The sequence below is a fragment of the Taurulus bubalis genome (assembly GCF_910589615.1).
Source record: "Taurulus bubalis genome assembly, chromosome: 7".
NCBI lineage: Eukaryota > Metazoa > Chordata > Actinopteri > Perciformes > Cottidae > Taurulus > Taurulus bubalis.
In genome coordinates, this window is record NC_136595.1 from 26,289,738 (window position 1) to 26,361,826 (window position 72,089).

At 41.5% G+C, this 72,089-nt stretch overlaps 3 protein-coding genes across 3 annotated transcripts in view; 2 read left to right on the top strand and 1 right to left on the bottom strand.

Moving 5' to 3' along the window:
• The window catches only part of osbpl1a (oxysterol binding protein-like 1A), a gene marked incomplete at its 5' end in the record, with an annotated part of 24,609 nt that extends 11,792 nt beyond the window's left edge, over window positions 1–12,817 (bottom strand). Inside the window, 15 exons of the mRNA XM_079221125.1 lie at window positions 372–534; window positions 4,823–4,929; window positions 5,204–5,285; window positions 5,417–5,545; window positions 7,775–7,876; window positions 7,980–8,043; window positions 8,230–8,303; window positions 8,415–8,459; window positions 8,556–8,623; window positions 9,719–9,863; window positions 11,902–11,987; window positions 12,137–12,248; window positions 12,384–12,458; window positions 12,533–12,618; window positions 12,694–12,817. Of these exons, the coding sequence (XP_079077251.1) occupies window positions 372–534; window positions 4,823–4,929; window positions 5,204–5,285; window positions 5,417–5,545; window positions 7,775–7,876; window positions 7,980–8,043; window positions 8,230–8,303; window positions 8,415–8,459; window positions 8,556–8,623; window positions 9,719–9,863; window positions 11,902–11,987; window positions 12,137–12,248; window positions 12,384–12,458; window positions 12,533–12,618; window positions 12,694–12,817 (1,462 nt within the window). The remainder of the gene's footprint in view (window positions 1–371; window positions 535–4,822; window positions 4,930–5,203; window positions 5,286–5,416; window positions 5,546–7,774; window positions 7,877–7,979; window positions 8,044–8,229; window positions 8,304–8,414; window positions 8,460–8,555; window positions 8,624–9,718; window positions 9,864–11,901; window positions 11,988–12,136; window positions 12,249–12,383; window positions 12,459–12,532; window positions 12,619–12,693) is intronic.
• Window positions 12,818–17,491: 4,674 nt separating this feature from the next.
• Window positions 17,492–40,101, top strand: impact (impact RWD domain protein; the record flags this gene model as incomplete). The annotated part of the gene is made up of 11 exons (XM_079220945.1): window positions 17,492–17,539; window positions 18,768–18,896; window positions 19,941–19,993; window positions 20,121–20,183; window positions 20,293–20,378; window positions 24,963–25,100; window positions 25,189–25,283; window positions 26,585–26,658; window positions 27,026–27,116; window positions 35,232–35,366; window positions 39,280–40,101. 11 exons carry the CDS (start codon window positions 17,492–17,494, stop codon window positions 39,337–39,339), a joined length of 972 nt encoding a protein of 323 aa, XP_079077071.1. The 3' UTR covers window positions 39,340–40,101.
• A 4,003-nt stretch (window positions 40,102–44,104) lies between these two features.
• LOC306739138 (histamine H3 receptor) lies at window positions 44,105–50,008 on the top strand (the record flags this gene model as incomplete). The annotated part of the gene is made up of 3 exons (XM_079221100.1): window positions 44,105–44,381; window positions 44,857–45,023; window positions 49,142–50,008. 3 exons carry the CDS (start codon window positions 44,105–44,107, stop codon window positions 50,006–50,008), a joined length of 1,311 nt encoding a protein of 436 aa, XP_079077226.1.
• Window positions 50,009–72,089: the final 22,081 nt, after the last annotated feature.

Genomic DNA, 72,089 nt, shown 5'->3' on the forward strand with positions numbered 1-72,089 from the left:
AAATAAACAAACATTATTCCCACTGCATATCTCCCGCATGAACTTCCTTCATCTAAACAACTGGTCGCACAGGAGCGTCACATCAGGTCAACGGTGCAACTTCAAATATAAAGAAATACAAAGTTTAGTAGCCATTCTTGACACAAGCGTCAGTCAGTTTAAAAAAAGTCACAACACAAAGAAAGTTATTTTCAACACAACCAGGCCGAACACACACTTGTGCTTACGTCACCCAAAAATACCAGAAGGCCCTCGCCGGCAGGAGGAGAGAAAAAAGAAAAGTATTCCAGTGTCCTACAGGGGAACGACAGAATCTCAATCAAGCAATCTCCTGACCCCCGAAGCGTGTTTTTGATAACCTGTCGACTCACCAGACACGGCGTCGTGGAACTCATCCTCGCTGAGGACGCTGCGCGGCGACGATCCCTTGACGACGGATTGCTCAAGTTCGTGATGCTCCGTGGCGAGAGTCTGCAGCGCCTCGGAGAGGATCCGGTTCTTCTCCACCTCCTGATCCAATTTCAGACTGCGCACCTGAGCTCGCCACACGCACACGCACACACACACACACACACACACACACACACACACACACACACACAAGAGACTAATCAGTCACAGAAATGTTCCATCTTCCCCGACTGATAACTGAGGGAATGCTTTCTTGGCTACCAAACAGTTTTATTCTGACAACATGTGTTTGACTCTCAGACCGGCGGCTGTAAACACAAACACACACACACACACACACACACACACACACACACAGCACGCCGTGGACCGGCCCTCCCCTCTGCGGCTGTCCTGTCATTACCAGACCCACGGAGAGAGAGAGAGCGAGACGGAGGCGGCGCTGAGAGGGAGGAGGCGGCGTGTATCAGTAATGGAGGACAGCTGCCTGGACGCCGCCGTCTCAAATGGCCGACCCAGAGAACATGATTCCCGGGGAGGAGAAGGGGCTCAAATGACGGGTAATGGACTCATATAAAAAAAACATTAGTCCAGAACCATATTATTTTCAATAATACAATGTGTAAATATTAAGTGCAGAGGCCAACAAAAGAGCCAGCAAGATGCTCTTGAGCAAGAGCATTGTTACGCATTCATGTTACGCATGCATGTTACGCATGCATGTTACACATTCATGTTACGCATGCATGTTACGCATTCATGTTACGCATTCATGTTACACATTCATGTTACACATTGATGTTACGCATTCATGTTACGCATTCATGTTACACATTCATGTTACGCATTCATGTTACGCATTCATGTTACACATTCATGTTACGCATTCATGTTACGCATTCATGTTACGCATTCATGTTACACATTCATGTTACACATTCATGTTACGCATTCATGTTACACATTCTTGCTACACATTCATGTTACACATTCATGTTACACATTCATGTTACGCATTCATGTTACACATTCATGTTACACATTCATGTTACACATTCTTGTTACACATTCATGTTACACATTCATGTTACGCATTCATGTTACACATTCATGTTACACATTCTTGTTACACATTCATGTTACACATTCATGTTACACATGCATGTTACGCATTCATGTTACGCATTCATGTTATGCATTCATGTTCCGCATGCATGTTACACATTCATGTTACGCATGCATGTTACGCATTCATGTTACGCATGCATGTTACACATTCATGTTACGCATTCATGTTACGCATTCATGTTACGCATTCATGTTACACATTCGTGTTACACATTCATGTTACGCATTCATGTTACACATTCATGTTACGCATTCATGTTACACATTCATGTTACGCATTCATGTTACACATTCATGTTACACATTCATGTTACGCATTCATGTTACACATTCGTGTTACACATTCATGTTACGCATTCGTGTTAGGCATTTGTCTTACGTGCATGTTACATGTGCGTGTTACATGTGCGTGTTACGCATTCGTGTTAGGCGTGCATGTTACACATGCATGTTACACATGCATGTGTAACATGCGTGTTTCACATGCATGCTAGGCGTGCATGTTACGTGTGCATGTTACGTGTGCATGTTACACAAGCATGTTACAGAAGCATGTTCGAGAAACAGTAACATACAGTGGACGCAAACAAAAATATAAGGAATTGTGTGAGTACTTCGCTTCCTGCATGCGGCCGTCTGACGGTAAACCATCGACCACATGATGGTACCCAGAGCGAGGGGCAAGGTGAAGTGCTGAATAATAACAGACTGAAGATTGCTCGGCAACAACATCCTGAACTTTAAAGAGGACTCCTGCTGCTTGCACCTACACAGTGGGTGTAAAGGGCTGCAGGAGCTGGAAGTGATTCGGTATCTTCTCCCTGCCTGCAGACCCCGTTGTTTCATTCACGCTACAATTCTTCATGTGTACACGACATGTATCCGACATGTACAAAGTGTACATGTCGGAGTTCTTCCTATAGAGACCAGGCCTATTCACGGTGAGGGCTCTCAGGTCCTGTGAGCCTTTTATCGGGCGCGCTGCCTCCGCACAGCGCTGTTCAAAAGGCTGCAGCTGAGGCGCCCGGTGGCCCCGGCACAGGTGTAGACCCTGAAAGCTCCGGACTAGAAAATTCAAATATTTTTTTTGGGGGGTGTTTTGACAGCTTCTGAGGGAGTGTCCCGTCTGCAGACCCACTGGGAAATATCAAAATATGTTGTTTTGTGGAGCTGAACCTGCATAAGTGTGGACAAAAAGACAACTACTGACTTGAATAATTCAAGCTTTGGTATTTAACAATTTTGTCGAAGTCTTTGTTTTTTCGATGAATAAAAAAAAAGAGTTGTGTTTAAAAGGACTGAATCTGTGCATGATCATGTGAAGGTGAACCCCTCCCACTTGATTTCCATATTCAACAACTCAAGTTCAAACGCCGCGGTGCATCATAAGCAGCCGCACTGTACCTTTACACCATGTTTAAACAATCAGCAGGGAGCCACTAATTCTCATTCTGATGTGACATTCAGAGACAAATCGGGTTCAGAGAGTGACGCAAATTCACTGAAACTGGTTACGGCAAGTTTTGTGGTCCAGCCCACAGAATGGAGAAGGAAGATTATGATGAAAAGCGGACATGCTTCCTTTGATATTCCCCCGCAAAGATGTTTTTATGTTCAGCAGCAGCACACAGAATTCATCAAAGTGAACCAGCCGATCAAACCAGCTGTGTTACATATATCAAACGATGTAAAGATGTCTTCTGTCAGAGATTTCATCCCACACTGTCTGTATTAAAATAGTGTCATTCTACACAATATTGAGAATAAATGATCAGGGTGAATTTCTGACAACAGTTGGGCGTTAAGAAGTAATGAGCAGACTGAAAAATATCAACTATTACTACTATTATTATATTGCATGGCGCCGCGCTTTTCGGGGCGGATCATCGACGTCTCGCTTGACCGAGGCAGCCAATCAAAATCAAGCAGGAGGCGGGCTTTACTCCTTCACCCCTGACTTCCTGTTCCGGACGTTGATTTTTAATGATGACAAACAACATGGACTCTTCCATTAACAACAGCAGGAGCTCAATGCCGGCATTGAATCTATTTTCCCAACATTTATTTACGTTTGATGGCCTGGTTGCCCACGCCAACGCCCAGCAGCTGTTTTGCCACACTCACTTTGCAGAGGGGCGTTTTTGGAAGCGACTGCACCTGTTAGCGACGCGTCTCGGTGCGATCGGCCACTTTGTCTTGTTTTGTGGCTATTTTTTTGTCTTCTTTTAAATTTGCTGGATTTAGTTTATTGTCAAAACATCTGGATGTTCCTATCCAGGTGTTTTAACAATAAACTACCAAATGAAACGATACCTCAATGTAAGACTTCACATCCCACGCCAGCGGACTCTTTTGCATAACGCTCTCCTCCCGTAGAGCTTTGTGTTTGTGCGACCGGGCTTTCGGCCAGCGTTGGGAACAAACCCAGCTGGCTCATCGCCGCTTACCTTCCATGTTTACACATCCAGTGGAGCACTCAAACAAAGTCACTACTTAACGCTTGAAAGAATTCAAAAAAGCTAAGCATCCAACTGATTTCCTACGAGCTGGTAGTTTACACACTGCACAAGGAGCCATGGTTCTCATCATGATGAATCGCTGCGTAAACGCTGTGTTTAGTGAAGGGAGAAATAACTGTGTTTTCTTTTACACCATTACAGAACTGATGCACGGGGCTGGTGCTTGTTGTGAGCTATAAGCGGTGCCATCTATTTTTCTCCCTGCGGAGATGTAATCTATTCACTGAATCCTTCCATTACAATCAAATCCATTGAGTCGGACACAAAGAAGAAACCCATCCGACAGCTTATAATCACCGCACTCCACCGAGCTGCTTTCACAAGGAGGTGTGAATGGTGCCGCCGCTTTCTTAAGAAACACATTACGTCTTATTCTTTCTGGTTCTATCACTATACAGCCGAGGGTCACGGGCTGGAAGGCTCCTCTTGATTACAGTATTTACAGTCTGCTTTTTTAAAGGGTCAGTCAAACCACAAAGAATATATTATGTAATATATAAATATATTTTCTCACTCGGCCCTCATTGGCACTCTTTACAGAAGTAATGTCCTGGTGACATATTCCACAGATATATTAAAAGCCAAAAAAAAGTATTGGAATTCACTTCCGGCAGCAAAAGTTTCAGAGCTGAATAATTCAAAATACCCATCTACATCTTTTTTTTTGCTGTGGGTTTTTCGTCGGTACGGTTTGATAAAGACAAAGCGCCTGAGAGGACATCCAACAAAGACGCACACCTGTTCTGGGGGAAGCCGAAACTCACCACTTCCTGTCTGGAGAGGAGGCCGAGACAGACGCCGAGGCTGGAACTGGTCTCGCTGGACAACTCGCTGATTTCTTGTAATTTCTGCGTCACGGCGGATGGAAACTCTGAGGGGGAACAAACGCACCAATGAGGCACTACAAAGGAATTAAGTGGAATTAAAATGTTGTTGTTTTTTTATCTCCATGTTCTCAGAAAAGCTGCAAGCACAACAAGCTTCTTCTGACAGAAACAGACTCCTAATCATGAGAATTACAGACGGAATTCTGTCGAAGCTGTGCATTTAAATCTGCTTGATGATGCTTATAATTTTAATTAAAAGGTCTATTAAAATATATATATATATAAACATGTAATTGACAATGAAACAGCAGGTTTTACTCTCTGCCAGCCCGTCGTTTCTCAGCAGGGACAGGAAGGCTTCCACCTCCTTCTCCAGTCTCTTCTGGTTGGACTCCGCCGCCTGCATTCAGAGAGATGAGAGGAAACTGCAGGTGAACCAAAGCGGCGCATGGTGGGATGACCAGGGGGGGTCAACGCTGCGGCTCACTCTTCTGACATGCTAGTTATGGATTTTCTTTTATTTCCAGCCACCTGTAGCGAGTCCGTTAGCTCCCCGAGTGACTTGGCCTCCTCCTCGTCCTCCTCGCCCTCGCTGCCTTGCTCCTGGGAGCAGTAGTGAGTGCTGTAGGCCGAGTGCTCCTCCACCGCGTCCTGCCAGCCCTGAGCACCGGGACACATTATATTCATTTGGGTTCGTCCTTCAATCATTCGACCATTCAATCATTATCTATTTAAAAACTTTGACCATGGAATTAAAAGCTTCCATCTGCTTTTTTTTTTTTTTAAATCGAGGTTTTGAGATATTGATGCTCAACGTTCTTAAATCCTCTTTAACAAAACGTACAGAGGTTTTCTTTTATTGGTGAAAATAAAAAAGACTTGTGTTCTAAATCATTTTTCAGTCAGTTTGAGTTGTTGCAAATAAAACCTTCTATTATTGGGAATCATAAGGCAAAACAGGCAAAGCAGTTTTTAGGTCTTTTTGACCAAACTCAAATCAAGTTTAGTCTTTGGACCAAACCAAGTCAAGTGTTTAATCTTTGGACCAAACCAAGTCAAGTGTTTAGTCTTTGGACCAAACCAAGTCAAGTGTTTAATCTTTGGACCAAACCAAGTCAAGTGTTTAGTCTTTGGACCAAACCAAGTCAAGTGTTTAGTCTTTGGACCAAACCAAGTCAAGTGTTTAATCTTTGGACCAAACCAAGTCAAGTGTTTAGTCTTTGGACCAAACCAAGTCAAGTGTTTAGTCTTTGGACCAAACCAAGTCAAGTGTTTAGTCTTTGGACCAAACCAAGTCAAGTGTTTAGTCTTTGGACCAAACCAAGTCAAGTGTTTAATCTTTGGACCAAACCAAGTCAAGTGTTTAATCTTTGGACCAAACCAAGTCAAGTGTTTAGTCTTTGGACCAAACCAAGTCAAGTGTTTAATCTTTGGACCAAACCAAGTCAAGTGTTTAGTCTTTGGACCAAACCAAGTCAAGTGTTTAGTCTTTGGACCAAACCAAGTCAAGTGTTTAGTCTTTGGGCCAAACCAAGTCAAGTGTTTAGTCTTTGGGCCAAACCAAGTCAAGTGTTTAGTCTTTGGACCAAACCAAGTCAAGTGTTTAGTCTTTGGGCCAAACCAAGTCAAGTGTTTAGTCTTTGGGCCAAACCAAGTCAAGTGTTTAGTCTTTGGACCAAACCAAGTCAAGTGTTTAGTCTTTGGGCCAAACCAAGTCATGTGTTTAGTCTTTGGACCAAACCAAGTCAAGTGTTTAGTCTTTGGGCCAAACCAAGTCAAGCTTCTAGACTTTTGATTTCAAGCTTAAGTCAAGCCTGGAAGTTAACTTACATAAAAAGATAACTTTTTTATTTATTTTTTATTTTAGATAACTTAAAACTCTAGTTTCTATTTAAGGCAGTGGTCACTCACATATTTATTTTCAACAAATGTTCGTAATGATAGCGCTGCTGAATGCACACAACTGAACCACTATCTAAATGCATGGCTTTCATTTGCAATGTCTGAGGAATACAGATATTATTAGTATGATTATTATATTATTATTCTAAAAAGGATAGAACGTAACAAAAGACTCCAACTTTGGTAATTTTTGGTATTAACATTACAAAGAGTGCTTTCGAGGGAAGGGCACACAGGCGGCTCGTGTCATTCTGGGAACAGAAACCCCAAAAGCTCTGAAAGGCAAATTGGGAAGAAAGTATTCAATGTGCTGGATATGAAGAGGGACCGAGAGCTGCTGAATGGATTCATTATTTCTGTACTGAAAGGCTATTTTTCCTCTGAATTTAGAGATCTCTACATTTTATTCTGGAGCCAGCAGCTGCAACCAAAGGTTTTGAGTTATGGAGACGTCGCACACGTCCTTTATATTATTAATTATTTGAGTTTTATTGAAGTTTGGCAGAGCTCTATAAGTCAAAACTATGGAAAAAATCCCGAAAGTATTAGAAATATATGCAAATAAATATATTTGTAAATGTTGTGGAAAAACAATAGTGATAAATATGTAAAAATGTGAAAAATATGTTCAACATTCGTTAAAATAGTAAAATAAAACATGCGAAACTAATATCTGATTAGATATAAAAAATAACTAATGAAAAATGTGTAAACAAAAATAAATCAGAAAAATGTATTCCAGTTGTCCAATTTTTTGTGTGCATTATTTTGTTTATTTAGTATTTATAATATATTTAAAAAAACATTTCCCCAAAATATTTAAATATTATTGGTATTGATAATACAAAACTACAATGAATGTTTTCCCTGTGTTCATTCTGAGAAGTGATTGGTGCAAAGTTAGAGAATAACTTAGGAGCCTTTTGCATTAACGTATAAAAAAAGAGAGAAAATGTTGATTACCACCAGAAGAGACACTAAACCTACTTTTGCCGTGGCCTCCGGGTCGTGTTTAGGTGATACTTTGAAGTGATGCATGCTGTCATCGAAGCACTTGAGGGTAAAAAAGCCGCTGTCTTTGTCTCGGAGCTGCAAACAGGGAAACATAAAAAAAAACATCCCGTGTGCGAAAGTTACACTCGCACAAAAATAAACAACAGCTTTGAAGTGTACCTCTTAAATGTGTGCTTACCAAACACTGAGCGTGTGTGAGCGACTTGCAGCCCTGCCTCCTCCCATTGGCTGCTGCATCCGGCCTGAGAGAGAGAGAGAGAGGTGAGGTCCTGACACATTTTAAAGGTGGTACAGAAGACAGATACAAATCAGTGAAGCATTCTGACACTTCCAGCGCCTCTCTAATCAAAAGCGCAGCGCTTCCATTGATCGGTTGCTGAACTCTTTCCAGGTGATTCGAGGAGCGCGGCCGACAGACGAGCACTCACTGTTTGGAGTACCAGGACAAAACCCCGTCCTGGAGGACGACCCAGTAGGAGCGCCAGCCGAAGAATCTGGAGCTCTGCGGGACGCACACACAGGAGAAGAAACGTCCGTCTGAATATCTGTCATTCTTTTCATTATTGTTCCGTCTTTCTCTGATTTCAGAGAGCGCACGGCGGGGGCAACGCACCTTCCAGAGGAGCCCCTCGTACTTCTTCACGTGGCGGGTCAGACCCTGCGAGGAACACAGAGGAGAAGCATGAAGGAAGTACAACAACACAAATCAAAGCACGTTAGGTGAAGGAGCCCCGACACGCGACCGAGCACTCACTCGCTGAGCGTTGCATTTGAGGACCAGCTTCATCGCCGTATCGCCGGCCAGGTCCAACGCCGTCTGGCCTGAGAGTGGACAGACAAGACGAGTGGAGGCGTTCGTGTAAATGAAATAATAAGTAAAAGTACAGGAATAATGAAATACTGAGTGGAAAGAAAACATCCAAAATACACATCTAGGTGTTTATTTGACTCTTTTTGTGTATTTGCATCTGTAGATTTCACTAAAAGTTGCCATTACATAATGTCCAATTTGCATATTTAAGCATAACATTTCTAAAAACTCCTCTTCTTAATGTCAGCGATGAAGTGGTGAAGTGTCGTGGTGATATCTATGAGTTCATGTGTTCACCTGTAGAGTCTTCAGAATGATGTAATGTAACTAAACTTCTCTTTAAAGGACATTTTCTCTACATGAGTTTTTTTTGCCAGAAATCTCCGCCTCGCTAGGATATGGAAGCCCGTTACCAACAGTGATAAAAACAATTAAGATCCTGTGAGTCATAATTATGAAATACTATCTCATAATTATGAATTAACTATCTCATAATTTTGATTTAGTATCTCATAATTATGATTTACAGGATCTTAATTTGATCACAGTGGCGGGACCGGGCTTCCATACTGGAACATACATACCTTATAAAAAAAATAAAAAAATTTAAGGATTGATACAAAGAGACATTCCCTCTGTAAAAACCTTAAAAAAAATAAAAAATAAACATGATTTTGAACCTGGCTTCATCCAATTTTCAGATTTATATTCTGGAAAGTTATCAAAGTTAGCACATATTTTATAATTAATCATGCGGTGAAGCTCCATGGTGATATCTATTAGCAAATACATAAATATATGTTTCTTCCTGATGTGTTTTTCTATGATTGATTGACAATTTTCTTTTTGCCAAAAACCCCATTATGAGACTAGAATCAACAGTGTGCATCCCGTGTCTCTGAGCCTGCAGCAGCTTGCAGCCGACAGTGAGCTTAATTGATGCGCTCGTGGCTCCGCGGACACAGAGGAATAAACTACACAGGGAATTATTGTCTGTCGGATCAATCCGTTATTGATTTTGGTCTTTTCATGCGGAGAATAAAGACAGCGCAGCCTTTAAACGCAGGAGCGGCTCATGATTGGCATCTCTGGCCGGCGACTCGTACCTTTCTTGTTCTCGACGTTGGCGCTGGCGCCGCTTTTCAGCAGCTTCAGGGCGCACGGCTTCTGGCCTCGATACGCCGCCGAGTGCAGCGGAGTGTTCCCCAGCAGATCTGTGCAGTTGATGTCTGGGGTCTTCTTCCTGCTGAGCTGCAGCAAACACAAACACACACAGATGGATTCGACTGATGCCAAATGTCCTGCAGGTCTTTATTGTGCTGCTCAGAAGTGAAGCACGACTCTGGGAGTGATTACTCTCCAAGAGCTGGAAGAGTCAAGGCAGCTCAAAACATCTCTGTCAGTATCCATTTTGTGTGTTTTTGGCACATATTGTAAATGTATATATATATATATATATATATATATATATATATATATATATATATATATATATATATATATACACACACACACACACATTACAGTGTGCTGCTGTCACTGAGATTTAAAGCATTACATGTGAACATTCTCAAAGTGACAGTCTCTAGGCAATAAGATAAAATAAGATAATCCTTTATTAGTGCCGCAGTGGGGAAATTACAGGATTACAGCAGCATTAAAGTAAATAAAGATACTAATCAAGTAATATAAATAAACAGTAGAACAGTAATAAAAACAAAATAAAAACAGTAAAGAAGAATATTAAATATACAGACTGAATACAAAATAAAATAATAGCCCACGATAGCATGGCAGTGACTGCAAAGAAAGTTGCCCAAATTAGCTTAATTGCTTATTGGTTAATTTACAATTTTACAAAGTACATGTTTGAGACATAAACTCATGTTTTCAATGTTTACTGAGGGAATAAATCAAGAGAGAAGTCGAGTCATTTATATAGACTTCTATACAACCAGAGGAGTCGTCCCCTGGTGGTCAGTAGAGAGAATGCAGCTTTAACACATGAAGCATATACTTCTATACAACCAGAGGAGTCGCCCCCTGGTGTTCAGGAGAGAGAATGCAGCTTTAACACATGAAGCATATACTTCTATACAACCAGAGGAGTCGCCCCCTGGTGTTCAGGAGAGAGAATGCAGCTTTAACACATGAAGCATATACTTCTATACAACCAGAGGAGTCACCCCTTGGTGGTCAGTAGAGAGAATGCAGCTTTAACACATGTAGCATGTACTTCTATACAACCAGAGGAGTCGCCCCCTGGTGGTCAGGAGAGAGAATGCAGCTTTAACACATGAAGCATATACTTCTATACAACCAGAGGAGTCACCCCTTGGTGGTCAGTAGAGAGAATGCAGCTTTAACACATGAAGCATATACTTCTATACAACCAGAGGAGTCGCCCCCTGGTGTTCAGGAGAGAGAATGCAGCTTTAACACATGTAGCATGTACTTCTATACAACCAGAGGAGTCGCCCCCTGGTGGTCAGGAGAGAGAATGCAGCTTTAACACATGAAGCATATACTTCTATACAACCAGAGGAGTCACCCCTTGGTGGTCAGTAGAGAGAATGCAGCTTTAACACATGTAGCATGTACTTCTATACAACCAGAGGAGTCGCCCCCTGGTGGTCAGGAGAGAGAATGCAGCTTTAACACATGTGGCATGTACTTCTATACAACCAGAGGAGTCACCCCCTAGTGGTCAGGAGAGAGAATGCAGCTTTAACACATGAAGCATATACTTCTATACAACCAGAGGAGTCACCCCCTGGTGGTCAGTAGAGAGAATGCAGCTTTAACACATGAAGCATATACTTCTATACAACCAGAGGAGTCACCCCCTGGTGGTCAGTAGAGAGAATGCAGCTTTAACACATGAAGCATATACTTCTATACAACCAGAGGAGTCACCCCTTGGTGGTCAGTAGAGAGAATGCAGCTTTAACACATAGGCTGCGGTCGAATGTCTAACCACTTTTCCTTGATCGTTTGTTTTAAATGTTGCCGCCGCAAGGAATTGTGGGGCGCCATTATCTCCTTTCCTTTCGTAAAGGAAAGTCCAGTGTTTCCTATGCTAAAGGAGCTAAGTAAGGACGCATTGAAGCTCCTTTCCTTTGCATTTAGAGAATTCGACCGGCACTTATCATGGCGGCCACTTCCGGGTCATTTCACTCAGTTAGAACCTTCCTCACCGAAAAGGACTATTCGACCGCAGCCACAGACTTCTATACAACCAGAGGAGTCGCCCCCTGGTGGACATTAGAAGGTATGCATCTGCACTAACCAGCTGCGTGAGAGTTGAGAGGTCTCCTTCTCGGGCAGCTTCCAGAAGTTCCTCCTCCAGTTTCCTCTCCTCCGTTCTCTCGGCCGCTTGCAAAACGATGACACGTGCAAGAGAACAAAGTGGGACGATCTTTAGAATCTATACATCATATAAACGACGTGTATGACATTAAAAACGTGCAGATTGATACATTTAAGTCTCCATGAAATGACAGGACGGCGCGTCTCTCTCTCACCTTCCAGCATGCCTCTGATCTCTGCATTCTGAGTGACATCTTTGGGAATCTGTGCCGTCCCATTGATGACAGTGGCACCTGCATCATAGTGCAGCAGCAGCATGACAACCTCCTGATCAATACGTGATTGATTGTTTCATTGACTGATTGATTGACTGGATGAATAAATGCACGCACACAACCACACCATCAACAAAGAGATGACAAGAGTGCAAAGAGACTTCAAATCGGAGTGGCGTTCAGGTACCTTTCTCCCCGTGAAGGCCGCTTTGTGCAGCGGCGTGTCTCCGACGTTATTGGGCAAGTTAACGTCTGCGCCGGCCTGCAAAACACGCGTTAGCTATTTAGTTAAACACTTAAATAGGTTAGGTGTTTGTGTGTGTAAATGAAGCCTACCTTCAGTAACTCCTCCACCACATCTTTGTGTCCAAAGTAACAGGCCAAGTGAAGAGGCGTCCATCCCAGATTAGCCTTTCTCTTACCTAAGAAAACAGTACACACTGTCACACACACACACACAGTATGATGGTGTGTACCGAATCGTGTTCCTCTTGTACCTCTGCAGTTTATGTTGATGTGCGTCTCCTCCCTTATCGTGGACATGAGGAGCCTCTGAATCCCCGGCAGATCTCCGTTCCGGGCGAATCGGAGGAACTGCTCGTCCGGCTCCAGCTCCTCCATGGACCCCCTGCGGAGGGGAACGCAGGAGCAGCACAAAAACAAAGAAGAAGAAGATGCTTTTCAACGTCTGTGACTCAACTGTAATCAAAAAGATGCTTTCAGAGGGACACGTGCACCGAGGCTCTGAAAAGAAAACCTAGAAAAGCTATAGGAAGTTCATGCTTAGGACTCGGCATTTAGAGCTAAATGGATGAGCCCTTTGGAAGCAACGTTTTGAGTTTTTGGGGAAGAAAACTTTAAAATCATAGTTTAGGAGTTTTAATGTGCCGCTGTGTCACAGATAGATGTAACCCTTTAAAAACGGTGTGCGAAAATCCCCCTTCTCCTATTATCAGACAAAAAGCAACAACATATTATCTCCGGAACCACATCTTTGTTTACCGTCATTTAAATTGCTACAATACCGCAACCCTTGTGAGAAGAGACATCTGCTGTGAAACATAATTAAAGTAACCCTTAAGTTTAAGTATTTTACGTAAACTCCAATTTTTAAACAAATGACACAGTTTTTTGACTGAAACTCCTTTGAACACCCAAATGCTGTGTTCTATTATGATGCATTGTGTTCTAAATGTTGCAGATTCCAATTCTTTATGTCCTAATCTTTCCAAAAAGGTGTCTTATTAGTATGTGGGCTGTTGTTAGGGCACCATGATACAGTTTGAAAAACTCGGTGACCGCTCCAGGAGGCATTTTTGGGAAATCGTGCTCATATCGTTCATAGTTATGATCAAAATATCTTTTAAAGTGTTTTTTTTGCAGATATACATTTTTTTTTCCCCCAAGACTTTGCTGAACAAATACATACAATTAACACAAGTATTGGAATTAATTTGGGGTTCCTACGACGACTCAAACAGGGAAAAAGAAAAAAAGGTCTAGAGCCAAAATTGTCTCAGAAATGGCCGCCTCGTTGTCAAAAAGCCTCCAGTCAAGTTGCAGTTTACACGCTTGTCATCATTTGATCCTATTTAGACATTTGTGTGAAATTGTCACAATTATCATGTGAATTCTTGAGTTATGGCCCAAAATGTTTTTCCCTGTCTATATCTAAATCACTCCATCCCCGAGTCCAAGTGGACGTTTGTGCCAAATTTGAATTTGAAGAAACACATTTTGCAGAACTGCCCACTTTTTCTTCTTCTCTTCTTTCCCAATGCACAGCCGGTTCTGGCTGTTCGGCGACATCTCGTTGCAATAATGAAGGAATTATTTATATAAATGTGACAAAAAAAAAGAAATTAAGTCCATAGACTGAGAGTAAATAGAGAGATTAGTTTAAAGTAATGAGTAAAAATAAGAAAGAAGGCTCTCCACGTGTCCTGATCACGTGGTGTAGCCACAGTTTACAGACGCCTGATCTTTGCACAATGGCAGAACAACAGGCGGAGTAACAGTCAGAGTCACATGCTCTTCAGCAGGTAAACCGGTTTCTCGTTTTGCAGAAGTCTGATTTTCTCATCTGCTGTTGGTGAGGTTCATTAATTCTTCGCCACAGCCACGTGACATTCCATCACAGCGCAGCAAACTCTGCATGCCAGAGTCTCACCGCACATGTAGACATCATGAGACTGTAGAAAGGGGAAAGGGAGGACGGGCTTCCTTCCTGCAAAGCTGGTCCGGTGACTGCTACCCTTTTGTAATCATTCTGACGGTTGCATTTGTCTGCAGAAACACTCGTGACTTTTTTTCCTTTCTTCCCTCACGTGTCCTAAACAATGACGGATGATGACTTATCAAAACATTGAACTCCTCCACGCCGGAGGTGTGAAGAGTCACTTTAAAAAAGGAGCTTTTTGTTTTTGGAGACTATAGGGAGGGTCTCATGAAAGACTCTGTCCAGCTGCATTGTGGGAAATGTATGATCCTCAACAATCGTCTCCTTTTTTTTGCAGGTTGTTCTCTGAGCTCGTAATCCGGCCCGGTGACGGTGGTTTCATGAGTTCACTTCAGGTTTCGGGGGGTTAGCGGTGGGTGTGCAGTGCGAACAGCAGGGGGCCCAGCACAGCGCCCTGGGGGACGCCGGTGATCAACACCAGAGGGGAGGAAGTGTGGCTGCCACTCCGAACTGCCTGGGCTCTCTTTGTGAAGAAGTCTCCAAACCAGTTGCAGAGTAACTTGTGTCCAGAGTGCTACGTTCACCAATCAGTTCCATGGGCTTTAGGTGTTAGTTGTTATTTTCAAGACGTGTGAGGATCTGTTGTCTTGAATGTAAGCCGGTGTGAGCGTCCAGGCTGGCTGGGATGTGTGTTTTTTTACTTTGATCTTTTTAAATTTCCTTATCCAGATTCCACGGAGCGAGCATGAGAATAAATGTACTCATAACGGTCTGGGAACATGCACTTTAAAAGATGAAAAACAAAACAAAAAAACAATTAAAATCGACCACTCGGAGGCACAATTTGCGATGTAAATCATTCTGAAGTGATGCCAGCTGTGACATGAAACACGCTGTCATTAGAATAGCACATGGGAGAGGGAAGAGTCAGGGACTATTGATGAGGAGAAATGGGAGGGCATTTGGAGATATGCCAAAAAATAAAGTACCTAACAGTACTCGAACAAAACAATCCAGTTCAGGATTATACATTTACATATTGTCCCCTAACCACAGGCCTTATTTTAACCCCTCACTCTCCTGTGTGTCCCAGAACTGAAATGGGTAGGTACAGAAGTAGAAGTATTGGTTTGGAAAACCATATGAAATGACAAAAAGATATACATTTGAGAAAGATTTACTTCTTGTGTTGAAAGTTGCTGTAAAGTTATATTGACACTGGTTCCTTTTTGGAATATGTTGGACCGGATTCCTCTTCCTGTCTTTTACAACCTGAACTTATGTGACTGGTTTCCTGTTACTGCCCAGTGGTGGAAGAAGTACTCAGATTGTTTTACTTTTTATATTTTGATACCAATACTTTTGTGCTTAAAGTTGAAAAAAGAGAAAGTTATTATTTCAGACAAATATATATATTTGTTTTACTGTTACTACTTATCTTTATCCATAACGATACATCATCATGTACCGTAGCCTATTTGGTAAAAATATTTTGGAATTATTATTAATATGAATCTACAATGAAACTAATTAAAAAGGCATCAAATAAACTGAGATGTAGAAAGATAACACAGTTATAGTAGAAAGATCACGCAGCGTAAGATGGAAATACTCAAGTAAAGTACAAGTACCACACATTTGTACTTAAGTATAGTACTTGGCTGGATATGGATGGGCAATATCGGGAAAAAATGTAATGACAATATTTTAAAAAATCATCTCAATATTGATGCCATATTGTAGGGATATATTTAGGTGCTTTTACAAAATATTTACACAATGAGATTTTTTATTATTTGAGATTTTGATTCCGGGTCTTATATCGAAACGATACTTACCCACAGCTGGGTCGGGTAATGGGGGCCGATCCATTAAAATCAGTTATGTGTTCATATACACATAACTGTATATATTATTGTATATGTATTAATTATTTACTAGAATGTTAGAGAATCTGTTGCAGCATTAAAAAGTTCACACTATAATTTTGTATTTGATTTACCAAGTTGCTGGTGTACAATGTATTATTATAATATATATATATATATATATATATATATATATATATATATATAAAAATACGCAAAATGTATGTTTTGCAAAGCTAGTACACCAATGTGAAGCCGGATGTATTGATTACAGTGAGACATGCAGCGTATTGATCCAACACTGGTATCAGATCGGCCCATATTGGTGTTTTAAAACCAGGAAAAGACAATACTTATGCCATATTACTATATCTCATATCACGATATTGATATCTGGAGTACACATCTGTACACCAGCTGCTGCCTCCTGTCAGCTACACCTCTGTTGATTGGGGGCAGGTTTGTTTACTATGGTTTTGGTGTTATTCTAAAGGAAAATAAGACAAATTATAACAACTATATTGTAAAAAAGAAAGGAAAAGAGACCACCAAAAAGAAGGGAAACACACTCACTGCTTTAACTGTTCCGGTCCCCAGTAGTGGTGGAGGTCCAGAGGCTCGGGTCTCAGCAGACAGACGGGCCCCTCAGCGGCGCTGCATGTGAAGCCGTGAGACCCTCCGAGCCGCTTCCTGCTGCGCTGCTGCGGCGTCACGCATCACGCTGCACGTCACGCATCACGCTGTCACGTCACGCGGTCACGGTGAACATCACGCTGTCACCCGCTCGAGTTGACCGTCTCCGAAATGACGCGCAGGGCACCGGTGGCGAAACACAGCTGTCCGTCTCTCACGCGCACGCACCTCTGCGTGTCTGTTTACACTGACATCAGCTGATCCGCGCAGACCGGAAGTCAATACGGGTTTGCATCCTTCAAAATAAAAGCCATGCTCGCTATTTCAAACGTGGAATAAAGCTACGAGCGACATGCAAGTGCCGCGTTAATTAACACATTATGAGTGATTAACAAATATGACTTTATTAAGTAGATGTTTTGTTCAAAAGGCGGTGTCTTTTGCTTTTCTTTATCGTGAAGCTTTATTACTTTGTGGGGAGGAAACCTTTACCCTGGAAGCTCTTTCACGCGTCATGCACGCAGGCTGGATGTCAACATGCACCTCATGTGCCTTCCATTTAAAGTACACCTTTTATTAACTGGCTTAGTTTGTTATTTATGATAGCTGACACAGATGGATGACATCATACATCCGGAGGATGAAGCAGATCTTCAGGATCAAGTAAGATGGGTTTGCTTTTGCAACCTCGCCGGTTGGCGTTGAGACAACTTGGCAAGTTGCGTTCAAAGTCCTGTTTTGTGTGTCGTAATTTAATGATGTGAGTACCTGTGGGCAGGTGAACCAGAGGTCCTGCAGCGGGAGGTTTTAAACGAGATCAAATAGCACTGGGAATAAATCATGTTAGGGTGCCACACATCTGACACAGTAGAATATAAAGGAATACACGCACACACACACACACACACACACACACACACACACACACACACACACACACACACACACACACACACACACTGTGTGATAGTGTGTGCTATGTATTGGTGGTATTTGATAAACATGGAAGGTTGTTTGGCGGTGCAACTTGGGGAAATGGCGATACAAATATGTATTTTTTGTCATGCAGCAGACTTAATATTTGGGTACACTTTGTGTTTATAATGCATTATACACATACTTATATTACTGTATAATTATAGCAATAATAATAATGCTTCAATAATAGTAATGCTTCATAACAATAACCATAACACATTATAAAGCATTTTATTGGCAACATAATTGTAAGGATCATAGTATAATTCCCATAGTTGTAATACATCATAGTCTTTTTATAATGCATTTTAATGTGATATAAGTGACTCTAAGTGGTCATTGTTTGCTTTAAGTATAGTCAAACATATACAGCCTTTTGTGAGTTCTTGCATAGATTTAATGTTTTTTCTTCCACTTAAATAAATAAATGTGCTTCCTTAAAGCTCCAACTACATATGTACTGTACAGTCATGAGAGCAAAATAGTCAATTTCCCCAAAAAGTCTGGGTTTTTCAAACATCACCAGATATGCATTTTTTCCACAAAGTTAAATGTTTCTTTCGGTGACTAAACTTAGTTCTAGTTTAAAGCTACGAGAGGAACTTTCATGTTGTGTTGGTTCTGGCTCCCCCTGTGGACTAAAGTGGTAGTGTCTCTGAGCACCAGGGTCCCTTTAGGTTTAGGAAAGCTCTCATTTCCTGCAGCAGGGTCTGACAGTCTGCTGACAGAATCACACAATAAGAATCACTATTAAGAGACCATCTTCTCCCTGAAGTGTGCAGTTGGATTTAAATGATGTTTTCTCAGAGTTTGAGGCCTTCAGCACATCACCGGTCAAAATGTCTTCACGGATCACTTCCCGTCGACACATATGATTGATCTTTTTGATTTGTTATTGTTTCCTGTCGCTCAGATCGAAGAGGTCGAGGCTCTGTCTTCCATCTACGGAGACGAGTGGTGTGTCATCGATGAAGCGTCCAGAATATTTTGCATCAAAATATCCGATGACTTGGAAGAGCCAAAGCTGACAGCATGTCTGCAGGTAGAGAGAAAAACAATTTTATATATATATATATATATATATATATATATATATATATATATATATTAGGGCTGGGCATGTTAATGCGTTATAAATGCGTTAACGCAGCAATCTATTAACAGAATTGATTGACAAACCGTTTCTAGCTTTAGAACACATTGGGTTGCTTACTCCGTTCATTATATTGATGAACTGAGTGCTGCTTCACATGCTTTGACTGTTTGAACATGGACAAAAGAAGGAGTGGCTTGTCCCTCACAGGGACCCTTACTACTTAACAGACTGTTTATGTTCTCTGATAGAATAAACTGTTTCTTCTGGTACCTGTTCAGAAAAAAAAAGAAAACTGATTTATTTACTGTTGTTAACTTGCTGTTGCTCTGAGAGTGGTTGTTATATTGTTCTGATAACATTACTTTAAAATAAAAGCGTGCACTAGTTTTTCATTAACTATTGAATTTGGCACATAATGCGATTAATTAGTTAACATTTTTCAACTTTTCCCAGCCCTAATATATATATATATATATATATATATATATATATATATATATATATATATATTAAAAAAAAATATATAAAAAAATATATATAATAAGAAAATATATATTGTTTTTTAAATATATATATATATATATAGATATTAATATCTATATATATAGAAAAATATATATTATTATATTTATTTAAATATATATATTTTTAAATATCAAAAAATAGAATATATATATATATTAAAAAATATATATATATTTTTTTAATTTTAAAATATATATATCAAAACTAAAATAAAAATAAATATATATTTTTTTACATTTTTCTTTTTTTTCTTCTTATGTGTGCATGTGATGGTGTCAAAAACTAAAATAAAAAATATATATATTAATATATATATATATATATATATATATATATATTTTGATATTTTAAAAAAATATATATTTTTTAATATATTTAAAAAACAAAATATAGTTTTTATATACACACACACCTGAAAATCCAGTTCATCACTTTTATTTTCTTCTTTTTTCTCTCATTGATCAGATCATTCTCCCACCTGACTATCCGAGCGCCGCTCCGCCCATCTACCAGATCAAGTGAGTCTATTTGCCTTTCAAATTGTAATCTGCGCATCGTTCTGCTGACTTGATAGAACAACATCCCCCTCCAAAGCCCACTCGTCCTCCCACTCGACGGCCCTCTGCTTGCTCTCGTCCTCTGTAGTGCGGCGTGGCTGCGCGGCCCTGAGAGGAGCAGGCTGGCGAGCGGCCTGGAGGACCTCTACGCGTGAGTGCTTTCTGACCACACACTGCAGGGGGTCCACATCCGCCACGACGACCGAAAGCTTTTCTACGGGACTAAAAAAACTCATATGTATTTATTTCCATCTCGACAGGGAGCATGTGGGGGAGAGCATCCTGTACCTGTGGGTGGAAACCATCCGAGAATTCCTGGTGGAGAAATCCGGGAGCTCAGAAACAGGTGAGGTGTGAAAAATGAAATTCGCTGCTCGAGGGGACACACTTACTCGAGCGGTCTGTAATGACTTGAAACCCCATTTGAGAGAAAGTCATCAGGCCAGTAGAGCTCACTTCCTAACCCAGCAAGAGCTGGAAGAAAGTCATCTGCTAAGCCCCGCCCACTTTAGCTCCTGCTGCCGTGGCCCTCGAACCTTCTATTTGCGATGATGAAACGGCAGATTTAACAGCTCAAAACTCGCAGTATTTGTCGTCAACAACGCTTCTCGTTGTGCCGCAATTAAATGAAATTAAATACACACAACAGATAAATAACACGGCAGTGCGGGAAGAGGCAGAAAACCCACGTGGGCTTATGTGAAGCCTCCAGCTGCGTCATATAAAGAACTCACAATATTATAGAGAACACAAAATGAACAGACACAAGATAAGACTCCGTAATATTGTTGACAGTCTTTTTTTTACAAGATATGATGCATAATGACAACAATAACAATCCATTATCAACAACAAAAAAGAAAGACAATGTGATAGTGTCGAGCTGAGTGTGTGTGTGTGTGTGTGTGTGTGTGTGTGTGTGTCTGAGTGGGCTTGTGTAGTTACTCGTGTCTCTCTCAGACGGTCGTGTCGGTATTTGGAAAGAGAGTGGAAGCACTCGATGCTATCTCTTCACAGCTCGCCGCTGTTTATCAGCAGGAAAATTACGAGTTAATTTGTGGTAAAGAAAGAGTCGTATCAGGATGAATCTGCTCCCCACCTGAGATCTAAATGCGTCTCGCCTCTTACTCCGGCCGAGATGCTCCTCCATTAGTGCGGCAGCTATCTGATGATGTGCTCTAAAGATGTGATAAGACGAGCACAAAGGCTTGGAGGTGCATTAAAAACCTTCTGGGTCTGACTTTGAGCGACTGCATTGAATTACGATCAATATCTACGTAATGGCTTCTGTTACCTCGCCGGGATCCTTTTGAAGCGTGAAAAAGATACGCAAATTAGATTTTTTTTTTCCTCTACTAGTGTCAGCGAGCGCCGCGGCCTTTCTCGTGGGAGGCTGATCCGTCTCGCTTATCGGCGTCCATTATGGAGGGACCGACTCCTTTTGAGCAACAGAGCTGGAAAATAATAACTGTCCTCGCCGCTACTGGGTGGGGACGAGTTGTCCTTTCTCTGCAATTCATGTGGTAATAAGTATAACTGGTCACAGTGGAGCGGGATGGACAGCTTATTGCCATTTAGATGAGACGGAGGAGGGGGGGTGATGATGATGATGATGATGATAAGGCTAAAGATGCACATTATGCACAGAAAAGGAAATGAAAAAGGCAGCAAACATACCAGAGGACACGTAATGATGATGATGAAGATGATGAAGTCTGGATGAATGAGACCAGATGGGATGCAAAACATCAGAGAGGCCGAAGGCTTGTCTGTCTAAATATGAAGTCGCACCTTTATTTTTTTAATAGATTATGTGTAGATATATTATTACGATAGCTTCTATGTGTGTGTATGCACGTGGAGAATAAACACATTACCGTAAAAGTCGGGTTACAAGCCGCTCCTGCCTCCGGTCAGTGTCCCCGCTGTAGCAAGCTAAGAGCAGCACTAGCTAGCGTTGCTGCTAGCTGGCGCTGCTGCTAGCTACCGGCTGCTGCTAGCTACCGGCTGCTGCTACTGCCCGCGTCCCCTCTGCCAAAGTCGGGTGTCGAGCCTGGTCCCGCTACCTTCGGTGGTTTTCGGAGACCTAGCGGAAGTTAGCGGAGAGCTAGCGGAAGTTAGCGGAAGTTAGCGGAGAGCTAGCGGAAGTTAGCGGGGAAGTAATGGAGCGCTAGCAGGAGGCCCTGCTGGCTACAGCGGGGAGCTAACGGGGACACTGACCGAAGGTAGTAGCGGCTCGTAACCCAAACTTTTACGGTACTCGACTTTACATCGTCGCTGGAGAATTGTTATTTCAAACCAGTTCAAATTTGATTACAGGTCCCTTTTTTTGGTCTTTTTTTTTTTCTTGAAAAAGCAACTCAACAAAAAACAATGACATTATTAAATAGTTTGTCCAGAGTCTGCTGTAGTTTTGTTCATGATCGTGTAAATAAGTCGTGTATATTTATGCATAGATAGTATCAACTGAGTGAGAGAGAAAGAGATGCACAGCAACAAGGGTAAAAACAATAACTATCAAAAATTATAGAAGAATCTCCACAGGAAGAAGCCAAATTATTAACATGAATTTATGTGATGTGAATGCATGCAGATGGAGGAGGGAGGAGTAAAAACTGTTTCTCACAAGTGTGACCTGAATATGCGATGCTGGAATACAGAAAGTTGTTGCAGTTGTGACTCATTTCTATGAAATTACGCAATCCCTCTGTCCAACAAACAGATTATGATGCAGAATGATTTCACAGAACATGTGTTTGAACTAATGATTCATTGGTCCAACATATATTTCAGCTCTAGGAGAATATGAATGAATTTCCACTGCAAATATTTGGGACAAAAAAAGAATCCATGTTTGGCGTGAATCTCTTAAAGTGACAGCGCCGCGGCGTCAGGAAAAGAGAAAAACAAGTCAAGTGATGTTTCCTAAAGTATCTCCGGAACCACAACGTTGATTAACTTCATTTAAATTGCTGAAATACAGTAAAGCCTTGTGGGAAGAGAACAAATTTAACTTACCGCTAAGTTTATGTAATTACAAAAACCCTGCAACATCGACGTCATTTTCGGCGGAGGCCGTAACGTTTTAAAAAAGCGTTCATAAGTTCACTTTACAAAGTCGGATTTAAAAAAAAGACACCTCTTTGTAACCCTACGAGCTTGTAGGAGTCGAAAAAAAATGTTTTTCCGACTTCCTTGTTGCATTTTCACACCTTCGTCACACGCCTTCGTCAGACCTTCATGCACATTTTCTTACCCAGCATGCCTAAAACAAATGGTGAAAAGACATAAAGCTTATAACTTTTACATTTTTGAACCGAACGACACCATTTTTTTACTAAAAATCCATGGCAACTCCCCAATGCTTTGTTTTATTGTGGCTTTCCTGATATATATATTTTCCGGACTACTTTTCGGACTATTATTTCCACCCCCAGGAAAAAATTCCGGACAATTTTTCGGACAATCTTTTCTTTCTTTTCTTTCCTCTTCTTTTCTTTCTTCTTACCGGTCACTCCCCTGCACACTTCATATTTAAACGCTCATGGCACTTAACATACACTTTAACTTAAACACACATGTCACTTTAACATACACTTACATTAACGTTATCTGTTTGTCTGAGCACTTTATCTTATACTTAATTTAATATCATTGCACTGTTGTTGTCGTTGATTGTTGTTTGTCTCGTCTAACGTCTCATGTCTAATGTTATGCACCTTCCGCCTAGAAAAATTCCTCGTTTGTGTAAACATTCCTGGCAAATAAACGGTTTCTGATTCTGATAATGATATAAAATAACACAACTCTTAGAACTCATAGGGGATTCATACGATTACTTGAAGAATGGGTAGAGGGAACCGCAGAGCGCCTGAGCCCCACGTTTGGGGGATCTGGGGGGCAAGAGGTTAAGTCCCTCTGGCGGTCTTCAGCCGATAGAAGCAGAACCCTGAGTCGGCCCTGTAGCCGTCAGCATTATCACAGACAGAGTCTTAAAGCCTCCCATTCTGAAACTGGGAGCTGGAAGAAGAACTTCAACGTTCTGTGCTCCCGTTCCACCTTCGGAGACTCGGAGAACCAGCAGTGAACCGGCTTTCACAGAGAGCGAGTTGTGAGTTATTCAAATCTGCGTAATCCTTGCCTCTGATCCGTTCAACTGGTTCTGGTAATTGGTGTCATCCATTATGAATTGTTTGTCATCGGCACCATCATAGGTCATGAAGCCATTTTTGGTGTCAGCGTGAAGGTCGCGTAATGGTAATTTGGGAATAAGTTGCTCAGCGGGTGTCATTTTAATGACGAGCTGCCGTGTTTGTAGACAACTCGGTGAAGACCTTTGACGGGCTTCAGGATGAGGAAACAAACAAGGTGACACGACAGGTGATGGAGGTGGTGATGGGGATCTCAATGAAACAGAATTTTATGTTTAAACATGCAAACAAGGCATTATCTTATCAAATATGTGCTACTTTTGACACATCCCAAGAACAGAAATGTGAACGTTGGATAAAGTAAAAAGTACAAAAATCTTGCTTCATTTTGTTGACATATTAGATTCAAAGGTTTTTACAGAGAGAATGTATACTATATATATTTCTCCATGTTTTTATTACTAAATGTAGTTTAAATGAGGTTATGAATGCGTTGTGAACAAACCCCTCTGCATAAACCTTCAGAATATATGTAGGAATGAAAGAGTAAAGTTTGGTGATGTAGGAGCTGCTGAAGAACAAACTCATGGAGAGAAAACGTCCTTTAAAGAGAAGTGTAGTTACATGACATCATGACGAAGACTCTGCAGGTGAAGAGGGTCAACACATGAACTGAATATGCAAATGAGGCGCTTGAGGTCACTTTTGTGAGGTCACTTTTGGTACATTTAGTGTCTCACGTCAACAAAACGTTCCGTTTCTTACATGACCGGCTTCAGTGGATCCTTCAGAGAAGGTGAACATGACGGCTGAAGAGGAGGTGAATGACGACGATGATGACGATGAAGACGCACCAGACTTCCGGACTCTCAAGATGAACACGGAACATTCCCATCTTTTCACGGATCACGCAAACGGTATCCCGCCCATCGCCGGTTGATCAACTCGGTTGCATTGAACGTTAAAAACACAACTTATAAGCATTATAAACTCTCCGGTTTGCAGATGAAGAGGCTCCTCCCATCAAACATGGAAACACCATCACAGACCGACGCAGCACCTTCCAGCCCCACTTAGCACCTGTGGTGACTCCCAGACAGGTAAAAAAAAACACATTTTGATATATTTGAGTTTCATAAAAGGTCTTGGAGATGAATGTGTCTCTAGGAACACACCGACTCGTCCTGAAAGCTTCCACCTGCTGTGAAGTGCTATTTAGACACAAATATTTACCTAAATATTCTCCTCCAGAGAGCAGACGCACCTGAACAAACTGTGACCTGCGCGGCATTTGCATGTTTAAAATGCTCCGTTCAACCCATATAATAGAGAAAAATACCCAAGATCTGCTTCACTGAGAGAAAAGTAGAAATTCACTCAGTTTTCAGCCTTTTCCTCCAGTGCAGCTTCATTTATTTGTTAATACATAGAGTTCAATATTTATTACTTAAATCAGATAAATAAAACACATTAATATATTGTGTACAAACACTAAACACTCAACAAAAAACTAGATAAATCAAAAATTATTTAAACTAATTAACACTTAATTATTCTGCATTTCTGTTTTATTGACCTTTTAATTTTTGTTCATCATATACATTTGTTTCCAAATTAGAAAAAGCATTTTCACCAATGACACCAATTTCTTCTGTCAGTCTTTCATGATGATACGTTTTATTATAATATAATATAATTACAATTTATACTATGTACAGCTGCTGAGGTGTTTATTGCAGTTGTGTGGACAGAAGTTAAAAGTCAAAATAACGAGTCGAAGCACTTGCCATGAAATAGAGTTGGGAAAAAACATAATTGGAAGATAAAATAAAATAACTTTTCAAAAGGTTCCTTGATTGAGATAAAAACAAATTAATGAAACTTAAGATGAATAGTTTGTACAAATTATGAAAGAACATTTTATAAGTTTTAATCATTTCTTAAATGATTATTTTTCTTTATGTATTTGTATTTGTTTTATTATATTGCATTAATGTATTGAATATTGAACACGTTGGATCGCCATAAAACTGAAGTGGGTCTTCAAATCTTCTCAATGCTGTAGTACGGAAGCCCTGAGAGGCCAAACTAGAAAGACATTCTGATGATGTTTTTTTAAAGTCTAATTTAAATAGTTTTCCCTCTTTTTTGTTTTTGACTTAACAGCCGGAGAAAAAAAAGTATTCTGTCAAGATAACCCCAAATGTTTTTGAGTCATAAACTCCTATAAAGTCAGATACAACTCCGGGCTTCCGTTATGTGGTGTTGTGATAGTCATTTAAAGTTGTATTTATAGTAAATGTGATTTATTTCCATCCCAAACAGTCGACGGACGCTGTTCATGTCGGCATCTGCATCACTTGAGTCCTTGATGACGTGTTCCCCCTGTCGTGTGTTGCAGGTGAAAATGGTCCTGGGGAAGCTGTACGAGAACAAGAAGATCGCCAGTGCCACTCATAATATTTATGCGTACAGGTCAGTGATGTCACGTGTAAATGAACTGTGGCGCCCGTCATTATCTCACGATGCAGATCAGCCGCCGCTCTCAGGTCACCGACACCAAGAACACTGAGGCCTGTACGTCTCCTCTAAAGGGCAAATCACTGCTAGTAAGAAAAAGCTTTCTGATGGTGTAGCGGTTTATTTGAATACACATGTGTGTGTGTGTCCTTCTGTGTGTGTGTGTGTGTGTGTGTCCTTCTGTGTGGTCTAATGAGGTCGGCGTGGAGCCCGGTCAGGTGGTCATTACCGCTGACATTTACAGACGCCGCCGGCGTCATCACTCTCTCGCCGAAAACATCTCAAGCTGTTGCAATTCTGTCTGTTTTTTTGTTTTTTTTAGGATTTACTGCGAGGACAAGAACAGCTTCCTGCAGGACTGCGAGGACGACGGCGAGACCGCCGCGGGGGGCCGGCTGCTCCACCTGCTGCAGGTCATCCTCTTTCACTCGCACAATGCAGACGGGACACAGCGGAGCGCTTAAGGCGACTGACGGGAACTTTGGTGGTGATGTTGGCGGCCCCTGTAGAGAAAAGATGCAACGATGATATGACAATATGAGTATCGCTTTGTTTATAAAACACTTATCGAAAACAAAGTGCTTTACATAAAAACTACCGTAAAAGTTGGGTTACAAGCCGCTACTGCCTTCGGTCAGTGTCCTCTTTAGCTCCCCGTTGTAGCCAGCTAGCGCTCCTGCTAGCGCTCTGCTAGTTCCCCGCTAACTTCCGCTAGCGCTCCGCTCCCTGACAACCACCAAAGGTAGCGGGACCAGCCCCGGCTCGACACCCGACTTGGGCAGAGGGGACGCGGGCAGTAGCAGCAGCAGCGGGGAGCTAGCAGCAGCGCTAGCAGCAGCGCTAGCAGCAGCGCTAGCAGCAGCCCTAGCAGTAGCGCTGCTCCTAGCTTGCTACAGCAGGGACACTGACCGGAGGTAGGAGCGGCTTGTAACCCGGCTTTTACGGTAATTAAAAAAACCCGGCTATATCAAAATAAAAGTTCTAAAAAAGCAGCATTCAGGTTCAAATAGTAAAAGCTGTGAAACCGCTTGAGTCTCTGACAGACATTTTGAGTCCTTTCTGAACCCTTTCTGTAAGTCAGCATTAGATACCGACTTTTCCCAAGGGAATTACCCACAATTCATAGCAATGTGACGTTAAACACGCAGTTCCCAATGGAACCATGGAGAGGTAAAAAAAATTATAATGAGGAGCTTCAAGAAGAACTCTCTAGAACCAGACCATCTTCTCTCCGGTGGTCTGTTTACTGATGAAGGTCTACAGAGGACCAGGACTAGACTGAGGTCTAGAGAGGACCAGGACTAGACTGAGGTCTAGAGAGGACCAGGACTAGACTGAGGTCTACAGAGGACCAGGACTAGACTGAGGTCTACAGAGGACCAGGACTACACTGAGGACTATAGAGGACCAGGACTAGACTGAGGTCTAGAGAGGACCAGGACTAGACTGAGGTCTAGAGAGGACCAGGACTAGACTGATGTCTAGAGAGGACCAGGACTAGACTGAGGTCTACAGAGGACCAGGACTAGACTGAGGTCTATAGAGGACCAGGACTACACTGAGGTCTATAGAGGACCAGGACTACACTGAGGTCTAGAGAGAACCAGGACTAGACTGAGGTCTATAGAGGACCAGGACTAGACTGAGGTCTATAGAGGACCAGGACTACACTGAGGTCTATAGAGGACCAGGACTAGACTAAGGTCTACAGAGGACCAGGACTAGACTAAGGTCTACAGAGGACCAGGACTAGATTGAGGTCTACAGAGGACCAGGACTAGATTGAGGTCTATAGAGGACCAGGACTAGACTGAGGTCTACAGAGGACCAGGACTAGACTGAGGTCTATAGAGGACCAGGACTAGACTAAGGTCTATAGAGGACCAGGACTAGACTGAGGTCTATAGAGGACCAGGACTACACTGAGGTCTATAGAGGACCAGGACTACACTGAGGTCTATAGAGGACCAGGACTAGACTAAGGTCTACAGAGGACCAGGACTAGACTGAGGTCTATAGAGGACCAGGACTAGATTGAGGTCTATAGAGGACCAGGACTAGTCTGAGGTCTATAGAGGACCAGGACTACATGAGGTCTATAGAGGACCAGGACTAGTCTGAGGTCTATAGAGGACCAGGACTACATGAGGTCTATAGAGGACCAGGACTAGACTGAGGTCTAGAGAGGACCAGGACTACACTGAGGTCTACATAGGACCAGGGCTAGATGAGACTGGTTCAGAACCAGTTAAAAGTTCCTCACAGTAACTTTAAATACATCTTGCATTTCTCAAAAAGAAACTGGAATAATGAGTCAGAGCAGCTCACGTAACGCTCTTTCACAGAATTAATGTTGCAAACACATTGTTACATTTTCCAGCTTCATCCAACTTTCTTGAGCGTCTGCGGTCTTAATGGCCATCTGTTCTCATCCTCACCGTCAACACCATTTGGCGTCTACTCTGGTTTTAACATTATTATGTGTAAGGAGGTTTTCCACAGATTCTGAGAAATCTCTTGTTCTCTGTGGTAGTTTCTCCCTCATTAAAACCAACACATGATACACATGTGTGATATTAAACTATACGTTGTGTGAAATAGATCAAAGAGGTAAGATTCAGTATGCGAAACACATACAGTGTAGTTTGTTAATGCTAATTGTACATTTTACACCATAAAAGTGGCTTTTGTGGCCTAAATATATATGAGGCGAAGGGAGATGTGCTCCAGGAAACATGTCGATTTAAAACCACCACACATCGAGTATTGATTCATAATTACTTTTTTTTCCCAGATATATTTCCAATTAGTTTAATCTGTCAGATGACAGCAAATGGGAGAGAAGGAACATTAACAAATGTCACAAATCATCATAATAATTCAGTTCTTTGCGTGTGCAATGTTTCCCTGGAAAAAAGATATTTTAGATATGACATGAAATGCTCATCAGCGGTGACAGTTGTTCATTTAAAAAAAAAAAAAGAAGCTTGAAAGCACAAATGAGTTCCTGAGTCTCTCCAGAGAGCTGCTGAGCTTCTCCGCCTGTCGCTGACGGCGAGGAACAGTTTGCGTCATTCCCCACAGAGTCGGCCTCGTTCCTCTGCTGCAGGATCACTAACGAGTCCGGGACCGAGCCGGTCGTGGACCCGGCCTCCCTTATCGTTTTCAATATTAAATAGACATTAATAAAGTAGGACGCCTGCTAAAAAGGCTTTGATGGCGCCGTGTCCCAGTTCATTTCCCTTAATGGTGGAGTCCAACGCTAACGGGCTATTTAGTATGCAAAGAAAATATGTGAGATTTTTCTTTTTTACATGTGTGAAGCCTCCGTATGAAACACATTGCATGCTATTTCTGGTGAGATATAACAGAATGCAAACACCGGTGTAAGCATCCCACAATGCAATGTAGTTACATTCATAACGGGAAAAGTGACTTGATGAGTCCGAAAAGTTACGTACTATTTTTTTTTATTCACACAAAACGTACACTGATACAATGTTGAGCACGTTGTGCAGTTTTTTTTTTAAATTTTTAAATCAGCTGAAAGGAAGTAAACATGGAGCCAACATGGTCTCTGGTCTGTTATACAAAAGGACACAGAGATGCACACCTACACACTTACACAAAATACACAATCAATTAGCTTCAAGTTGCATCACTTCCTGTTCATATACAATGGATTAGTTTATTGATTTCTTGTAAACTAACAGCTAAAACTACGGATACAAAAAATGACTGGAGATCCGTTTTCTTAGTAGAACTTAGTGGAAAAAAGGTTTTGCAAGTATTATGTATTTTAGTTACTTAAAATAAAAACCATCAAGTGAAAAAAAGGTTTTGCCAGGTAAATAATTCATATTTTTATCAGGACGTGTTGTAATACTCATTCCGGCCACACGAGGCTGAAGCGCACCACTACCCGTGTTCTAAATGGGACTAAAAGCGTTCGCATTTTAATTTCTCCATTCATTATGAACACTATATACATATATTGAAAAAACTCTTCTGGAAGAAAACTGGAATGCTTTTAGAAAACAGAGGAAAGCAACACATTTGACACATTTGAGAAGTGTATTCCGCAAATGTGTTTTGAAAAATGTAAAGAAATTATAATTACAAACCAGATCAATTAATTTCCCGCTTGTCTAAGTAGATAACAGAATAATTGATACGGTGTCAGAAAGTGTTCCTTCAGGCGTTTGTAACATTTAGTGTTACTTAATTATGAATTACATTATGATTTCGTTAATTGCTTTTCGCCCGTTGGCCGGTTTGATTTCATCGTCGTTAATCCCCACCATGATCCCTCAAAAAGTACGAATCACGATGAGAACATTGCAGAGCCAAACATCAATTTATCCCCCAAAAAACAGATCTCCGCATCGGTTTATTCGCTCGACTATGACGCCGCTCGTATTTACATAATGTGTAAATTCCCCTCTGAGCCTCTCCAGAGAAATAGTCCACAATAAGCAATTTCACAAAATCTTTTCATTCCACATAACAAAGAGGCACTTGTGCTGTCAGATGGCACAATAATTCCCACACACACACACACACACACACACACACTCACACGTTTGGTCTCGCCGTAATATTGAATGAAGGCCAGTGAAAGGTTTGTGACAAAAAAAACGAGATAAGAATGTATTTTTTTTACTGTAATCAGAGCTCGCCGCTGACTTGAAGTAGTTGTGACATTCTCATTACCAGCAGGTGCTGAGTCGTATCAGAGCGTCTGCAGATGAGATCCATGACTCGTGTCAAAGTTCATACTCATTTGTGAGATGACGGCGGCCCCCCGTGCCAGTGTGACCCCGCTAGAGGGAGAAGTTAGTGTGAATTAGTGCTTTGGATTTTCGGTGAAAGTGTGATCCGCCGCACAGAATTCAGATGAATGGAGCTGTCCTCCACTCCAGCAGAGCCTCCCTCCCACCACGGTGCTAAGTAGCGCGCCGCTCGGAGCTCTTTGGCCCCTAATTTCCTTAAATGACTGAGAAGGACGAACTCTCTATTGAATATCTGGATGTTTGTCGAGTATTGTGCATTTTTTTAAAGATATTTGTCGTGTTTCCTGTACATTATGGCAAGTCTGCAGACAATATACATAAATAATATACAGACAACGGACTGTATATAAGAAGTGGACGTCACCCATTTATTTGTGGACGGACGTTATGAAGCCTTGAGTTCGGCATTTTGGCCATCGCCGTCTTTTTTTGCAACCAGTGAACAGGAAGTGACCGTATTTGGACTGAGGAGGAGTGATGTAGAGACGCCGTAAACGTCTCTGGTGTCAACCTGTCAATCACCTTGTAGCCCCGCCTTAAAGCATCCCCTGCTTTATGGTCTGTTTGACTCTAAATGACCATAATTTACTAAATGAACATCATGCTGTATTGAAGAAGACTTGAAACTAGAGATTGAGACAAAAACTCATGTTTACAATGTTTACTGAGGGAATACATCAAGAGAAGTAGAGTCATTTATATAGACTTCTATACAACCAGAGGAGTCGCCTCCTGGTGGTCAGGAGAGAGAATGCAGCTTTAACACATGAAGCATAGACTTCTATACAACCAGAGGAGTTGCCCCCTGGTGGTCAGGAGAGAGAATGCAGCTTTAACACATGAAGCATAGACTTCTATACAACAGAGGAGTCGCCCCCTGGTGGTCAGGAGAGAGAATGCAGCTTTAACACATGAAGCATAGACTTCTATACAACCAGAGGAGTCACCCCCTGGTGGTGAGGAGAGAGAATGCATCTTTAACACATGAAGCATATACTTCTATACAACCAGAGGAGTCACCCCCTGGTAGTGAGGAGAGAGAATGCATCTTTAACACATGAAGCATATACTTCTATACAACCAGAGGACTCGCCCCCTGCTGGACAGCAATAGCTTCACTTCAGAACCGGAGGTTGCCGCCTGCAGTGGGAGTAATTATGGGAGAAACCATAGCGATGAAGCAGCAGCTAGTATGGCGGAGAATCCTAATAAGGCGTATAAATAAAGTTTTCTGCAGTGGATCCTCCAGATAAAAAAAATAAACCTTGCGTTCAGAGGAAAGATGAAAGTGAAGGAGGTTCATGGGCTCACCTGCAGGCCCATATGTGCACCGGTTAAGTTGCCAAAAACACCATGTCTCTGGTCAAATACTCTTTTATTGCTGAGGAACATTACTTATTTAGTACATAGCAGAAGTCGGATTCTCTTTGCACAGCGATTGTCTTTTCCTCAAGGAATCTCCTTCACATCCGACGTTTTCAATCGCGGTCGAGGAAAAGTGGTTTGGAAAAGACATGGGACGTAATTTCTTCTACTATTTGACTGCAGCCTTTTACCGCCAAATAAAACCAGCTTCATCAGCATCGCTGATTCTGTGATCAAATCGCTGATTCTGTCATCAAAAAAATCACAATTGTTTTTGGCAACTTCTGCATGGGTTAAAACCTCTCGGTCACATCTGCTCCGCCCGGTCCAACCCGAGAGATGAAAGGACTTCCTGCAGCTGACTGACCTGCTGGAGTGACGGCAGCATGTCGGCCGTCTTCCTGCTCCTCCTCCAGAGCGGCGCGCTGATTAATCTCCTCCTCCTCCTCCTCCTCCTCCTCCTCCTCCTCCTCCTCCTCCTCGTCGCTCTCTGTCGGCGTACTGAGCAATTTACACGAAGAGCTTTCTCCTTAATCTATTCTTCTCTAATCTCATTCCTCTCCACAAGCCTTTTCTTCCCCCGCTTCCTCATTTAAAGTTCTTCTTTGTGCCTCTGAATGTGGAAGTGTGTCGTAATGAATTTAAAAAAAAAAGAAAAAGGATCTAATTAATAGTGTCAGCGGCCAGATGTGGATGAGTCCTCCCCTCCAATGGCATTGCCCTTTTTGTGTGTGTGTGTGTGTGTGTGTGTGTGTGTGTGTGTGTGCGCCGAGGCAAATTATCGTCTTCACGTGACATTTTAGAGGGAATTTATCTTATTTGCTCTTCATTAGGAGTTTGATGAGAAGATGAATGTCAATGTCTTCTCTGCGTGTTTAGTAGAAGGAGGCAGGCCGCGTTATCCCGAGGCAGCGAGGGGAAACGGGAAGCCATAATTAAAAGACAAAAATAAAACAAATCCTCTCCATTTTGATCCATTGTAAAAGGTTAACCGCACGGTATATTTAAAATATTTTCACAGCTGTCAGACACTTTTCCAACTATTTTACAAAGAAGGCCAGTTTGCTTTTCAGATGGTTTACGATCAGGAGTTCATACACATCTACATTTGAGTCAATATTTGTTTACAGGATGTATTCAAGTGTCGTTATAATGCATTTAAAAGTTGACAGTGTTTGTACAAAGGCAATAAAGTAGGCCATGAATATGAGATATGAGTTTACAGATATAATCACAATCCCTCCTCGATATAGTGGAGGTTGTTTGTTTGTTTTTTTGCCGGTTACACTCCTTGTTTGTTTGATTCTTCACAGTTATTGATTAGAGAGTTTTTTTCAATATCATATAAAAACAGAAATGTATACTACTGCGTATTAATGCAGTGTGATATTTTACTCAAAGCATTTATAGTTTAATGCTTATTAAAGAATTATGAAGATGAAAAGCACTCATCCATTAAAAATCCTTTAAAAATAGTTATATTAAGAAATATTCAACAAAATAAAAGTGTAAGTTGATAAACTGAATTGTATATATTCTATATTAAATCAGACAGCACTGTGTATTGTATATTTTTCCTGGTTAGGGGATAGAAAGTATTTCACAATGGTTACATCACTGAAAAAGGTTGAGAACCACTGAGGGTCTAGTGGACCCTATAGATTTTTTTTTTTAAATCAATTTTTGACAACCAAAGCAGAGTCTGGATGTCCAGAGAGAAGACACTCTAATAAAGTAGTCTATGAATATGAGATATGAGTTTACAGATATAATCACAATCCCTCCTCGATATAGTGGAGGTTGTTTGTTTGTTTTTTTGCCGGTTACACTCCTTGTTTGTTTGATTCTTCACAGTTATTGATTAGAGAGTTTTTTTCGATATCATATAAAAACAGAAATGTATACTACCGCGTATTAATGCAGTGTGATATTTTACTCAAAGCATTTATAGTTTAATGCATATTAAAGAAGTATGAAGATGAAAAGCACTCAGAAAAGGAAAGAACCCAATCCTCAACAAATCAAAGCTCGAACCTTCCCGTCTCTGAGCTGCTAACGTCAGCTCAACTCTTCCTGGAGCTCGACGTTCACACTCACAGATGAAAGGGACATTTCATCTTCTCACCTGTAGCTCCGGGAGGAGAGCCAAATAGGGAAATGCCTCCACATTCTCATCTTGACAGCTGACAACCTGAGTCGGATCCACTTACCGAAGATTCATCAACGGCCGGATCCGGTGTGAAATATCTGGGCCTCCTGAAAATGGTCGTCAGTGACGGGTGTCGCGTCATTTATTGTATTTGTCACTCGCCGGCTCTCTCAGATTCACACTCATTTCACAGGAACCATGTGTTTTGCGTCCCGCCACAGATTCTGGACGTGCGCAACGTGGCGGTGGTCGTGTCTCGATGGTACGGAGGCGTTCTGCTGGGTCCGGACCGCTTCAAGCACATCAACAACTGTGCTCGAAACATCCTGGTGGAGGAGGGATACACCGCCTCCACGGTGAGACGCGCTGTCATCCTGCACTGACACGCCATCGGTCAAATTTGACGTTGCTGTCACTGGGAAACGGCTGGAATCTTGCAGTTTTTTGTAGCATTTTACACTTATTATTTGAGTGAGACGAGGGAAAAGGGGTAAAAAAGAGAGGAGGAAGGACATGCAGCAGACAGTCTGTCCAGCCGGGAATCAAAGCGGGGACTCGCCGCTCAGGGCAGAGACAATGTTTCCTTATTCAATTCTTCTTATGATGTCTTATGAAAAAATTCTCCTCATTTATCTTTTTAAAAAAAATATTTTTATTTTTTTATTCCAGCAACACAGGTCAATTTCTGCTCGTTACGTGCATACAGTCTTTTCAAAATAAACGTACGTCTTCACAGGAGGCTACTTGGTTTGGTTTAGGAAAAAGATCGTGAAGTACTTATTTAGGTTTAGGTAAAAAACTACTTAGGTTTAGTTAACACAACTACTTTGAGGAAAAATATCGTAAAGTACTTAGTTAGGTTTAGGAAAAAGATCGTAAAGTACTTAGTTAGATTTAGGAAAAAGATCGTAAAGTACTTAGTTAGATTTAGGAAAAAGATCGTAAAGTACTTAGTTAGGTTTAGGAAAAGATCGTAAAGTACTTAGTTTGGTATAGGAAAAAAATCGTAAAGTACTTAGTTAGGTATAGGAAAAAAATCGTAAAGTACTTAGTTATGTATAGGAAAAAAAATCGTAAAGTACTTAGGTTTAGGAAAAGATTGTGAAGTACTTAGTTAGATTTAGGAAAAAGATCGTAAAGTACTTAGTTAGGTTTAGGAAAAGATGGTTGTTTGGGTTCAAATAGCTGCAGATGTGCCGTTACTAAAGTATGCAGGTTACGTGACAAATAAATAAACGTTGACTTCTTGTTTCACATTAAAAAGTGGTCACCCGGGTGAACCGAAGTCCACAAATCAATGGGTGACGTCACAAGGACTACGTCCATTTCTTCTATACGTCTACGCCCTAATCACTTGGCTATTGGGTCGCCCCGGTATCTTGAAGTCGACCCTGGTGCACTGGTTCTCAAAAAGGGGGATATGTGAGATTACAAATATATATATATTTAAAATGAGCATCCATTAAAAATCCTTTAAAAATAATTATATTAAGAAATATTCAATGAAATAAAAGTGTAAGTTGATAAACTGAATTGTATATATTCTATATTAAATCAGACAGCACTGTGTATTGTATATTTTTCCTGGTTAGGGGATAGAAAGTATTTCACAATGGTTACATCACTGAAAAAGGTTGAGAACCACTGAGGGTCTAGTGGATCCTATATATATTTTTTTATTAAATCAATTTTTGACAACCAAAGCAGAGTCTGGATGTCCAGAGAGAAGACACTCTCAGATACTGTATAGGTGGGTTATAGTGACACATGCATTCATTATGAAACCACAGACTGTCCGTTTCCACAGTAACTCGTCAGCAGCTGTCACATTAGGGATGTGGCTTCATTTGAAGTGTCTGGTTTCCACATGTACTGGAGATCAAACACTTGCTCCTCGCTTTCACCAGCCTGAAGTTGGGTCCGGTCTGCTTTGAAGTCGTCTTTGTGTTCGTCGAAGTTATTCCACCGGTAACATGATTGACCTTTCAGCTGCTGCTTTGGGTAGATTAAAGGTACTGCAAACCTACTCTTAAAACGTATCGGACTTCAAAACCCACATCAACTCTCTGTCAAAAATCTGAATTTCATTCCCACCTCGACAGCAAAAGGCTCAGCTCTCCCTGTGGACGTCCTTGACAGCTAAATACAGGCCACTGCCTTCTCTGCCTGATTCCCGTTCATGAAGTGCTTTTAAAAAAACAAAAAATAATCGTTTAGAATGGATTCTAAAAAAACAGACCGCTTGGTTTCAGTTGCCTGAAGCCTGTTGAAAGCTTTTCTGATTGACAGGTCAAAAAAGAAGAGCAATTATTGAGTCATGATAAAAATCTCCAGACTTTCAGCGCCTGAAAAATGTCTCCACGATGATCCTAAGCAGAATGTCAATAAACAATTGTGATGGTAAAATGTTAAGTTGGGGTCAAATGTTATACTGAGATTTGTTTGTTTGTTACAGGTTTGAATATTGCAGGAAATATAGCTCAGTCTGGGCAGTAACACTGTGAAAGAAATTCATCAAAAATTAAATCTACTGCGGCCCATCGGTGGGTCCCGACCCAGTCTCTGGGAATGACTGCCTTAAAGGGCCAGTCTGTAGAATTAAGAGGGATCTGTTAGCAGAAATGGAATATAATACTTTGAACTATGCTTTCAATCGTGTATAATAATCAACCTGAAACTAAGGATCGTTTTGGTTTCGTTAGCTTAGAATGAGCCGTTCATTTCTACATACAGTAAGGAGCGGCTCATCTAAACTGAGTCCGCCACCAAACACTTTTTTTTTAAATACATATCTTTATTTAAAAGGGACCACGTACAGTTAAAACATAAATGTCACCATTTGATGCACTGTACCTGATTTTAGCTAAAGCTAATTCACATCTGTAGTCCCTTGACAGACCATAACAAACATAAAACAAGAGCAAACATTACAGGATAAAATGCACAATACAACATTATATGGGAGGAGAAGGGCACACAATACAAAGCTACAGTACAGCACATAAAAAATAAGTAATAAAAACCATTAAAAGTAGGTAATATGAACCATTAAAAGTAAGTTCTCCGACAAGCTTGCGAAACTTCGGTAACTACAGAGTGCAAAAGTACCGCCAGTTGCTGTCTAAATTCCGTTGTTCCTAAGGTATCGTATTATTATTATGGTATGGATGACCTCTAAGCAAGTACTAGCCAACGTTATCGCAGTCTTGGAAAGAGAGGACTTAGTGGACGGGCATTCAGTTGGTTGCCACCAAATCCCGCAAACTGACCCTTCAACAAGTTCAACTCTGTCGTAGTAGATTTTAAATCGCTTAATGAACTCTCGAAAGTATTTTTTTTTTGCAAATCTCGCCTCCTAGAATGTACTAACATTCAACAGACTGAGGGATAGTGAATGACACACATTTACAAATACTATATGTATACAATGAATATAGTTCAATGTTAATGCTCATATTATTGTTATCTTGTGCTGGCAACACAGAGACTCTTGGGAAAACAAAATGGGCCCCAGAATTGAGCCTTGAGGAACCCCACATTTGATCTGTAAGATATGTTGTCGATGAAAATTCGGAACAATAATTCCTGGTAAGAGAGAATGAGGACTATTTTGGTTGAATGTAAAATTCGATAAAATCGTTAATTACTTTGATTGGATTTAAGAGGAAAATAGAGAGCTAAACCACCAGTTTTACACTTTTTTACAAATGTTTCTGCCAGTTATGTTTGTGTCAATAATTAAAAACGGTAACAAGGTTCATTTCTCTTTGCCGGTAATTAGGAGAACAAGTGTTGGAGAGTCGCTGGTTTAAATGAAAGCCTCATGGCAAACTCCACATGAGACATGAAAGAGCAGCGTGCATATTAAAAAGTAGTTCCACCCCGCTGTATGAAACAGGATGATCAATTAGGCGTACTTTCTTATAGTCGGGTCTACAAGTCAGCAGCCTGGATTGTCAAAGCAATAATTAGTGTAGGGTGTTTTGTAAGAGTACTTAAGAATGCAATGTTTGGAGAGATGCAATTATTTGAATACATTAAAACAGTCGGGGGAATGCCAATCAGTACATTGTAATTTGCACATTTCGGTAAGGCAGCGAAACGCAGCAGGAGTTCAGGGGAAAGTGGCTGCCGAACATTGAGTCATGAGCTTTAAAACAGCACTTAAATATTAAACATGGAAAAAAGCTTTGGCACCATTAAGTGGAGTGCTAATGTAAGATAATTATTAGTCTGTTCATTCTCTAACCCTTTGCTCTTGATTCACAGGATGAAGCCGCCAAATCTGGAGCGAAGGCCAAAAGGCCAAAAAGCAAGAAGACAAAGTGAATATCAGAAGAGGAAAAAACAGATTTTCAGTTTTGTGAAGACTTGTTTTAAAGTCGATTCAGATGTGTCTTAACTGAGACTGACAGGGATTTTCTTGCAATTACAAATAATGTATTCAGGATTACGACTGTGCTGCAGGAATTGAGACCCAAAACATTGGATTTTTGCACGTGTGGTTCCCTCGTCATAGTTTTATGGATGTGTCTTTGGCTAGATGCCTGAAATAAGCTTCAGAGACTGTAACGTGTTCACAGTAAATACACCGCTTGTGGATTTTTGAAACTTTTAGTTTCTTAATAAAGTCGGTTGCTCGTGGTGGTGATGAGATGTCATGTGACCGCAGGGATTTATGAGACAATGGGCCCCTGGGCGCAGATCCAAGCCACAGATTTTAGAGTTGTTCAGCCTCTTTTTGTTGTTGTTTGTAGCCTTTACGCATCTCTCTGTGGTTTTGTGTCACTTTGTGATTGATTTGGTCTTTTTCTCATCTGTTTTTTTGTGTCTTTGTTGTGATTTTGTTTCTCTTTGTGGTCGTTTTCATCTCTTTGTTATAATTTTCTGTCCCTTTGTAGTCGTTTTCATCTCTTTGTTGTCATTTTGTGTATCGTTTTGTGTCTCTTTGTAGTCGTATTCGTCTCTTTGTTGTCATTTTGTGTCTCTTTGTAGTCGTTTTCATCTCTTTGTTGTCATTTTTGTCTCTTTGTAGTCGTTTTCATCTCTTTGTTGTCATTTTTGTCTCTTTGTAGTCGTTTTCATCTCTTTGTCGTCGTTTTCATCTCTTTGTAGTCGTTTTCATCTCTTTGTTGTCATTTTTGTCTCTTTGCAGTCGTTTTCATCTCTTTGTTGTCATTTTTGTCTCTTTGCAGTCGTTTTCATCTCTTTGTTGTCATTTTTTGTCTCTTTGCAGTCATTTTGTGTCTCCTTTTGTGTCTCTTTGTTGTCATGTTGTGTCTCTTTGTAAGGGTGTTGTGTCTCAGTTGTTGTATAGCTCCTTTTTAATTAATTGGAAATATCTTTGTGTCTGTTTTTAACCGTTTTGCATCTCTTTGTAATGCTTTTTGTGTCTCTTTGTCGTCCTTTTATTACAATGTTTGGTTATGTTTTAGTCTGTTGGCCACAGAGCTTATTTTCTCCAATAATCCAAAATCCTGTGGAAGAACCCCGCTGGCTTTGCATCAAGGGAACCAGTGTGACACAAAAATATGTCATCCCTGCAGCATTAAAATGTCTCACCACTTGTAATTGTTATTCCAGCTCATCGCTTTAACTCTGGACTTTATATTATACCATTTTGATTGTATTGACAGTGCAACAAGACCACGAGATCTGCTCTAAAATATGACAACGTTATTAGCAAACCACCTCACCGGTACGTGCTTTAATTAAAGAGTTTGTTCGGGAGAAGGCAGCTTTTGTCGGCCTTTAAATTTGAAATGTTAACGCTCCATTCTGTCTCAGCGTCAGCGTGTGAATACTCGTCCTTGTAAGTGTGGATTCAGTCGAGCGTGGAAGAGATCCATGCACAATTCATTCAGCGTTTCCCGGGAAAAATATGATCAGACATCACTGCTCGACAAAACGAACTTCACTGAATTCCATTGACACGATTGCTCTCAAACTCGCTCACATAATTCACTTTTCCCCGATGCATTTGACATCCGCTTGAACTTTTTACCCCCTCCCTTGTTGGCTCCGGTGGGATTGCGCTTCACCTCTCCGTTTTGGTGCCAGCGGTGCGCGGAGAGACGCGGTCTGCATGTGAACATCTCCAGGGCCGCTTAAGGCAGCAGAGGACTGCTTTGTTAAAAACCATCCAGGGCTGAGCTGTCACCAGTACAACCCCACGACTGTGAGGTAAAAAGCCACTGAGAGAATAATTACAGCGCGTCGCTTTAACTGAGACGCTTCTTCCCTGACAGGCTGTCAACACATCTCCGCCTGTATTTATATTTACTTTACAGGCTTGTGATGATCTCGTTCTTCTGAAAACGTATCTTGGAGGATGAGAAGAATGATTAACCTTAACCCCTAACAGGAGATCTTGGGAGCGCGCTGTTAAAGGAAGTCCATTGTTCAACAGCGAGGATTCAAGTGTGTAAATATCCCGTTCAGAGCATGCAAGAGAAAGCTCACTCGCAGCTTCTCTCGTGGTTTGATCATCTTTACTCCTCAGCAGATGCTCACTCTCCTGTTGCACGTGTAGCTCTGAGTCTGTGACACTCACACCTGACCGCTGCAGAACAACGCAGGTAAAGGCACCAAGTGCTCTGAGGCTAAAGGAACTAACCAAACTTCTATTTGCAAGGCCAGTGATGATTTATTTCAGCCTCGTCAGCAGCTGGAACATCATTTATGTCTAAACTGCAATACTGACTCAACCTTATACTCTACAGTTTGATTCATAAATATAAAATTCCTGCTTTTTAAACGCTTATTCGTGGACCACATGAATTACACAAAAGTTATTTATGCAGTATACATCGGTTTTACATATTCTATTTTTCCACAATGCACACATTTTTACATATTTCTTATTACATATTTTTCTTGTGACTTCTATAACTTCTATGTTATATATATATATATATATATATATATATATATATATATATATATATATATATATATATATATATATATATATTGTTATTTATTATTGTATATTGTATATTTGTATTTGACCGGTGAGGTAATTTTATTAGGTTGCAAGGCACACAAGGTATATATTTTTTCATTGTGCAACAGGTTTGTGGTCTTTTAATATTCCCCTCAGCTCTTCACAGGCTCCTCTCACCAATATCAACTATTATTGATTCATATGTTTTTGTGTAGATATAGAATATTATAATAAATGTTTTCTTTTTGCATTGAACATTTGTTCATGTCTGTTTTCATGAATATTAATAAAAAATAATGCTTTATTAGTCCCGCAGTGGGAAAATTGCATGATTACAGCAGCAGTGCACACAAGAGACCCATAGTACATTTAAAAATCAAGTAATATAAATCCACAGTAAAACAGTAATAAAAACAGTAAAGAAGAATAGGAATATTAAATATACAGACGAAAAAGTATATACAAGTACTTAAATGCATTATATATTGCTCCAGATGTAAGATGTAAAGTGGCCAAAGTGATGGCTTGTTATGCAGCCTGACAGCAGCGGGAAGGAAGGACTTTCGGTTCCTCTCCCTCACACACCGGGGGTGAATCAGCCGGTGGCTGAAGGAGCTGCAGCGCTGCCAGAGTGCCCTGCATGGGGTGGGAGGTGTGGTTCATCAGGGATGAGGGCTTAGCATCATCCCCCTGTCTCCCACCACCTCCACAGTACCAGAGGACACCAGCACACTGCTGCCTTCCTCATAACGATTCTCAGACACTTCTTACAGACAATATCTGTTAAACTGACCTTGCACAACCTGAACTCTTATAGACATAAGAATAATGAAATGAAGAATATCTACAGAATATAACGATTTATATTATCAGGCTCCATACAAAAAAAAACCTTGATTTTTGTTTTCTTAATTAAGACATTAATTAAGGACACTGACATTGCAGAATCAGGAGGATTAAACTGATTAATAGAGGAGCCTCTTAATGCCTCTCTGCATTGATGCTGTGGTGTTGTCTTCGTGTGTGTTGGTGAACAGTGATGTGTAACCTTGGAGGAGACAACAAAGGAAGAAGAGGGTGGTGCTTCTTAGGGACCTCTGAGTCCCTGAACTTGGTGGTCTGGAGTGAGTCTGATGAGGAGCGCCCCCCTCAGACCCACCCCAGACCCCCTCAGACCCCCCCAGACCCCCTCAGACCCCCTGCAGGCCGCGGCCCGCATGGCTCTCCTCCGCTCCGCGTCTGGACCACTCCAGCTTCTGATTGCAGACTCCAGCCCTTTGATCAGCTGCTGCGCGGCGCGGACAAAGAAGCGCAACGTCAAGTGCGCAGAATTCACCCGGAGCCGCAACCGGATGTGATCTTGCCTACAAAATAAAAGCGTGCGCATTTCACACCTCTTTGTCTTTACCGACCACACTCATAAGCAGGGAATTTGAACGGACTCCTCATTTTGGCGGTGTTTTTGTTCATCTGGTGGACAACCGACACATTATTATGATTTAAGGTGGACTTACAGAAGCTTATAGACATTTCGTTTTTTCTAATTAGGCTACATGTTAAATGTCCATATCATTTATTTCAGGTAATGTTTTAAGAGAAAAAAAGATTCAAACAGATTAAAATTGCTTTCACGTGAATATATATATATATATATATATATATATATATATATATATATATATATATATATATATATATATATATATATATATAGTTCAATAGCCTTCCCTCTTTAAATAAAACAAGGTCGCTGTGAGACTTTTATTTTGTAAACATGAGCGGATACAGTAGTTATTTTCTAGTGTAGTAGTCTTGACAGTGGTGACTAAAAGCAAGTGTGCGCTCCGCGGTGCCAGACAGAACATCAAGGAGCCAACCAGAGAGAGAGAGAGAGAGAGAGAGAGAGAGAGAGAGAGAGAGAGAGAGAGAGAGAGAGAGAGAGAGAGACCCTCAATTACATTTTAAAAAGCTTTAATTTCAACTTGTCTCTCCAAAACAACAGGATAATTCCGAGTGCGGGACACAAATGGAAGATTTGGAAAGTATTCTCATTTGACCTCACGTCTCCGGTCATGTTTGACTCGTGGGTGAAGTGGAGCGGATCGTTCCTGCGCGTAATCGGACTGGTGCGTCGTCTCCGCGCGTGACATGAGAAAGGTGTGCAATGGTTTCGGCTCTGTGGTAACTATGGGCGCGCACATCCTGGAGTCCAACTCCAGCGGCAACTTGACTCCCGCGGTGTCCGAGGCTGGGCTCGTGCTCCCGGGCTACCTGGCGGTGATCTCCTCGGTCCTCATGGTGACTCTGGTGGTCGTCGTGGTGGCCGGAAACGCGCTGGTCATCATGGCTTTTATTGTGGATAAGAGCCTGAGGAATCAAAGCAACTACTTCTTTCTGAACCTGGCCATATCTGATTTCCTCGTGGGTGAGTTTGGGTGCCTCCGATTTTACAAGTCTCTCCTAATTAATACAAAAAATCAGGCTTTTTCCTCCACGTCTCAAACACAGAGTAACGTCCCCACAGTGTAATCACCGTGAGTCACTCTTCATTGGTGACCTTGCTTCACTCACCTGTGACAATACCATGTGAATGTTGCTTATTTCAAGCATCCTTCTATTTTAATTCACACTCACACCTCACACCCCTCTGTTTGTGCTGCTGTGCTCTAATCTGCAGCCGGATTGATGCCTTTTGTTTCCAAAATGTCTCTGCAGAGGTTCTGCACGGCATTGTGCGTGCCATTTTATATGCCACACATCCAGGAGGTCTGGAGTAAACTACGGTATTGGGAGAGGGTGGTTGAATCATCATGCTGCGTCTGTGTGTGTGTGTGTGTTTGTGTGTGTGTGTGTGTGTGTGTGTGTGTGTGTGTGTGTGTGTGTGTGTGTGTGGTTTCCAGGTGCCTTCTGCATCCCGGTGTACATCCCGTACAACCTGACAGGCCGCTGGATGCTGGGGAAAGGGCTCTGCAAGGTGTGGCTGATTATGGACTACCTGCTCTGCACCGCCTCCGTCTTCAACATCGTCCTCATTAGCTATGACCGCTTCCTGTCCGTCACCAGAGCAGTAAGTACAGACGACACACACACACACACACACACACACACACACACACAGACATACCGCCACAGTCACCTTCCCGTGCAGTTTGCTGTGCGGTGAGAAGTCATTGACATTCATGAACGGCGAGCCGTCTGCTGTGTTCTGGATGCAGACAGACGTCCACTCAGACGTCCATAAGGGACGATTTAATGCAGTTTTAATAAAAAGGGCACTCCTTTTCCCAAGCGCCACGGGAAGCACTGCTCAAGTCAGTCAGTGGAAACGGTTTTAGAATATTGATCTGGAGGAACTTTTAAACGATTGAAGTATATAGCGTCGTCATCAGGGTGATTTCGGACAGTTTTTTGGGGGGAGAAGTGGCGGTAAGGGTCAAATGAAACATGCTAATGATAACATGCATCGTGGAAGAAATGTACGATCCGAGCGTTTTGGGGGGTACGGAAATGCGAAAAATTAATACTCGGCCAGTAAATGTATGTGTCCAGGGCTTTTATTGTGGCGGCAAAAAGCAATAAAGCCGTTCACACCAGACGCGACTTTTAAAAGTGCAGTCGCCTCTAAAACGCCTTGGCAAAAACGCGCCGGGCAAAACGCGCCGGGCAAAACGCGCCGGGCAAAACAGCCGGGCGATACACACTGACACTGATGAGCTGTGCGACTCCAGGCAAGGCGCTTAAAAGTTGAGAATATTTCAACTTTTAGGCGCGCTGAAAAAACGCTAGAAAAACGCGACGTGCTGCGTTTAAAAGGCGTGCCTGAAAGACGTACCATAGGAAAACAATGGTTTTGGTGGCGACGCATTTTTGAGTCGCGTCTGGTTTGAACGGCTTCATTCAGACACTCGTCCTGGAGGAGTCGGAGCTGTGTGCGGCTACGGATAATATTATGAACCCAGACACGGGGGCGGTTGATGTTCCCACGTTCGTGGGACTTCCTCAACAAGTATAAAGCAGAACTAGCGGTTATTTACATGGTGGATGGCGGAAATGGTAAATGTTTTTACGGAGTAAAGCCACGGAGATAAGCCACGCCCCCTTTCCGCAGAGGAAAAAGCGAATTAACTGCATAAAGACCCGCTCACTCAAACCGCTAGTCGAGTCGCACTGGGACATCTTCTGTGTTGTATTGTAAACGCTGGGCGGATCAGGAAAATTCATCATCAAGGCTTTTTTTGTCCTCGTTTTCCTTCAGTTGGTTCTCACATTGCGTAATCCGGCTAGATATGGATGTATATGTATATTTATTTATTTATATATTTATATATATATATACCCTGAAGGTGCCAAAACGTGTTGGGTGATTCGGTTTGCTTCGAACGTGCCAAGCAATCAAAAGGAACTCTTCTTCTTCTGTTCATTTCTGGCTGACCAGGCTCAAGGAGCTCACCGCTGCCTCCTTCTGGCTAGAAACAATAACGCATTTTGTCTCCGCAAACAGAAAAGATGCACGTGTTTATTTGCATAGAGAGCGAGGAGTGAGGTCACAAAGTGGTCGCTGGAGACGCATTCTACCGTGTGAACTAAAATTCTCGATATTTCACTTTGCACGGCTTCAATCGTGTCCATTCTTTTAGTTTAGTTTGTTTCCTGCGGCCAGCAGCTCTGGGGCTCGATCCGTCGGTTGCCTGGTCCGCAAAAAACGAGGTCAAGTGGTGTGTGTGTGTGAGTGTGTGTGGTTGTGTGTGTGTGTGTGTGTGTGTGTGTGTGTGTGTGTGTGTGTGTGTGTGTGTGTGTGTGTGTGTGTAGACAGCTATTGTGAATTCCCGCTTGTGTATCTGTCTCTTGTGAGTCCATCAGCTACAGGTAATAAATATCTGAAATGCAGAGTTTTAACCAGAACAAACACTAACATGTATTTATATTTATATCTGTATACAATCTTCAGTTTGTTGATTGTTTTTTTTTTGTGCCCAAAATACTGCCAGTGTTATCCATCACATATAAAACTTCTTTCCAGGAGTAAATCTCCCAAACCACATATTTGAGCCTGATTGGCACAAAGCTCTAATAATTCCATGCGGAATAATTTTATGGCCTCGCTGCATGTGCTATTTTTGATTGACTACATTTATCAGACGCCACGTTCACAGAATAATAAATGTATTTCTCTGCTCACTGAGCAGTATTTGGTGATAGTAAAGCAAAGATAAAAGAGACACAGAGTTCTGATCTCAGCAGCTCAGAATATATTATGTATTCATGTGTTTATTGTCAATGTGTAGACAGCAGGAGTTTTGTCATCTACTATGGAAATAGGGAGTCTTGTGCTTATGTAATGAACATTTGAGACCGATATGATTTCACAAAGTGGCTCCATTTCCTTATTCATTGGCTCAGAGGAGTGGATTTAAAAAAACAAAACAAGACAGTCATTGACATACACAGCTGGTGCAGAGAGACGCTGATGGTTTGAGGCAAAGGCAAGATCAAAAACAACAACGGAAAGACAAAAGAAGAGGGAGAGCGGTTAATGGAGGAGCTCTGCTTAATGATAGAGTTTACACTGAGAGGTGAAGTGAAAATGAGGCGAGTGTGAAGAGAATGAGCGACGGGCGATGGCGAGGGAGGAGCAGAGCGAGAGGAAAACCAGATGTCTCTTTTACACTCTTGTGTCACATCTGTGAATGTGGCTCTCAGCCTCCTGACAGCCCCCCCCCCCCCCCCCCCCCCTCTCTTTCTCACCGCGGAATAAGAGCCTCACGAGTGGGTTTAATTTACAGCTTCTCGTTATGCAAACTGGGCTCCGTTTGCAAGTGTTTTTGTTAGCGCCGTATTAAACAGAAAAGGAAAATGCAAAATACTTGTCTGTGAATATCAAAACTATTCATTTACCAGCAGCGATGCAAATTTGGCGTCAGTTGCAGGGTTTTTGGCAATAAAAGGTTGGAATAGCTGGACCAACTAACATGATCCTGTTGGCCCAGATAAGCTTCTAGTAGTACACTGTCTGAGGTACACTGTTGTGTAGCCTAAGCTACTGGAAGATATGTTATGGAGTTTTACGTTTAGCAAAAAGCCCTTTGGTAAACAGTGAATATGTCTTAAGCTTTTATTGTGAAAGGTAAGAACCACAGAAGTGGACCTTGTTTGCGTTGAGTTTGTCAGGTTTGAAAGAAGTAATCAAGTTTACCTTCCTGAAAAGTGAAGCCAATGCTGAAAAGTCTTACAGCTGCAGTCTCACGGTTGTATAGAAGTCTATGCTTCAAGATATTTTTTATTGTCATATGCACAGATAACAGACAGTTACTCCGTACCATGAAAAGCTTATTTTGCTAGGTCCTCCTTACACACAGAATTACAATAAACGTATGGTAAAAAAAAAAAAATAGAATAATTAATAATTTTAAAAAAAGAGAGCTGTTCACCAGCCTGGTGGCCTGTGGGTAGAAACTGTTTGTCAGTCCCGTGGTTCTGGTCCTCTGGTTGTATAGAAGTATACGCTTCATGTGCTAAAGCTGCATTCTCTCTCCTGACCACCAGCGGGCGACTCCTCTGGTTGTATAGAAGTCTATGCTTCATGTGTTAAAGCTGCATTCTCTCTCCTGACCACCAGGGGGTGACTCCTCTGGTTGTATAGAAGTCTATGCTTCATGTGTTAAAGCTGCATTCTCTCTCCTGACCACCAGGGGGTGACTCCTCTGGTTGTATAGAAGTCTATGCTTCATGTGTTAAAGCTGCATTCTCTCTCCTGACCACCAGGGGGAGACTCATCTGGTTGTATAGAAGTCTATATAAATGACTCTACTATTCTTGATGTATTCCCTCAGTAAACATTGTAAACATGAGTTTATGTCTCAATCTCTAGTTTCAAGTCTTCTTCAATACAGCATGATGTTCATTTAGTAAATTATGGTCATTTAGAGTCAAACAGACCATAAAGCAGGGGACGCTTTAGGGGCGGGGCTACAAGGTGATTGACAGGTTACTATCAGTCATATACAGCGTCTCTATGTCACTTCTCTACAGTCGAAATACGGTCACTTTCACTCACAGAATCGCAAACCAACAGGTGAAAAATGTAATCGCAAGAAAGAAAATGCCCCATGTGTGTTAAGGCCTGTGAAATGTTGTGCAGCAGAGTTCCCGGCATTGAGTCCCACTTGTGTCTCTCTTCCCACGCAGGTCAAATACAGAGCGCAGCGCAACATGACCCGCCAGGCCGTGTTGAAGATGGTGGCGGTGTGGGCGCTGGCCTTCCTCCTCTACGGCCCGGCCATCATCTTCTGGGAGACGATCGTCGGCGACAGCGTCGTCCCGACTCACGAGTGCTACGCCGAGTTCTACTTCACCTGGTACTTCCTGCTCAGCGCGTCCACCTTTGAGTTCTTCACCCCCTTCGTGTCCGTGGCGTTCTTCAACCTCAGCATCTACCTGAACATCCACCGCCGGACCAAGAACGTCAGCGCCGCCGCCGCCGGTGCCGATGCCGAGGACGCCGTCCGGACGCAGACGGTCAGCAAGCTGCACGCGGACGGGGCGAGCTGGTCCGTGTTCTTCGTGAAGACTCGGAAGGTGTCGTCCAGCGAGCCCACCGCCATCACCGCGGTCATCGAGGACGACGAAGACGCGCTCTCGCCGTCCTCCTGCAACAACAGTCACATATTCATGCAGCGGGAGAAGTTCTCTCCAAGCAGGAAATCCCCCCGGCTGTTTCAGCACGCGGCGTCCTGCATGGCGCCCGGACGAACCACGCCGGCGTCTCGCCTGTCCCGGGACAAAAAGATCGCCAAGTCTTTGGCCATCATCGTGTGCATTTTTGGGATTTGCTGGGCTCCTTACACCCTCCTGATGATCATCCGCGCCGCCTGCAGCGGCAAGTGCGTGGCGGACTCCTGGTACGAGATCACGTTCTGGCTCCTGTGGCTGAACTCCGCCATCAACCCGTTCCTCTACCCGCTGTGCCACAGCAGCTTCCGAAGGGCTTTCTCAAAGATACTGTGTCCGAAAAGACAATCAGTCCGGCCTCAGGTGGAGGTTCAGTCCTGTTAGATGAACTCAGTTGCACTTCCAATGCTTTATGAATGCGGTCAAAACACTGTAAAGAAAAAAAAGAAGAAGAAAACGTACATATATTCTGTTCTTCCATTTGCAAAAAAAAAAAGAAATCCGGTTTTCAAAAAAAGAAGAGATGTTAGCGTTGAAGCTACAGCAATACAATTCAACATGGGACGGGGACCTCATGTGATGTTTGGGGTTTCGTGTCACGCGGGATGAGAGAAGTCTGCATTGTACTTGAATTTACTGACATTATTCCCACAAATAAAATGTCATGGATCTGCGTAACATCGCTCATATTAAAAACACATTATACTATAGCTTAGAAGTGAATTAAATTGCATTAAATATTGCTATTTACGTTGACATGATATCCCGTGTGGCCGGGAGATGCAACAAAGATGCCATCAAAACTTTACATTCGTGATTGCCCAACGCATCCTTTTTAATTCTTCACCTAAAAAGAAAAACATTATCACCCCAAAAATCTGAGAGATGTGCCGATTCTCACGGGACTACTATTAATCACATGACCTCAATGTCACCACAATCTCTGTAAGTAGAACAGGAAGCAGCGACAGGGTTTAAGCGTTCCAACTTCTTTCTAAATGCTGTCAAATGATGACGGTCAGAGAGAAGATGATGATTATGATTAACTACAGCACCAGTAAATTGTTAAATGATGGTCTGTCTTCTTGAAGCACAGCAGGGAGGAGACAGCAGCGTCAGACGACGAGATAACCTTCCAACTGCTATCCGGATCAAATGGAGGATTTTCGGCTATTTTTATGTGTTTTTTTATACAATTTCAAAATCTCTCTGCACACGAAGCCCTTTCACTTTGAAATGTGTCTCTGTTCATGTAAAACAGAGGGGCTTTTTTTTTGGGTAAATCCAAGCTTTTCATCCTGCAGCAATAGGATGACACACGTGGAGTCCGCAGAGTTCAAAGCAGCCGAAAAGAAGAGAAGAACCTGTATTTGTTTACTGTGTGAACTTTCAGCGCGTGTTCATTTTATCTGAAAAAGCGGGCTATGAAGGCAGCGAGGGGGAATCAGATGTTTTCTGCCAACACTGAATCTGCACTTAATAAAAAAAAAAGTTGTTCTTGTTGATGTTTAAAATGTACAGCACTAGCAGCATTGAAACTTTTGTACATTCATATCTATGCCAAGCTAGATGGTTGTGTTCTTTAAGTGCAGTATTTATTTAAAGACTTGACTGGTTTTTAGCCACCCAAACTACTTGACTACTTTGTATCTTGGCTATGAATGTGTTGGTGTAAGTACCCAAAGAAATAAATAAAACGAAGACTGCCGACAGGCGTCCTAACTGTACGTGTTTTTGGTCAAATATTGTAGCGCAGAAGGAAATTGATTGACATGTTGGGATTATATGCTTTCACACTTTCTTGACGCGAGTCAGACGAGAAGATCGATACCACACTCAATGTACTGTACGTTGAATATGTCGCCACTACCAGCGGTTGGGTTAGCTTAGCTTAGCATAAATGCTAGAAACAGGGTTAGTTTGGCTCTGTTCAGCTTGGTCACTACTTTGTGGCATCTACGTAAAAATACCACTTATTTTAACACAAACCACAGTCTTTTCTGAAACCTAACCAAGTGGTTTTGTTTCCTTAACGTAACCAAATTGTTTCCTACGTAAGTTTATTTTGAAAAGACAGTATATGCACGTACTTGACACCCAGGGTCTCACAGCTGGAAGTGTAGCTGGACCACTGACTAAGCTGCCGCATTTGACCCGTTGGTAGTGAGAACATGTTGCTCTATCTGATGGTAACACAATCTGACTGTCTACAACTTTAGAGGTGCTCTGAAGTAGAGTTCACAGGTGAGACGAGGAAAATAGATGCAAAGAGGCGATGAAATGCAAATTCTCCAGGTATGGAGACTGATGCCATTGGGTCCAGAAAGATTTTTTGATTTAAAATGTGGTACGTTAACTTCCCTTATTTAAATCATCAGGTCCTACAAGTTGTAAAATACACTAATAGCTGAATCCAAGGTGTTATTTAATTATCACTTTAAGCGTATACTGTTATAGGTTGTGGTTCTGTCTTTGTTTTTAAGCGATATTCAGCCCTACAGATTAGCTTTGTCGTCCCAAAATGTAGAACTACTGTCTTGACGTGTTTTGTCAGAGGTGAAAGGTTTGTAATTCTTTTGAATGTTCCTGTGATAAGTCGAGATAAGATAACACCAAGATGGGCTGGTTCGGGCATGAGTGGGTGGACAGGAATCTTGTTGTGCTGTGTGTGAAATGATAGCTGTTGTTTGTGTGCGATACACACCTTGGAAATGACTGTTACACAAAAAAGAAACATATGTCAAAGATAAAGGAATACTGTTGGAGCTTTAAAAGAAGAAGAAAGAAGTTCCTTAGAAGGCAACTTGCACTGCAGTGAAAATAAGAAGTTGTTGTGAAGAAGGCTTGCAAGTATTTATGATCCGATAACAAGCAATAAGTGACAGAAGTGCAGGGCTTTGACCTTTGTTACACATTTCCTGCTCAGAGAAACAGAAACAAAATATGTCCAGAAAAGCCTCCTGGGGGATTTAAGACAGCCGGGAAACGACAGTATTGCTCTGCCCTTTGGGAATTATGTGGGACGTTGTACTTGAGACGAGACACACACCAAGTCATAGTGTTGAGAGGAAAGTTACACTGACTGGATCATGATGGCTTTTACTAGAAAAACGATAGTTTGGATTTTTTGAAAGTTGCAAGTTGTTTGAGGTACTTATCTATAGTCATGGTTGTAAAACGAAGTCTGGTTGTATAGAAGTCTATGCTTCATGTGTTAAAGCTGCATTCTCTCTCCTGACCACCAGGGGGCGACTCCTCTGGTTGTATAGAAGTCTATGCTTCATGTGTTAAAGCTGCACTCTCTCTCCTGACCACCAGGGGGCGACTCCTCTGGTTGTATAGAAGTATATGCTTCATGTGTTAAAGCTGCATTATCTCTCCTGACCACCAGGGCGCGACTCGTCTGGTTGTATAGAAGTCTATATAAATTACTCTACTTCTTCTTTTTTTTGACAGGTCTCTAGAGCATCTGTGTTTTTCGTCTTACCAGAGTATGTTTTTAGGTAATACAAGTATTTAATTGTCACATTTTAGTCACCTGACAATTTCTTGTTAATCGTCCGGTTGTGCTTATAGCTCCACCCTCTCGCGTCTCTTCTGGTTTCAGAAAAACAAGTTGACGACGGCCAAAATTCGGAAATAAAGTCCACAAACCAATGGGTGACGTCATAATGACTACCTCAACTTCTTGTATCCAACTTAACCCTTTAAAACACCAAAGTCACACATTAATACAAACTAACCAATCAAGGTGTGTCTGACATCAAGGTAAACAGAAGATATTCTAAATAAAGCATTCACTTAAACTGATAGAGATTATTTTAGGTTTCTAAAACACGTCCATAGCAGAACATCACTTTGCTCCCGTACTGGTTCGGCTCTCTGGTTCTCCTCTCTCTGACACTTCTAAAAGTCAGAATTACCGCGTCTTGAAAGTATAAAGACTCCTACAGAAACAGCAATGTGAAGCATTCGGTTTGTGTAAATTGTTTATTTGGAGAGTTCATAGGTTCAGGATTTTTTCCCATTTTTAAAACAGGAACAGATGCAGACGATCTCGCGAAACACTTCTTTCATGTGTGTTCGCAACATTTCAGTCGCATCAGATTTTCCATCTCTACTTCAGGCTGTGAATGCAACACATTCTACATTTAAGTGGCTTTTGTTTGAAGAAAGTTCCTTCTCTTGAAATACCATCCAGAAAAAAACATCTTTATCCCCAAAGGGCTCTTGAGGATGAAAAGATTGCCATCTCTTGTATTTGACGGTGTTGTTCTTCCCACTGACCCCATTTAATAACAGTGCTTTGAATGCCGCGGCCGTGAAAACACTTTGATACGCATTCGACACGACTGTCATATACTTGCGTCTCAAAATCTATTTGTTGGAATGGAAATAGACTTCTGAGTCAAGGAGCGCAAGAGGCTCCCCGCCCACTCAAACCGGGTGACAGTCAATTTGGAAGCATTTCTTAAAAGGTCCGCAAAGGATGGGATGAATAGACTGCGGCTCAGGTGACCTGCAGAGACGCAGGTGGACTTGCAAATAGAAAACAAATTACTCCGTATTGACATTGTTTCTGTGCGCCGCGGGAGACCCGAGAACCAATATTCACAGCCTTTCAGAGGAGAAAATTGGAAGCGGTTCACATCCTCCTGGTTCACGTTTGAATTGCTATGGGAAACAAATACGGTGACAGTAATATAATTGTTATTGAGGCACTAAACACAGATGTGTTCCTCGAGGACTGGAGAGTGAATACGCAGACCTCTCCGGCTTTTATTTTTCTTCAGCAGATGAGAGATTCAAATGTGGTCCGCCGCTGCTCACCGGACGAAAACAACATGTGTTTCGCAGATGATAAGCAAGCAGAAATCATTCGGAGAAAACAAAAGAGCCCGGCAGTAAAATTCAATGGTGAAATGCTTTTGAAAGCCGCATGTGTCACACTCTTAGAAATAGAAAAGGTGCAAACTAGAACCGTGTAAGGTTTCTTCGGCTTGAGCCATCTGTCAATGAGGTTCCACCCAGAACCTCCGAAGGTTCTACAGAGAACCCGTCTGGTGTAATCCAAGAACCTAGACATGACACCAAGAGAACGACAAAACACGGAGATACAAGTCAGAAAAACATCATATAGTCAGGGTGTGTGTGTGTGTGTGTGTGTGTGTGTGTGTGTGTGTGTGTGTGTGTGTGTGTGTGCCTGAGCCTTTTTGAGATCAAATAACAAATAAAGTACATAGATGAGAGCAGATGTATATGTATGTATGTATGTCTGTTTCAATTGGTTTTCAGACCAAAAACACATTCAATTTGAATATTAATAGGGTGGGTGGTGCCATGTTTGTAAACACATAGTGAACGGTGGCCAGATGAAGTGCTGTTCTGTTGTATTGTAAATGATGTCGAGGTTAGTTTTCCCATTAAAATGTATATTCTATCATTACGTTTCCCCAGTGTGTGATCTGTGTGTTATTCCTAGATTTCCAGTTCATGAGGATAGTTTTCTTGGCGATAGTTAGGGCCACAATGAGTAATCTGCGTTTTATCTTGCTCAGGTTTATTGTTGAAATGTCTCCCAGTAACACCAGTGAAGGGCACAATGGGACGAAGCAGCGCAGGAAGTCAGACAGCGACTTAGTTTAAGTTATAAGTATAAGTTTGCACAGCAGCCCTCTTAATCATTTTTCTTGATGCTCTGTGTGCTTTCTTTCTTTCTGTTCTCTCTCAACGGAAAATGACTTCTAAGGAAAGGTTCTCTGTCCATGAGGTGTTGTCCCATCTCAGGTGACATTGAGGAGAATGTGTCTGAGACAGAGGATGAGGTACATGATGATGAGGCATCCTCCTCTGATGAGAATGAGATCATCAGTGTTGTCTTCCCAATAAAATTATAATTGTCAACAGGGTAGACTTAGTGCTGCTGATGTCATCAAAATGGTCCTAGGCCCCACAAGAGACGGCGTCAGCCATGTCCAAGACATACAGCATTTGAGCTCTTCATTACACCATCAATGTTTTATTTAAAGGGATATTGAGGTCGTCAACAAAACACACATAAAGTACCTGACACATACACTTGGGAAAACATTTAAATTATAATCATTTTCTGGAGTTTTAAATGGCTGGGGTCACATTGACCACAAGGGTAAAAGATGTCAGTATATGTGAAGGTAACAGGAGGGTTAATGGAACCTTTAGTCTGACAAAGAAATCCTGTGAAAAATGGTTCTTCAGAAAGCAACCATTCTGCGTAGAACCTCAGTCCTTCAGGAAGAACACTTATTTCCAATACCTGATAGTACAATATATACACTGCAAAAACAGCCCTTCTAGAAAGAAGCAAAACATTCTTATATTCAATCAAATCATCTTATATCAAAGCAAAAAAAACTTACCCCATTGGCAGATTTTTTTGCTTGACAAGATTTCCTAAAATAAGCCAAAAATCAAGAAAAAGTAAGGCATATTTTCCTAAAATTAGATATTTTTTTCTAATCAAAACATGCTTGACAAGATTAATATTCTTTTTGGGCAAAAAATATGACTTATTTTCTTGATACAAGGCTTTTTTTACTTTCTTGAAATTCCTTTTTTGCAGTGTAAAGAGTCAATGAGGTGTTTCAGGAGAAAACCTGGCAGCGTATTTATTGCAGCTTAGAGCAAGATGAATGCTGATCCTGGAAAAGGTTTGTCCAAAAGAAAAAGAAAAGAAATGCAATTTGTCCACTTATTTTTCGCATTGTACCACACCAGAGCTGTGGGAGTTATGAACAAAGACATCCTGGCAGCCGCTGCCGTTATCAACTCTTTAACTGGATTCACACACTGTGTGGAATAACACCTAATCCTCAAAAGCAAAATCGTGAATGCAGGAAACGGCAGCTCACCGTCACAGAGGTCAATGTAGAAACACATCCGATTTCTCCTGCCAGGGTTCTTAAATAACCCTGGTGCCCGAAACGTACTAATTACCCCCCCGTGAAAGGTCAATCATAAATGACTTTCCCCATCATTCATTTCAGCGCATTAATTGCTGCCGACCGTCTTTCCGATCTGGGCCAACAACTCTTTGACCTCGTTGATGTAAAACTGCAGTTTGGGACTTAAAAAGGTCGAATAGTGCCTCTCAAACTCAGCGTCACAGCTGCATGTTTATGACTCGCAGACTCTGCTCGACAGCCGCTGGCTCTCAGTGAAGGGGTGTGATGCCGAGTGACTGACAGCCAGTGAAAACAACCGGACAGGAAGCCGTCCACTTGTCTTTCCCATGACACTGGTGGGCAGTTTCTTAGAAACATTTGTCACAGTTCATGAAGCTCGGTTGTCCTCTTATGACTGCTGACAACAAGTTCATGCAGCCTTTTAATGTTTTCATATCGATGGCCGAAGAGCAAAACCTCCCGTCAGAAAAAATGCACTTTTCTGAGAAGGTCATTTCTTGTTTTCTTGCAGTTTTTTTTGCAGAATGCTATTTGTCAAGAATACCCAATACATGATACAAAATACACAAAATGCAAAAAATACAAAAAGAAATACAGAAAAGTGCAGATATGAGGTTTTCACCAAGTATGTATTTCCTTCATATGCGTTTAAAACAATGTATTGCACACAGAAACCGAAACACAAAACATTTTATTATTCTATTCATTGCAAAAATAGCAATTTGACTAAACTAAATGAATTACTTGGGTGCAATGGACAGTGCTATAAACAGAGCTAATCAATGAATGATATGAGCAAGAAGCAAACGTTTAGCTGCCTTGCCACGAACGACTAATTGAGGTTGAATAATGTTTTTTACGTGCAACTGAACGTGGGCTGAAAAAAACACAGAATTGGTATTCACAGGCCTTAAGACTCTGCACCTATACTAGTAGATCTGTGAGACACTACATCAGGCCGACAGCAGGGCGTTGAGCTTAAAGCTAACGCCGGCATGCTAACATGCCATGGGAACGTGACAATGTGAAAGAGTTGCAGTGATGAAGCAACAGATACATCAGCTTAATGTGCAGCTCTCCCCTTTGCTTTACGGAGCGTTAGTTTTTTATAGTTTTAGCTTGTTGTCCAGCCTGCAACTTTAACGTTGTGGTTGAGTCCCACTGCTCTCATAGGGTTGTTTTCAGCCATAGACGCAGCAGGTTTGAAGTAAAACAGCTATATGAAAAACACTTGCTCAACATTGTTTCTTTCCTACTTCCGTGTTCCGTTTTTCGAGTGTGGTGGCTTCCGTGGGCGAGGGAGGTTTCTTAGACTGCATCACACGTCTTCAGCAGAAATGTATGCAAATTGTAATACCCAGCATGCCCCAAACCAATGGTGAATAGACAAAAAGGTTAGAACTTTTACATTTTTGAACCGAGCGACACAGTGTTTTCACTAAAACTCCATGGTAACTCCTCAATTTTTCTTGCAGATTCTGATTCTTTAAGTCATTATCTTTACAAAGAGGGGTCTTACAACTCTGAAGGTTGTTGTTTAGGCCTTGAAGCATGGAGTTGGAAAAACCCGGGGGCGGCTCCACAAGCCATTTTTGGGGAATCTTGATCAAATTTATGCTCAGATCATGCTAGATGTTTATGGTTATGATTAAAATATGGTATGAAAGTGTCAATTTTGGAAACAAAAATTAGGGTTCGACTTTTTTGCAAAAGGTTATTAATATGAATGAGCGCACCGACGCCTCCCACACTGTACTCCGTCTTTACACGACTGTGAAAGAGACACAATACGCAGCCAGCTGGCGAACATAATGGAGCAGTTAGCAGCTAAAGAGCCAGATATTTCCCTCCGGAAAAAACAAACACAAGCTAAAACAAGAGTGAATAATGGACTTAAATTCATCAGGTAGATAATAAACACGGCAGCCAAATAAATAAATATGACGTTAGTGTGTATCTGCTGGATGTGTAAATATGCACAAGATTGCTAACCAATCTTCACCAACTTTGTTTTAGCGTCTCATCACGCAAACGTTTTATCTTAGTGGTTCAGGTATTTGGCTGTGGCCGTACTGGTTCCCTAGATTGCAGCTGATTGGGAAGAAGCCTGAGAACCAGTTCCCAACCACATAATAAAGAAATGCCAAAGACGTCTCAAAGGGCCTTAAAGACCAGCGTTTCTGGCTATCCGCTGAAATGAGGTCTGCGCTATGTTGAGAGAGGATGAGAGGGTCCTGATTGTTCAGTTATCCACCTCTCTTAAGCCCTCAAGAAAAGGTGCCTTCGCCACGCTGCTCTGCATTCCTAATTAGGAGCCAGTCCAAAAACCCTGTGAGCTGAATCACCCTCCAATCAACTCAGGAGGGTTGTGACGTTCAGCTAAAATGATTTGGGGGAAAAGGGAAATGACAGCAAGCACCAAAGATGAGGGAACGTTATAAAAATCAGAGGATCACCAGTGTAGGATTCATCAACTGCTATACCACGGATGTCCAAATATCAAATTAGACAGCACACCCTCTAATGCATGCTGTTTTCATCCCCAAAAAGTTGATGCCGATGTATTGTCTTCTCGTAAGATATTACTTATACTTACTATAATTTCAGTAAGATGATCTTTTCCTGTTGATCAAATACAATTTGCTACACTGGAGAAATAAAAGAAGCTTTCTATCTGACGAGAAAAGTCTGAATTTGGCCGTACAACCATTTACAGTCCGGCTCCCAACCTGTTCACAGAATAGAGAAGTACTGGATGTTCCTGGCACAAGATCTTTCAAATGAATCAGTGTTCTTTTTTTTGTGCCAGCTACCTTTTCGAATAAAGGAAAAGGAACAATGAGATATGGATTACAAAGGAATATTAGGCTTTTTTAGAATTCACACTAGAATGTCACGTTTCCTTTCAGCAGCATCGTCCCACCAGAAACTTGGTGGCTAAAACATAACAGATATGATCCTATCAAATGGGGGTATCAAAGAGGGTTAGAGCTCAATTCACCAAGACAATTTACTATCTCCAGTAACATCATTGCCAAGTGGCTAGAGAATGAGATTTTTTTTCTTCCCCTCCCTCATCAGTTTGGAACAGGGGATGAGGTTCAATGGGTGATTTTGATTTGAGAGCTCAGGCAAGCTGATCCTCGAATGCACCGCTCCTAATTACTCTCTGTTCTCCGTCTCGGGGAGATCCCATATCTCCAATTTTAGACTGAACCGTCCAGGGCCACCGACTCATGAATAATACAATATTGAGCGCCGTCAGGCTTCCAGGAAGCGGATTTGACAAACTAAGCCCGACACCCCCGATATGTCGGATGTCTGCCAGTTTGCCCGTTCGTGATCAAACACAACAACCGGGAGAGGAAGTACAAACTATATACTTCGTCAGTCCCGTTAACGGTACCTGGGCCTTGTGTATCGACCATAAACTGTATGAAAAGTGTGTGAAGCTCAAAGTGGCTCCAGCTGTCAACCTGAGCCTTAATTATTTATGCCGAACTTTAAGACTAAATATCATTTAAATGGGTTTAAGGGTTAATACAGAAATACCATTCCCATTGAATGAAGTATTCTACTAGTATTGGTATCACTTTAAGGGTACTGGTGTTGGTATCACTTTAAGAGTACTGGTATCACTTTAAGGGTACTGGTGTTGGTATCACTTTAAGGGTATTGGTATCACTTTAAGGGTACTGGTATCACTTTAAGGGGACTGGTGTTGGTATCACTTTAAGGATACTTGTATCACTTTAAGGGTACTGGTGTTGGTATCACTTTAAGGGTATTGGCTTTGGTATCACTTTAAGGGTACTGGTGTTGGTATCACTTTAAGGGTATTGGTATCACTTTAAGGGTACTGGTGTTGGTATCACTTTAAGGGTATTGGTATCACTTTAAGGGTACTGGTATCACTTTAAGGGGACTGGTGTTGGTATCACTTTAAGGATACTTGTATCACTTTAAGGGTACTGGTGTTGGTATCACTTTAAGGGTATTGGTATCACTTTAAGGGTACTGGTGTTGGAATCACTTCAAGGGTACTGGTATCACTTTAAGGGGACTGGTGTTGGAATCACTTTAAGGGTATTGGTATCACTTTAAGGGTACTGGTGTTGGTATCACTTTAAGGATACTGGTATCACTTTAAGGGTACTGGTGTTGGAATCACTTCAAGGGTACTGGTATCACTTTAAGGGGACTGGTGTTGGAATCACTTTAAGGGTACTGGTATCACTTTAAGGGTACTGGTATCACTTTAAGGGTACTGGTGTTGGTATCACTTTAAGGGTACTGGTGTTTGTAATGGTCATCCTTTTAAACGATACCCAGCACACATGTAATGAGACGCAAACAAGAGTTGATTCGAGCGGCTCGGCTCCATTATCACGAGACCCGATCCAGCCGTTAACAGTAAGAATCGGCCCGATATCAGTTTCTGATCGGTGCATCTCCAGGACAAACTATGCTTCTCTGTGCTATTGATTTTTTTTTTTTTGATTCATCCAAAGAGAAAAAAAAACCCATAGATTTGACATCTTGATTTGACAACCTGTTATGTTCATAATGGTGCAGATCTAGTGTTGTATCGACCGGCCCTCTGTTCCGCTTGATGACTGTCTGATCCATGCGCCTGCTGCAGCCCAATCTTCTTATTTATCATCTTTGAGGTTATTCAGACAGATGATCTGTGGGACGTTCACAGTGACGAGCAGGCACATGTGCAACGTCTGAAAAATGTTGTTTATCATTAGGATTTTCCCCCTTATGTAATTATTTAGTGAGCTCGTCCTCCATCTGCTCACCTTTGTCCTCCCCTTTAGTCACTCAGTGATGCAATGTGACGCTAAAAGTGCTGTATAAATCATTATGATTATTAATAATGTCAAAGGCCACCTGAGAAGTGAAGCTGGATCAACCTGAAGCTTCACTTATAGTTACACTCCACACAGAGTGTTTAACATGTGTGTGTGTGTGTGGTGAGAACCTTAATGTAGAATCTCTCCACGGCTGCAGTGGCAGATCATAAATATGATGCGTGTGATCAATTTAAGTCAGTTGATCTGTTTTAAAGCAGTGACGGGAGGGATTTAAAATTATCAATAAAATAAATAAATATATTATTTCAAAGAAAAATGCTGTAGAAAGTGTCCCGTACAGAAAAGAGGCCTCTACATCAACCTGTCACCTGTCAGTCAGGGATGCCGTCAGGAGACCATCTTCCATCATTTGGAGGCTGATTACTTTTGACCTCATTTTAAATGTTAATTCAGCAGAGAAATAGAGAGAGAGAGAGAGAGAGAGAGAGAGAGGGAGAGAGAGAGAGAGAGAGAGCAAACAAACAGCTCATCCAGATGAGTATACAGAAAAGTAATTTGACCGCCATGAATACACAGATTATTTTTATTTATTTAGGTGATGGTGCAGCCCCCCTCTTCCCACCGTCACCATTGAGAAGTCAAACAGCGAGGTGGAGGACGACAAACAATTGAAACCGAAAGGTGTATTTTTGTTTTCATATTTTTTCATTTATTATGAACAGGCTGTTTTTGTCTTGGGGGTTAGGGTTTCACTAGTGACTCTGCTTTAGCTCTTTGGCTCCGATCGGCATTGATGGAAACACGACCCCCAGGTGGGCGCGTTGATTTTCATCCCTTTTTTTTTCCAGCACGATGCTATTTGACAAAAAAAAGAAAGTAAAAAAAGATATAACCACTGTAACATTTTTTAGAAAAAAAAACAGTAATGGAAAGGGGTCTATCTATTTTTAACAGGTTTTGCCATGAGCGTTTAAACCTGCATATTAACGCTAATTTGGGTGGAAAAAAGTTTAGTGTACCACAACAGTAAAGCCAGCTCCTTATTAACAAGGAGCTGAAACTTCCTGTAAAGCTCTGTAGAGCCTGAGGGCATCATTTTATGTAGGTTCCTTTAATTAAAACGTCTGTTTCCAAGCTATAGAAATGTTGATTAAGCTATATCCTCTAATTATTTAGTAAATTAAGTAATGAGGGGGAAGGTTTCACAGTGCCTTGAAACAACACACATGCATGGTTGTTGTCTTTCAGTCGTCTGAGAGACTCTCAGCCCGACGCGACGCTCTGCAGCTCCTTGAGAATCGTTACAAACGGAGGCTCAGACTTTATTGACCGCCGCTGGCAAACCAAAACCCTTTCAGCGACGCGGTTTCAGGCACGACGAGGCTGCAGCCTCTTTTCATCACTGCACATGGGACCACAGTGATCTCTGATCACGCACTTGTTGCAGCCGTGGACACGTACACACAGACACACACGGATAAACATGCATAAAGAAAGACTTCTCGTGTGCATGCATGTGTACAAATTGCCACAATTCAGGGGACAAATAACTCGTGCAAAATGATTGCATGTGATGCACCAATGTCATTTTAAAATATCATGTCACATGAGAAAGCCATTGTGCCAAATTTATCTGATGTACTCTTGGTAATTACTTTGTTTTGAAAGGCCTACGCAGGGCAGGGCCAGCTTTCTCTGCTGGATCACAAAGTTATAGCTATTTTATCATTTTTCTTCACAAATACACTACATGTATTATAGTTATTTTTCCCTATTAGCTTATTTTATCATTGCACAGCTCTTGTCTTCCTCTGTTGCTCTGCTTTGCCTTTCAAGGAGAGCTTCTATCCAATCAGATTGCTACGCTACCTACTTAAGGTGCTTTTAATGTAAACTGCTGCTTTTGCTTTTTAATGAATGTAACAGTGAATAAAGACTTCCCCGTCTCTACAGGAACACTGCTCCTTAATTTCATCATCTTCCGTCCCAATCTCCAGGTGATGTGGTGGTTAATTTTATCTGTGATCTTTAGCTTTATCTTCTATCTTTATAACCGTAACCTTTTCCTGATTAAATCCTTCAAACACATATTTTTGACCCTTTCTGTCTGCTTCTCTCTGAAATAGTTTTTCCAGCAATTAGATGATATAAATGCAGGGAGTGCAGTTAGTGACAGTGTGGGCTCCATGGCAACGTAGCTCTGACACGGGGGCTTAACCAAGGGTCAGTTGTTGTAACATTGAATCTATAATGCAAAGCTCATTTATTTAAGCAATAAGGTACGAGAGGCAGTACTGTGTCGTGCAATAATGGACTGTTCAAGGGAGTTGTTAGGCCCGACGTGCAGTACATTATTGTAGACACAGTACTGCCTCGAGTACCTTATTGTTTTATAATACGGGTACCTGCGACTTTATAAATAGTAATAGTAAGCTCCCTTTCAGCACGAAATAGTTGTACCCACCAAACGTTGTGTATCGCATTTCAGCGACAGAGAAAATAGTCCCAGGACGCACGGGACGCACATACGGGACTATAAAACTGACTGGAACCGGTTGGAAGCAGGTGGAGGATGACGCGCAGCCACCGATGTAAAGAAGTGCTCTCGCTGCTTCTGTCCGTCTTTTCTCCGTCTTTTTTCTCCTCCATGATGTTTACAGAACTTGCCTCGCGTGGGGAAATTACCGACGTAATTATCTCTCACTGGAAATTATCATGATTTTGTGGTCAAACCCTTTTCATTCCTCATCTCATTTTAGGGAGGAAGTGACGTTGTGTTGTCGTTCGTTATGCTAGTGTGGGGGATGCTACGTGAGCTTGTTAGCTGTTCCGTTTGAGCTAACGTTACTGTTAGCGAAGAGCCCCGTTGCAATACTGTGAACACTCAAGCAATAAACCTGCAAGTTAAGGAAACCAACGTCTGAGTCGTTACTGCGGACGTTACAATATCAAAGTTTACACCAACATGTTTGGTAACTGTCAAGCTTGAAATGACAACTAACGGTCGCGCAATTTAAATCTACCTGTTATTTTAAGTGCGCACTGATATGGAACGCTCTAAATGTAAACAGGCTGTACAGTACTTTATGGCTGAATAAACTACACCTCGTGACTCACTCTCATCAGAATGCTTGGTTTGATCTACCCGTATTATAATTTTTTTATAATGCATGCATAAAACTGAGTTGTGATTTACAAACGTATATCTTTTTCTAAATGGCTGGTTGACCGATTTAAGTATTTATTTGCTCTTATTGTGATTTATAGATAATGCCTATTTTGAATTGTTTGCAATGGGTTTTTTAAGTGGATCCATAGAAAAAAAGTTTTGGGGAAAAATGCTTTAAAAAATATATATATATTGTTCCTGACAAATGAACTAATAAGTCAACATAATACAATACTTTGTGAGACAGTTGCGTAGGAGAAGGACGAGTGAATCAAGTTGCAAAGAGGTCGAGCACCAGCATGACCATATTGGGCTTTTCCCACATGAACTGAGCATCTAGGGTTCAGCGGTTCAGAACTATTTTTAACAAGCAAACTTGCTGGACACGTACGGTGTCAACGCCAAAATACTGACAGGCCGACATGGTCAGATGTATGCAACACTGCAGCAGGGCTTACATCACTTAGATTACATCGTCCATGCTACTGGCACTTTCACACATGTGCCGTGTTATCTGCAGGGAGTTCAGATCAGAAAGAATGTAGTAATGCATCACATGAGGCTGCACCGACAGCCCCCGACCCCAAGAAACAACAACTCTGTGCTCCCTCCCAGCCCGGGAGAGAGAAACACAAAACATCTTTAACACACACACCTCGAGTCTCGGTTTCCCTGCTTCTCCTCGCGCACCGTGACCATCTAGAGTGTGTGTGGTAATTGAAATGAAGATTGCCAGCTGAGCGAGTAGGATGCTGCTCTGTGATGCAACATCGGCTACCAGCTGGAATGTGGGAGTCCCGACGCAGGTCTTTAAAGACGGAACAAATGTTTAAAAACACGTTTAAAAAACACGAACAGCAGTCATTCAGAACGTGAAGAGAGAGGCACCGTCCCTCAAGGGGCTGTATTGATTCCAGATTCCAATAATCTTGTGGTTTATGTGCACAAACATTTGTTATCAGTAAAAAACATATTGCAATATCGATGGCTCTTGATCCCCCACCTTCTGGCACCAACACCAGTCCAAGGATGTGGAACAACTTGTTGGCTAGAATGTGCATTTAAAACGAGGATAAACTCTCTATTTTCATATTATTCTGTTTGCATGAATGTAGTCTTCTTCCAGCTCACGGAGAAGCCGATTTTTCGATGATATTTTGAAAGTCTGTTTCTGATCCCATAGTCTTAGCCTGGGGCGTCCAGAGTATTATCTGATAAGCACTGCACCACCGGGGATATCCATCTCTGGAAGCTGTAAAACATATAGCTCAAGAACAAATTATAGGCCACGGAGAATATTATGAAATTGTTAAGTGAGCCATGTTCAAGTTCCATTCTAGAGGTAAATCCTTCTATAATTAGCTCTCATCCACCTTCAAATATATGAAAAAAAATCATTGTCTTAAAGGTCAGAGGAATGAGAGGTTCATCACAACTGGAAGCTTCATTAGCAGCAACACCTCTCTTCTTCTGCTGAAGGACACGTTGTTGACACCTCAAACTACATTTTACGTTACATTTGAACACATCATGATAATGTTATATTTACCCTGCTTTATGGTCTGTTTGACTCTAAACGGAACATCATTTACTAAATAAATATCATGCTGTATTGAAGAAGATTTGAAAGATAAAATAAGATAATCATTTATTAAACCCGCAGTGGGGAAATTGCAGAAACTAGAGATTGAGACATAAACTCATGTTCTCTCCTGACCACCAGGGGGCGACTCCTCTGGTTGTATAGAAGTCTATATAAATGACTCTACTTCTCTTGATGTATTCCCTCAGTAAACATTGTAAACATGAGTTTATGTCTCAATCTCTAGTTTCAAGTCTTCTTCAATACAGCATGATGTTCATTTAGTAAATTATGGTCATTTAGAGTCAAACAGACCATAAAGCAGGGGACGCTTTAGGTTCTTGGTAAACGCTGAGAAGTAATTGGGACATTTGCCTACATCTGCACCTCAAGAATATAGCGGTATAAGTGAATTTTCTGAACAAAGTGCTACACAGGACAAATAACTATGTCATGAATAAATGGATTTCTTACTTGGGTGAAACATCAGGGTCGCTGTGGGGCTGTGATATAAATCAGATCTGATCAAAGTGCAATCTGCCTTTTCATATCCTCCTGCAGGCTGTGCTTCCTGTCATAGAAGATCTGCACACGGTCCATCAACACACAGGAAAAAAGATAATACAACAAATGACTGCTGTGGGAATTACCCAAGGTACAAAGCAGAGAAATGCTTCCTGTAAGAGCGACACTCATCTATTCTGACAGAGGAGGCCAACTTTGAATTAAATAAGGGAAACAATTATGAAGCGGCCCCCACACAAATGCCTTTCATTTAGTCACCGCAACATTACGCTCCACTTGTATCTCCCATATCACTTCACATTTACTGATACATCACACACGAGACGGCAGGGGGTCACCGCAGATTGCCAAGGCTGTCGACACACTTAGTGCATGATTTTTTTGGAATTAGTTTTTGAATTACAGAGATGCTGTAAGTGTATCTAGGTCTATCCAGATGATGCATTATTTAAGTGTTATTTTGCAGTTTTAGGGCAACTAAGTGAAGTTATAACAGTATTAATTGCATTATTGTTGTCATTATTATTTATTTTGTTTATTTCGATCTTTTTTAATGCAACAGTATTTGTCTTTTTGTGTTTTATTCATGCATTCTGATTTATCTTGTTTACAAAGGGAAGCTTGGCCATGTTATGTATTCTTGGCAAATGATGCTTCACAATAAAACCATTTATCACAGAAATGATGGCGTTCTGACACCGAGCCGAGCTCTGGTGGGAAATCAATTAATTGATAAGCCGATGGACAGAACTTTAATATTCAATGTATTATTTCAGTAATTTATTATTATAAAGTATGTATTTATTATCTTTGCATGACCATGTTCAATTTAAAGCTTTCAAAAAGATAGGAAAATGACGTATCTCTGGCTTTTAGACTAATAGTTAATCAAAATAAGCTTTTCAAAGATGTCACCTCCGGCTCTGGGAACTTGTGATGGACATGTTATACAAAAAGTTTAATTAAAATATAATTGACTGAACAATTTCTCAAAAAATTTATAAAATACAAATATGTAATAAAATTAAATTAGTTGTAACTGGAGATATTTGTTTAATACTTACTCCATGTTCTTGAAAAACAAATGTTTACCTATAAAAATGATCTATAGAGTCAAACAGGCCAGCTGATGCTTCACCACCACCGCGTCATCACTGGGCATGCATTTGTATGTGCAGGCCTTTGAGGCGCATGAGGGAACCTGCATGTTTCTAATAGACTGTGTATAAGAAGTGGGCGGAGTCATTGTGATGTCACCCGATGTCATGGTGTTTTGAAGCCTCGAGTCGCCATCTTGGAATACGACTGCCGCCATGATGCTTTTTTACGCAACCGATGAACGGAATTCACCAGTCAAGCGTTTATCTCTTCTAAATTATTATATCTTCTCAAAATATTTGAAGTTGAAGTGTACAAATGGGCAGGAACGTTCATTTACGTCCTTCCCCTGATGTATGAATAAGGCCTGTTGTGGAATGGGACCCACTAGTTGTTTTAATGTTTTTATTTTGTTTAGATATACCCCAGATGAAAAGTTTATGAAACACAGATGTAACGAAATGGAAAACTAGGCTGCTCTGAGTTTCATAAATCCATTATGTAAAACACCAAACTCAAGCCAGGGGAAGCCACTCACACTAATCAGCTCCACTATACGTGTCAGACATGAGGGCTTGATTACCTCGGCTCAGGAGGAGAGTCTGCCTCAAAAACTACTCATCAGATTTCAATGACATTTCCTGGGAGATCAGGAGGCTTTGAGCAAAAATAGAACTTCATGGTTTTTGGTGTGGCCATTTTAATTATAGTGATTCATATTTTGGTTTCTAACTCTTGAACTGCAAGATGTAGATAAAAAAATTAACTTTCGTTCTTGGTCCGAAACCATCTTTTGAATATTCTCACTACACCTTTATCCATATTTAAAACATAATATATTAGATTTTTCTGTAACTGCTCAAATAATGTGGGCGTGGCCTATTTGGCGTATAAAACCACCAGTCCGTGTTCCTTAATGCAACGGAATTTTGTTCAGAGTCCAAGGAAACAATAATAGAGGATGTCCATGTGTGGATTATGAGACCATGGCCCCTCCACCGCTCCTATATGGGAGCAGACACAGACTTCATAGTGTTTAGCCTCCAGGGGTTTTGCTCCACTTTGTTATTGTTTTGTTCCATTATAAGGCGTCATCATGAATTTTGTTGTGACTCATTTTAATATATTGCAGTCACCACAAAGTGCAACCTCAAAATATTAAATTGCAACTTTTTACAACTCACAATTGAATGTGAATTAGTATTTACGGAAGTGCCTGTTTACAGCATTGAGTTAGATTGTGATTACAGATATTTCTGTCCTGCATTCCCATGTTCCTTTATTCCCATGTTCCCAAGTTCCTTTATACCCTGGGTCCTATGTTCCTTTATTCCCTGGGTCCCATGTTCCTTTATTCCCTGGGTCCCATATTCCCAGGGTTCCTGGTTTCCAAGGGCCTATGTTCCCAAATGTACATGTTCCCATGGACCTATATTACCGGGGTCCTATGTTCCCAGGGTTCTATATTCTCAATGTTCTATGTTCCCAGGGTTATATGTTCGCAATGTTCTCAATGTTCCATGTTCCCAGGATTCTATGTTCCCAAGATCTTTTGTTCCCAGGATTCTATGTTCCCAGGGTTATATATTCCCAATGTTCCATGTTCCCAGGGTTCTATGTTCTCAATGTTCCATGTTCCCAGGATTCTATGTTCCCAAGATCTTTTGTTCCCAGGATTCTATGTTCCCAGGGTTTTATATTCCCAATGTTCCATGTTCCCAGGGTTCTATGTTCTCAATGTTCCATGTTCCCAACGTATTTTGTTCCCATGGTTCTATGTTCCCAGGGTTATATGTTCCCAATGTTCCATGTTCCCAGGGTTCTATGTTCCCAAGATATTCTGTTCCCAGGGATCTATGTTCCCACGGTCCTTTGTTCCCAGAGTTATATGTTCCCAATGTTCTATGTTCCCAGGGTTATATGTGCCCAATGTTCTATGTTCCCAATGTTCTATATTCCCAGGGATATATGTGCCCAATGTTCTATGTTCCCAATGTTCTATGTTCCCAATGTTCTATGTTCCCAGGGTTCTATGTTCCCAATGTGCTATGTTCCCAGAGTTCTATGTGCCCAATGTTCTATGTTCCCAATGTTCTATATTCCCAGGGTTATATGTGCCCAATATTCTATGGTCCCAATGTTCTATGTCCCCAGGGTTATATGTGCCCAATGTTCTATGTTCCCAATGTTCTATGTTTCCAGGGTTATATGTTCCCAATGTTCTATGTTTCCAGGGTTCTATGTTCCCAATGTTCTATGTTCCCAGGGTTCTATGTGTCCAATATTCTATGTTCCCAGGGTTCTATGTGCCCAATGTTCTATGTTCATAGGGTTATATTTGCCCAATGTTCTATGTTCCCAGGGTTATATGTGCCCAATGTTCTATGTTCCCAATGTTCTATGTTCCCAGGGTTATATGTGCCCAATGTTCTATGTTCCCAATGTTCTATGTTCGCAGGGTTATATGTTCCCAATGCTCTATGTTCCCAGGGTTATATGTGCCCAATGTTCTATGTTCCCAATGTTCTATGTTCCCAGGGTTACATGTTCCCAATGTTCTATGTTCCCAGGGTTATATGTGCCCAATGTTCTATGTTCCCAGGGTTCTATGTGCCCAATGTTCTATGTTCCCAATGTTCTATGTTCGCAGGGTTATATGTTCCCAATGCTCTATGTTCCCAGGGTTATATGTGCCCAATGTTCTATGTTCCCAATGTTCTATGTTCCCAGGGTTACATGTTCCCAATGTTCTATGTTCCCAGGGTTATATGTGCCCAATGTTCTATGTTCCCAGGGTTCTATGTGCCCAATGTTCTATGTTCCCAATGTTCTATGTTCCCAATGTTCTATGTTCCCAAGGTTATATGTGCCCAATCTTCTATGTTCCCAGAGTTCTATGTGCCCAATGCTCTATGTTCCCAATGTTCTATGTTCCCAGGGTTATATGTTCCCAATGCTCTATGTTCCCAGGGTTATATGTGCCCAATGTTCTATGTTCCCAGGGTTCTATGTTCCCAGGGTTACATGTTCCCAATGTTCTATGTTCCCAGGGTTATATGTGCCCAATGTTCTATGTTCCCAATGTTCTATGTTCCCAGGGTTATATGTTCCCAATGCTCTATGTTCCCAGGGTTATATGTGCCCAATGTTCTATGTTCCCAATGTTCTATGTTCCCAGGGTTACATGTTCCCAATGTTCTATGTTCCCAGGGTTATATGTGCCCAATGTTCTATGTTCCCAGGGTTCTATGTGCCCAATGTTCTATGTTCCCAATGTTCTATGTTCCCAATGTTCTATGTTCCCAAGGTTATATGTGCCCAATGTTCTATGTTCCCAATGTTCTATGTTCCCAAGGTTATATGTGCCCAATGTTCTATGTTCCCTTGACAACATGAAACTTCTGGAAAGTGTTCTCATTGTGTGAACAGAACACTGAACTGGGGAACCGATACGCTTCAGGCTTCCTGTTTCCTGGCTGACAGAAAGAGTTTACTGGTTTCTAAAACCAACAATCATCGTCAATGTTAAGAATCTCACGTCCGCTCTTCCAGCACGTGGATCTCCACAATGGGCGTCCTCTCTTTTGTCTGTCAGTCAAAGACTTGTTTAGAAACTTGTTTATCTTCACACGGCCAACGATGGAGAAAGAAGATGAAAGAAACCTTCTCTGTGAACCACATTTTACAAAAAATGATCCTTTTCAGACACGAGGGTCCACGGACAGAGGGAGCTGTGGATGTTGTACAGGTTGTAAAGCCACTGAGGCGAACGTACAAATAACAGTTAATTGAACATTTATCTATTGATCTATTTCATGTTCACCCTCCAGCATAGAAACAAAACTGTTGACATTATGCAAAAGACTAATTGAACACAACTTGCCGGAAACTCCAACAGTGCAACAAAGGAATATTTTGTCACGTCTGCAGTATACATTTGCAAAAGCCTGTACACTGTTTGTAAGGAAAGTGGGTGAATTACATTAGAAAAATGGCTGGATAAGTATCAATTTGGGTCAGACTATTTTGTCTACTTGTTAGTAAGGAATTGCACAACATGGCACTGTGTGTGATGATGACACTGCACCGCCTCTCTTTAGACTATCAGGTAATCACCAAAAGCATCAAACTACAAATGCAATCATTTTTGGGCACTTACTTCGTTCCCATCTTCACCACTTTTGAGGTCAGATGCAGAATATAAATGACAGGAGATGAGCTCCCCACAGATTCCACGTCATGAATGCAGTATGCACACATGGCCTGACTGCCTGCCATATGTCTTCATTCTTAAAAGGTCATCTCATCTAAAATGTCATTCGCATTA